General features: G+C 39.7%; 1 protein-coding gene across 1 annotated transcript; it reads right to left on the reverse strand.

Annotated features, from left to right (window-relative positions):
- Nucleotides 1-4,339: 4,339 nt before the first annotated feature.
- ENPEP (glutamyl aminopeptidase) lies at nucleotides 4,340-39,383 on the reverse strand. The gene is made up of 20 exons (XM_062574873.1): nucleotides 38,773-39,383; nucleotides 33,620-33,761; nucleotides 31,123-31,254; nucleotides 26,832-26,952; nucleotides 24,531-24,685; nucleotides 23,793-23,906; nucleotides 21,946-22,080; nucleotides 18,203-18,268; nucleotides 16,489-16,554; nucleotides 15,090-15,241; nucleotides 11,516-11,595; nucleotides 9,749-9,876; nucleotides 9,578-9,633; nucleotides 8,594-8,744; nucleotides 7,766-7,839; nucleotides 7,576-7,677; nucleotides 7,302-7,472; nucleotides 5,743-5,883; nucleotides 4,739-4,817; nucleotides 4,340-4,489 (listed from the first exon to the last, which is right to left on the reverse strand). Exons 1-20 carry the CDS (start codon nucleotides 39,381-39,383, stop codon nucleotides 4,340-4,342), a joined length of 2,826 nt encoding a protein of 941 aa, XP_062430857.1.
- Nucleotides 39,384-72,089: the final 32,706 nt, after the last annotated feature.

Genomic DNA, 72,089 nt, shown 5'->3' on the forward strand with positions numbered 1-72,089 from the left:
TAAAAAATCTTTTTTTTTTCCAGTGTACATCTTGGAAAATCTCAGCAGTCATATGGCCCACTGAAGTGCCTGTAAGCTGGAGAATACTTCCTCGTCTTATCTAACTATATTTTGCTGTACTAGTTTCCAGCTATAGGCACACATTCAGCTCTCGCAGATGTGGGTGTGAAGTTGGAGTACCTCCAGGTTAAATGGCTTCTGCTACAATACTTGGGAAAGCAAACACAGCCTTGTTTGACTAACTTTCATAACTGGATACATATAGCACAAGATGTAGTCTTGATCTGGAAGTGTAGACTGATAGCAATTGCATGAAGTCCTATCCTTCTGACCTGTTTAGCCCGTCTCTCTTACGGCCATTACGAGCTAGCTTTTTCCATTCCACCTTGAGACCCAGATGCTGCTGGAAGACACCATCACCCAAACTGATGGTAGCCAGGAAATGGCACTAGTCCCTGCAAGATGACTGAAGGGTGGTTCCTAATCATGTCCTATTTCAACAGTGACACATACCATATGTAAACTTTTTTTAATATCTCAGTGCTTTGCAGTGATTTAACTACTGTTTTAGGAGCTGACTCAAATGCATTCATGCAGCTGTAGACCCCATAGTATTTGCACGGGTGCTATTCATTTCTTGTTTTCTTCTGTGCAGTAATACAATATTTTAAGTTGTTTCTTTACCTGAATGATCAAGATAAAGCATTTTCATATGCCTATCAGGTTTACAGCCTCTTGGGCCCCATAGGCTCAGGCTCTATAGGACGTGCAGCTGTGTCCAATATGAAAAAGGTTTGTAAAGCTAGTGTAAGGCAACACTGAAACAGTTGCAAGTGCTCCCTCTTTAATTCCACTACATCATACTTTGATTTCTCAGAACATTTATCCCCCCCTCACTGCATGCAATTACCTTTTGCTCTGGTGTAGTAGGAGCAGCAGTGCCTCAAAAAGCTGTGTGGATCTGAGGGGCCAGCCGGTTCTGCACTCCCTCACTTGACTTTATCAGTGGAAATTCCTTCCTCGCTGATCGAATGACCAAGGGAAAATTATCTCTTTTTAAAACAGTTCACATTTCTTTGGATTCAGTTTCAAATTGGCATTCTTAAGCTTATCGCAGACCATTTGTAAATGCCCTAGTTCCTGACCGAAAGATTTAGCATGTACCAGATTTCTTATCCATCTAGGACAAACAGTCTGAAAGAGGCACATGCCATACAGTACATTCTCCATGAACCATTTAAAAGTAGTAAGAGAACTGCATAATGTAAAGCACATTATTTAAAATTGACAGAACCTTTATCCTGCTATAAAAGCATCTTTCTTCTGGGGTTCTTAGATTTACCTCTGTGTTCACCTACCCACTTAAGATCAGTGTAGAAATCCAGCTAACCATTCTTTAACATCAAAAGTATCCAAGCTTTGGCCAAATATATCTCTGATCCAGCACTGTTCAGGCACAAAAGCCGCATGGAGTGATGTCTTCCTGAACACAATTAGAAGCAAATGATGGGGGACAGTTCTCTGTCCTAAATCCCTTCCTCTCCTTCATTCACTTGGGTCAGCTCCCAATACTTGCTCAGGCTTGTCCTTGGCTTCTTGCTCTTTCTTTGCCTCAGTGCTATTTTTCTGTTCTGTTTCTGATTAGTCTTCTCCCTTCCCCATCAAAACACGGTAGTACCAATGTGTGTCATATCTTCAGCAGTGGTGTGCCTATGTGATTTGGATGGAGACTGTTTTTGTTATAGCTTTCCTATATTATAGAAAAGCTTTATTATTTCTTATTTTCCTTAATGAAAATAAAGCCTACCACTAGAGCTAACAATTTTGGCAAGAGAGCTAACAATTTTGGCAAGTCTGATCCCACCTGGTGGCAGTAGAATCTGTATATTAAAAAATGGATATAAATCTGTTAAAGTAACTGCTTACTTTTATATCATTATGGTAGTATCTGTATCTCATACTCTTCTTCCTACAACAAATTATGGCAGTAGCCTGTATATGGTTATAGAATCAGTTACTTCTTCCTGGCAAACTTCATTAAACGTTCTCTTAAAGGGCAGCCCACTAAGCTATGTGCTTGAACATCTTCATACCAGTTTTGGATTGTTACACATCATGTCCAGCTGGAGTTAAAAACTTTCAATTAAAACAAACAGCATTGGCAGTGCAAAGAAAAGTTCTCTGAGCTGATCTTCCTATTGTATAGTCACAGTATTGTAATATGCTGATAGTCAGTACCACAACATAGTGCTACCAAACCAGTTTGTAGAAATGACTTTGAAACCACCAGAGTTGTTGTTTGTCTTCTGTTCTTTCAGTTCACTCATTGAAAAAATAAAGTCATGAAAGCAGATTGACATGTGTTACCGAGCAGGCAGCTGAACAAGGACCAGATAATAACTGAGTGTCTCAAAGGACAGCCTATTCCCCATGACCTGATTTGTTGGTAGTTTGGGTCTGGACTACTGCTTCATTTTTAATGCCCTATGCATGTGAAACTGAACAAGAAAAAAAAGAAAGAAAGAAAAGAAAAGTAAAAGGAGAGGGGGGAGAAATTGCCTGGCGCTTTGCCAGACTTCTACCATAAAGGGAAGCTGATATCTGTAGCAAGTTGTAACTACTACCAGTCAAAATTCTTTCATGTTTTATTTGCAGGAGGCTGTCTGACCTTTTCCTTTGTCAGAACAACTGACCTAGCCAGCAGATTTGCCTGGGCTTGTGGAAAACATTTGGGTATTGAGGGAGAGGCCCAAAACTATATCCACCCTGAATCTCCTGGGAGAGCAGAGGAAAATGTTTCTACCTGGGACTATGGCAGCACCTTTGAGCCCTCTGGATTCCAAAGAGAACCAGAGGCAGGCAGAGCATCTGTACAGGTATCTCGGGATTTTCTGTACGTTAGAGCATCTCCTCAATATCCAAAGCTTTCCCTCTGAATGGTACTGCAGGATGAGGAAGAGCAGTGCTCTTCCATGCTCCTGCCTTCCCCTCCTGCTGTGTGGCTTCCTGACAGGCTGTGTCCAACCTGTCCAGGTCCACCTCCTAGAAGAAATTCACTTTGGGGTCCTGCTGCCGGGTCAATGAGCTTTTTCCAGTTTCCATCTGTTGCAGCTCCTTCCCACACTGGAAATGGGGCTGAAGGCAATGAGGATGGGGGATATTCTGGTCTCCTGCCTGTATGGCAGCAGGATGCAGCAAGGCAGCACAGGGAAATCTGGGAGCCCCAGAGCGCTCCTGGCTCCCCACTCCAGAGGCAACATGCAAACTGGCCCTGGCACCAACTTTGGCTCTGCAGTGGCAAAGGGACTCAGGAATGAGAGCCCTTTCTTTGCTGCCTGTGTTTCTACTGCAGATCAAATTGCAGCAGTGGGACAGATTTGCCCCTTCTGCCTGAATTTGCCATTTTTGTAATTCCTCGGAGGATTTAATAATTTTTTTCCCTCAAAAATCCACTGAAGCTATGTGTACCCCGTAGCTGGGCTATGTAACAACCATTTTTCTGCATGTCTAGTAGTTTTATCACTTTATGAGAAAGATACTGAAATTTCCAGGTGGATCATTTTATTTTATTTTTGCTTAAGAAAAGAAAGAATAAGTACCATGTCTTGTCTGCAGTAACCACTACCACAAGTTCTTTTTTTGACAAGATTTATGAACAAGACAAAAATAATCAAGACAATACCTTCCCCAAGCTGCAGAATCACAGTCAGTAACATGAAAAATGAAGCTGAAAATATTGATTCCCTTGTGTGCCAGAAGTTAAACTTCAAAAATCAGTGGGAAGGGAATTTTAACTGGCCTTTCTGTAGTGTAAGAAAGCAAAGCAAAGTCCTGAATGTGAAATATTTAAAGATATAAATATATGAGACAGTTTTTGACAAAGTTCAAATTACTGCGTAATTCCCTTTCCTTCAGAACAGAGCTACCATAAGGTGCACTTGGAAAGGAATCCCTGAGTGTAGTAAAGATACTTCTGCATGAACCAAGGAGTAGCTCTTCAGAGTGGTATATGGAAAGAAAGAGACCAATCAGCTTGATCAGCAAGGACCCCAATTTTGCCATCACTTCTGCCTTGAATAACTTTAGATTTTTTTCCTATTTATTCAGGCAAATTAATCTCCCAAACTACAAAGATATTCATATGCACAAGTGTTGGCAGGATCTAGGATCAGCAACTACACAAATGTTGTTCTGGCAATTGGCCTCCGAGTGTTTGTAGGAAAAAAAACGTTAAGCCTTGGTCCTGTAAGGTAGCTAGCTGTGAAATACACATTGCTAAATATCTCTGAGGATCTGAGTGACCAGAATGAGTGCCTGACATTTTTAACAAAATAAGACGTTAAGAGTGTGGCCACCTTTCTAGCCATGTCTGTATGTCTTCCTTATTTTCTTTTAGCCATTCGATATTGTTCTTCACCTGCTCAATTGACTGCTTCCTGGGTGATTCTCCTGCTCCTGCATTAGTGTATTTCTCAAAGAAATTTTCCATCTGGAAAAGAGAGAGAAAAAGAATTGACATGAAACAAATAATGCTGCTATTGAGCAAATATTTTTATAGGAATCTGATTTAAGGGCTGTTTTGTAAGAAAGAGATATTTAAGCTCCAGCTAGGAGCACTGGGATAATTTTACAGTAATTCATGCTGCTCTAGACATTTAGACAACAAAAAGACAAATTTCCTGTCAAGTAGATTTTAAAATACATTTACTTAAAATAGAGAGGAGTACTATCACCATACCTGCCAAAGCTGGAGGTCTGTGTTGAAGGTTTGTGTAATGGTTACTATTCGGCCAAGGTTTCTGTCATTGATAGTGAATCTAGAAAAACAATTTAATAAACAATATTGGATACAAAAATAAGGATACTTGTGAAATGTTTGAAAGAAAATGTACAAAAGTTATCTGAAGTTTAAGCTTCTCATTGCACTGCCAGAAAACAGATGCACCTAGATTTCAGTATTTTTGGAAATACTTGAAAAATAGTACTTCTGTACAATAATTATACTGTTCTCTAATGGAACAATCTCTGCTGGAAAATGTTTTTATTAACTAAAAGCTTATTTTCTTATGTTGGGACTTGAGTGTTTAAAGATATCTGGGTCCTCCAACATCTGTCTCCCTCCATGGAACCAAATTGCTGAACAATACAAACGCTACGTGGTTCACAGCTCTGGGTTTGCAGGTATATTCTGCTTCTGTGCCCTGACCTGGCTTTTAGAAAGGAGCAGGAAAGAGAGAAAGAAGTCACTAAAATTTTTACTGTTACTTCTACTGATCTTCTGTTACCTTCTGTTGGTTGCTGTTACTAGCTGGTTAATTCAGCTAGTTGCTGAATTTAAAAAATTCTGTATACTGTCTTGTTATGAAATCAACAGAAAGAAAGTGGAGATTTGACTGTGGAATATTGCAGAGTGTTTCTGCAGTCTTGGTAGAAATTTCTGTACTTTTTAAACACCGTTGGTTATAAGTGCTCGTTTAGGGAAAGAGTGATAGCAGCAATGCACTTTTTCATTACAGATGGCAGTAACTGTGTTGAATACACTTTCAGTTATCATTATATAAAGAAGTTAAGTATAAGGACAACTAGAAATTACAGGAAACTTGCAAACTTTGCTTTTCCCAAAGGAAAGTAACTAGAGGTCAGTGATTATAGTTGTATGATGAAAGTAAAGCAAGCCATGGCTCATAACGAGAAATATATGTGGATATGGACTTCAAATTCTTGACAGGATCATTAACATACCTGCCAACTAAGTATTCCCAGTTGAGCCGTATCCAGTCCCAGGCCATTGTTTTCCCATAGCTGTTATAGGAGATGTATCTCAGGACTGTGAAAACATCTTGACTTTTGATGAGGCTGGTATTGTAAATATATTTCAAATACCTAAGAAAATTCCCATAAGAATCAGTGAAAACATTTCGTGAAAGATTCTGGAAAGCAAATATTAACACCTCCAATGTACACGTCTACTCATGATCGTAAGAAATAATGTGATGTTAATATCTGTAATTCTCAAGTATTTGCCACCATTGTTTTACAGCTCATCCCCAGACAGGGATGTTATTCTTTCAAAAGCATCATAAAGACTAGTTGATCTAAAACATAATTATAACTGTATCATGAGAAATCGTATCAAAAGAAACATAAACATTTAGGCATCTCTAGCAAGTCAACAGGGTTCATGCCTCTATGTTACCTGAAAACTGCCAAAATCCGTTATCATTTCTATTTTGTAATCAAGTAATGAGAACAAGATTGGATGAGTAGATACACCTCAGCCTGAAGTCCAGCCTGTTTGGGTAGCCAAGCTCCAAAAAAGTAGTGGTCTGGATTGTAAAGGCCTTGAAAGGACTGTAAGCGCATAGGTGGGTGGTGGGCTCACACTGAAATCTCTGCTGTTGCTTTGTTGCTGAAACTCTTATCTACACAAAATTAAAACTCATTCAGGTATCATATGCCTGCATGTGCTGCAGTTGTACTTCCAGTTATGATGTAGATAGGCTGGACTGATCTAGTGACATGCACGCGCACATACATCCAGGGAGATGAGCTGTATAGTCATAACTCCTCAACAGCTCCTGCAGAAGAACACCACTTACACTGTTATGTGTTGAGGATAAGGATTATCTTCTCTCCTATATGCAAGTGATGGGGATAATTTTCTCAATCTCTTAGCTCTTTTCCCCTTATTTTAATCATAATTTAAGATAGAGGTCTCCATGCTTTGGGAGGAAGTTTTTATTTTCTGCAAATTTGGATGATCTCGATAATCAGTTCATGTCTTAATCATGTCAGTGATTAGTTATTGAATGGCTTTATCGCAAGAATTTACTAACACAACTGGCCTCTAACACTATTTTAAATACTATATGTCTCATTTTCACTCTTCTAATATCTTCTATAATTCCCTATTTCATCCTGCCTTAAACTTGGAACACTTCCAGGCAGAGATTGCACTATCTTATGATGTTTGGACAGGGCTCCAACACAGTGGTGAATGACCCTGGTGAGGAGGTTTGCCTGCATCTCCATTCTGTAATACAACCTCACGGGAAGATGTCAGCTATGCTGAGGGGGGCTGGTGTGTGCATGCAGAGTGGCAGCCTGGGGAGACAACAGCCTGGTCTGAGAGCTGGACTAGCAAGGGACAGTAGCTCAAAGGAGGTTATTAGATAACTGATCTTAAAAACCTGTGGCATTCCTCATGCTGTAATCTGAGAAGTGACAGCACAAGACAGGACAGGTGAACGATGAATAGTTGCTTCTATAGGGAAAGAAATATTTTGGTGTATTTAAATCACCTGTCCAAAAGGGTGATGTTATTCACTGATGCCAGGCCATAGAGGAGCTTTTCTTTTTCTTGCGCTAATGAAGTATCTTGGTATTTCTTGAACATGTAATTCCAAGATGACTCATTGCCTGAGTTCTGCATCCCATAGCGATACACCAGGAGTCGGAGATTTACAGGAGGACTAGAATAAAGAAACAGTACTTTGTTACCCCTTTCCTGCTTGAGATCTGTGACCAGGTCACATACTGTGTTCTTCAGCAGCCACAAAAGCCATGAGCACTCACTTTTTTCCTCGTAGCCATTCCTCAAAGTGGACTGAAGCACTGTTCAAAGCTTCCGTGTCATCAACACTGCATGCAAAGTCTAGAACAGATGCACGAAGAAGCCTTCAAAAAAAAGAGAGAAACTTTCTCACTGCTTAACTTTCCTTGAATCTGTTAGTAATATAAGATGGAAAAAAAGTGACTGCTCAACCTTTCCAAATGGCTTCCAGAATCACTCCAGCCCAGTTGATTCACAATGGGTTTTACCAGGAAGCGAAAATAGTCCTGAGGTAGAGAAAGAGTTTTGGTTACTTTTATAAATTTCATTAAATAACAGTATATTTGTATTCAGAGCTTTATTCACTTTAATTTTCCCAGAACTAGCACTTCTTGAACAAAAAATAACAGAAGCACATGCACACACAACCTTTATGGACCACCATAGCATGCAAAGTTTGAACATGCTTATGAACTCTTGCTTCCTACGCTGAGGCACAGATAAGACAAGGTCAACCTACTTCTTTCCAGCCTTTCCATCACTCCAGAATGAAGGCCAGGGTGTGAACAAGCACACGTGCCAAAGTTTCTTGCTAGATATAATGCTGAATTCACGATATACTTATTTTAGTGACTATTATATCATGTTCAACTTCAGGTCAGTAATCAAACTTGCTGACTGCCCTGTTGAGGTACAGTTATCCTTCATGCTTAGGTATCAGAGCTTCTGCTGTCCTATACAAACTTATTTATTGGATGTAGGACAGCCTTGACAAACAAATGCCTCTACTGTGACTTACTGTGATGGATTATAAGAATAATGAGGCATAATTTATTTCCTCCAAATGAATTGACAATCCAGGTAATTGAGAGATCAATACTAAGCAGTTTTCAGCATTTTTTTAAAGAGTACAATATCAAAAAGTAAATACTGACAGCTCAGCAGTTTTGAAAATCATTTGAACTTCAATATTATTGCTGTTACAGGCCCTGCACTGTCAGATCCAGTGATTCCATGACAGAATTTTTTTTGCTTCATCACCTTAAACCGAAGATAGAGATTTGTATCGTCTTCAAGCATGTCTGCGAGGTAAGTTACAGCTGATATAGCTCTATGCCAGGGTAAATAGTCTGTTTCATTTGTTAGGTATTTTGTGAGCTCCAGAGGAACAGAGTAATTCACGAGTCCAGCTCTGAGGAAGGAGAAGACATAACTTCTGTTGTTTTAATGAGATCCAGGAACTCGCTTCTTTAACAATATTATAGCCACTATTCACTTTAAAAGATCTGAAATGAATTTTGGGAGGGAGGAAAATAGTCTGCAGTGCAACTTGGGAGGCATTTTCCAAAGGGACCGCTGAAGGATTTCTGTTGTTAGATGGCCAGCTACAGGAGCTCTCCTCACCACAAGGAGGCTGGCTGCCTATATTATGCAGGCCAGCATGCCCGGAAGTGGGTGACCCTCAACTGACTACATTAACTCATGCCATGCAAAAGGAAATTTCTGGTTCTGGAGACATCCTGAAAGGCTGAGGAAGTTCAGCCTTACAAACTGTTACAGAAGGTCACCTACAGTTTATCTGTATGTCAGCATGGCCTGGTGCAAGAGCTAGAAGTTTCCAAGCAATGTCTAAAGCAAGAAAGGTGAAGGTAGTAACTTCCTAACACCATGCTATGCATTATATATTCACATACCCCTAATTTTCTGGACTTCTATCTTCTTCTGGAATGCTTCTATTATTGTTTCCTACATGTAAAACCTCCACTTTCTAAGACCTTAACAATTAAAGTCCTCCTTACTCTTCCACTGAAATGAAAGGAAATACTTCTTTTGACTATACTTGTGCTACAGGTTGCCAGTACATACTTTTATTTGTGCCTTCTGAAGGACAACATAAGCAGAAAAACAATTAAAACTTGCATCAGATTTAAAATTCTCCTTCCAACCACCTGAGCTGAGTTAATTCTAATTAACAGACAGAAAGCAAAAAACCTGTGTTGCAATCCCTGTAGGGAATTAGTTTACCTTGCTAAAGAAAAGACATCATCCAAAATTCCTGCACGGTCAGCAGCTGAAAATCTCTGTACAGAAAGAGGAAGATAGTGATCAGGAATGTATTGATGATTTGCTAGAAAAATAGCATCTGGAAACTCTGTAAGAGACCCACCACAAACAAATTAATTTCATGACACTCACTGTGTGGTTGTTGACCAGAAGACTAGCTAAATTAGCCCAGTTTTGGCTATTATAATTCACCCGATATAATCCAATGTGGTCTAGATTAATTTTCGCAAAAGAATTGGGAGATGATGTTACTGTAATTCCTGCAAAACAAAGAAACAATGATCAGTTTGCACTTCTTATGTGACTCAGAAAACTCACTGGAGATGCTTTGGCTCCAAAAGTAATACCAATGTCAAAGTAAGATCCAAAGCTTAATTTTAGGTGAATTTTTAAATAAATGGCTGTATCACAAACCTTAGTGGATGCCAGCACTTGTTTCAGAATATTGAATTGTGGTAATTTTGGGGGCCAGCTAGTTTAACTTTAAAATGGAGATCAGTGTGATTAGGATGAGGATAGAGAAAATTAGTGTCATTGTGAAAAATTAAAAAGTTTGCAGAGAAAGAGTTGTTACAAATTTCTTTTAAAAGGGTCTGACATTTTTCAGTTTCATGATTATTAGTTATAAAGCTTTTACATTTTATCCTCTGTTTTATTTTTATCTTATTTCAAGCAGTTCTTCAAGCTTTTTTTTCCTGTTCTCTTCTCTGGTTCAATTTTCATAGCTATAGATAACGGAATTGCAAAATAGGCTATGACTTTACTCAAAACTCATGTTTAAGGAATTTCCAGTTTAAATGGAATACTTGGAAAGATCTTCCTTTCTGAAAAATTTGGCTTGGTCCAGCTGGCTCTACTAGTTATGAAAGTTTTCTTCCTGTGCGTTGAAAGTGCCAATCTTTGATCTGCAGTTTGTGGCTGGTTGTGAGTTAAAAGCACTTTTCTGTTTGGATGACCCATATAAGGTCTTTTTTCCCCTAAACTTGCTGTTTGTCCCAGATATAGAAGTGAGTAGCCAATCATGCAAACTGGCCTTGCCAAGTTAATAGCACTGCACAGCCCGTTGTTTTGTGATTCGGAAGCTGAAAAGGGAAAATTTCTTTGTGCAGATCTCTGATCTGTATTATGACATAAGGCACTTTTGTTTACTTTTGCATGGATACTAAAAGCAACCAAGTGGGGGGAAAAAAAGAACAAAAGAGAAACTACATTTTAAATAGTTAAAATTCAAAAGAACATAAAAAGAGAAAAGGTGATTGTGATATTTCTGAATTTTCAAATTTTGATGAAATCTAAAAATTCCAGAAACCAGTAGTTATTTTTTTCATTTGTTTTGCACTTTTCTCACAGTTTTGGCCACTAGAACAGGTGAATGGGAAATTCAGATTTGAATGCATAATAGAACAAACATTAAAAATCAAAAATATTCATATGGACATTTCCTCATTCCTTAAATCAGCATTAGAAAATATGTTTAAGCACTCATAGCTCTTTTTCCTTCCCTTAACCTGACTCATACTACCTGTTTACCATGCCACAGAGGTGTTCATTAGCTTCCCACTTTATCTCTTGTCTTAGCCTCAAGAAAACACACATGTAAGTCCCACTGACTTAAGCGCATTATATAATTAAGCACATGTTTAGATGCTTTCCTGACTAGGGCTGGATTTAAACACATGCTTAAGCACTTTACTGAATTGGGCCTTAATTGACGTAACGCGGAGGAATAATCTTATTCCAGAAATGGCTACTAACTGCAGCATAGCCAAGCTATGGGCTGGTTCCCAAATGTGAAAACTGAAAAGCATGAAAGTTAACTGTGTATTTTATTTCTTGCTAAGGACATTGAAAAATGTTATTCTACTCATTACTCCTAAGAGAAATACAAGGAAAGTTTACCTGCAGAATCTGATTTATTGTAGAAAGTATAATTCATTGAACTCCCAAGTCCCCATTTCACTGGAATATTCCATTTGTAACTGAAATCATTTAAAGAGAAAAAGAATCAAATGAGATTTGAAACCAAAAACTAAAAATAAAATGCTAGTATATCTTTTTTATTTGGATTAATATGTACCTTTTGTTTTATGAAGCCAACGGTGTCAGGGTTTATGTACATATGTAAATATGTATACACATCTATCGGTGTCTGATCAAATACCCCTTGTAACAAAAATAGGCTTTCTACCAATAGTTATTGTCTATGTTGTAAAAATATTCTCTCAGTAATGCTTCAGGGGACTCCTCTAGCTTCCTTTGCACTGTGATATTCTATTCAGGCAAGGAATTCAGGCAAGGAAATACCAGAATTGGAATGGTATCATTAGGGTAGTTATTTTCCTTGTAAAGCAAGGAAATAGTTAATAGTTATAGTTGAGAACATGCGGCTTCGTTAAGTAGTATCTTCATGTCACAGCAGGTCACAATCTAGCAGGGCGCAGAGCAATTAATTTAGCAAAAGATGATTATATGTGGATGGGTAGCCTCAGTGTTAACATTTATATGTCCAGGGCTCTGTCGGACAACAGTTAATCTTTACAACACTCACTTGAGGTGAGTGTTCGAGTATTATTAAATCATTTTTTACATATGGGAAGACTGAAAGAGTTTAAGCAATACTGTCATACAGTCAGGAGGATGTCTTGCCTTTTCTAGTCTATTTTCCTTCTTCCAGACAACCACTGTTAAGCACTGAGGGCCAAACGTGACCTTACACCTCTTACTGAGAAATTCCTTGAATACCTTCAGTGGCTGGGTACAGACTCCTTGGTCTAGGGGTATGCCCCTTGTCCAAACTTTGTGGAGATGTGCCAAAACTTAAACATTTGGACTCAGAAGGGAGCCACAGCACAGCCTGTCCAAGGCTATGATTGGGCAGTCACAGTACTACAACAACAGGGTATGATATGAGCGTATCTGTACAACCACCTACACAAGACTGGTGAAATCATTAAGTCCTTTTGAGCAGTCAGCTGCTCTTCCATGTTAGCATGTTGCAGGCTGTCCCAGGGAGACTTTTCTTCTATCTTAAACATCCTGGTGACAACTGCAGCAGGAAAACCTGAATATTCTTTACAACCTTGGATCAAGGGAATGATGGTTACTTTCCAGGAAATATCAAAATGAAGGCTTTGCTCCTTCTACCTGAATGAAGGCTCCTGCTGCCTCCAGGAAGAATGATGAGCCGTTGTTTTACATCTTTTGAACAAAAATATTTTAACAGATTTATACACTTACAGCTTTTACTAGCTGTCTTATGGAACATACTGCCATGGAATTTAGAGGGGTTGTTGTTTGGCCAGAAGCCTCAGCATTATGTTTCCCCATCAGAAAGCCCATAAAAGATTTTTTTAAACTCTTATTTTGTAAAAGCATTTAATGGGGGGATTTTATATAGTTTTCTTATATGTTCCTGAAATAACATACATAAATACTTTTCTTGAGCATTAAATACAATAGCTGTGTCCTGTTAACAGTGCATTTTGAGGAGGTGTTCCTGACATGCTGTGCTGTAGCTACATATTTGCCCAGCAGCACTATTTTAAGAGCACAAGTTTTTGACCTATTTCTTTCGAGTGCCAGTATTCAGGAAGTGACTCTTTCAAGCCAGACATGCTGCAGGCAGCTGGGGATGGTCTCATCCCTGCAGGGTTCAGAGAATAAAGCATGTACAGGGCCTGGAGTTTTCACTGCTTAAATCAAAACCTTGCACCTGTAGGTGAAATGGGTCAATTCCATCTGGAGTATGATGTCTTCAAGAGCTTCCTCACCCCCATCAGTGAAGGTGGAAGGAGGAAATAAGGATTTTCAGTGGACTGACTCCTAGGCAAGGGATTAAGTGTCCCAGGGTAGATGCTATCAGTATTTGATACTATAATATTTTGATACTATTTGATGCTAGTGCATTTCACTTCTAAGTCATTTATAGAAATGACATTTAGCAACAAATTCCTATCACTTTGAGAATAGCAGAGGCAGTGCACAGCTCAACTTCTTGGCAGATTAAGGTAGGAACTGCACTGGGATTTCTACTCAAGAAGTGGCAAATGGCAAGGTACTGTAATTCTTGAAGTCAGGTTAAAGGAAGATTCCTGAGTCTACTACTTCAGAGCATAGCGCAGTAAGCCAAGGTGTTTAACACAAAGAAGCATTTCGACTGAAGAGTCTGTACATGAGCCTTCACATGGTACAGGGCTGGAGTTTGAAACTAGAGTTGCTTCAAGTCTGCAAACATGTTTGCTATGGTGGGAGAAATACATTACAAATACATGGGCAATTCTCTTATCTCAACTCTTTTGATATCTATACCTATCTGCCAATACCATGGGCCTCACATTGCTTTTCTTTTTATCCTTGTTAATCAAAAGGAAGTAAAATGGCCACAACTCTTTCTTCAGTCTTTCCTCCTTCTTGGTCTTTGGATTAAAATAGCTAGTAGAAGCTAATGGAAAATTCTATTTTGGTAGCTTTAGTTCTGATTTAAATAGTTAAATTTTACTGATTTATTTGTATTTGGTTATTTCAAGCATCAGAACCTTCCCAGTGTGGGTTAGTTTGAATTTCTTTCACTGAAATGTTAGCAAGTTACATTGCCTGAGAGTTAGGGCTGGGTAGGAGGATAGTCAATGTCAGCTCTGGTCAGTTATTCACCTGGTTAACTTCGCTGCACAGCTGAGCCCTTTTCCCATGCCTTTCCAATGCACAGGCAGGGATCATCTCCTCTCATGTTAGTCACCTGTTAATTAAAATATATGGTCTTTTGTAGTGTCTCACCTATCTTGAAGAGGGTAGATGTGTATCTGAAGCTGACCTTCTGGCCACACAAGGGCCCAGGATGCCTATCTTTTACTATGTAACTATGTTTTAAATGGCTAAAATTAGCCAATATAATCCTGAGCTAAATAGGGGAAAAAAAAGTGTTGATGAGGATTACTAACCTTCATACATGACCAGCTATTTCACACTAATTCATGTTAACTAAGCCACATAGGTAAGACCCTATATTGGGATGTATTATACTTTCTATACTATTTGGGAAAAGGGAATAAGTTATGCTGGTATAAAATACCTGTATCATGGTACCTGCTTTCTGAGAAGAAACAATTCTGTGTCATTTTTTCTTAGTTTGGCACATTGCAGTTTGTAGTGGTTCAGCAAATGGCTTGTTATGATCTGAACTGCCTGTGCGCAAGAACAAAACCTTCAGCAGGACCCTATCCACTCATGTTCTGCTATGTTTGAGAGAGAACCCTTGAGACAAGAGGCTGATGCAATTCTAAATTTGAAATATTTGTATCTAACTTTCCATTAAGATTCTTTTTAAATACAAGTTTTGGGAGTAAGTTTATCAAGAACAGGTATAACACTGGCTTTTTGTGTGTCAGTAGGAGAGTGTATGTAGAGCGTCAGTAGAGAGTTGTCTATACAGTATTTGTTCCTTTTTGTTTTGGGAAAATTTAAAATAAAATCTTACCCGAGATCAGAAGGAGGGTAAGAAGCATTTGCGTGGGGATCCAAGAGAAAACGTTTCTGTGTGAACACTGAATTAGTTCCCATTTCCAAAACAGGGTAACCCATCTGCCTAGTCCATGTGTCCATGACTTCCTTCACAGGTTTATTACTTGCCTGTGAATCAGGGGAAAAGGTTACAGTGAAAAAACAAATTCAGGTCAAAGTGGAAAAAAGGAGTATTTAACACTGAGAGGAAGAAAAGCGAAAAGGAGCAAGGAAAGAACAAGTTTAGTCAATACTTGTCAATACCAAGTCAATACTCAAATCCTTTTATGCTGCCTGTCATAGGAAACAGGAATGAGCTGGAAACTCAAACATACCCAAAGGAAATCAGGAGTATGTGAGCAAGAATTTAAGCAGTAACATAGACAAGAAATACTCAGTGCACTTTGAGGCCCCTTGCATGCTTTCATCTCTCCTCATATTTTCTGAAGAATGAACAGAACAAGACAGAGAGGGCTAATGGAGACTTTTCAAAGCCAGAAGTCCTCTTGCAGCATTCCCTGTCCTGAGTGTGGAGGATGAGCCAATATCACTAACAAAACCTATACTAATGTAAAATCTGATCCATTCTGTTGATGATGAACTGGTGTTCTACAGACTAAAGCTGGAGAAAGCTGCCAGTGCCTCCCGCCCCAGCCTGCTGCATGGGAGTGAAAGGAGCCAGGATGCCTGTTCCCTTCTTCAAGTTGAGCAGGTGAAATGAAGACAAAGAGCAACGGAGTGAGAGCAGAAGCAGTCAGGGAAGAGTCTGGAATCAAGGAGAAGATGAGAACTGGAAAGCAGACACAAAAGCAGAACTTGGGCTGTGTGAGTGCCCACAGTGGGGGGAAGGAAAGGATATAGCAGGGGAAGGTCAGGGTGGGGACCTGGTAGTAGACAGGTGAGCTTGAGGGCTAATAAGGTGGGAAGAAACAGCCTGGCCTCAAGGAGAAGGAAAGACCAGAGAATGAAGGCAGAGAACTCAGAAGCTAAAGGGACAGAGATGATAAGCACCAATATTACTTGCTGATAAATACTGTCAAGACCTTTCAACTAGGCAAGTCTGGTTAGGCATAAGAAAGAGTAGGGGTGTGCATGTCTGTGGTTGGTGAGACCAAGAAATTACTTTGAGTTGTTGGGGCTTGTTGGGGGGATGGGGAATCCTCTCAGAAGCAGGCTTGTTTCTTCCACTCCCCACACTCCTCTGCCAATTTGCTAGAAATAATTTGTGTTGGAATATATTGGTTGGGAGGCTGCCTACCTTATGATCTCTCATTGACAGAAAATCTACAGAATATAAAAAGTTTAGGAAATTCAAAGCAGTGGGATGAGATCTGAAACTTTTCACTAGCAAGAGTTCAGATTGCTGCAAAGCATACCGTTTCCAATGCTGCCCAGAAATCGTCTGTCTTGGCATTCTTGAAATAATTGTCCTTCAAATATAACTAGAAAGAGGTAGAAGATTGTGTGAAGATACTACCAGATCTTTCTTTTTCACATACAAAAACAATACACATATTCAAATAGGATCAGTTGTATATAATGTCTACCTATGAGCAGTAATATTCTGAACCTGGAGGAACTCTGAGATAGACATAGGGTGATTCATTTCCCTGGCTTTTGCAGGATCATTCACTGTACTGAGTTCCTGTCAGATATTCCAGGAATATTTTAGGCTGTTCTAAAACAATAGGCTGGTCTAAGAAAAAGATCTATCCCCTCCATTTCATATGTATGGGAAGGAGGCAGTTGCTTTAAGCAATGCTCCTAACTTCGAGTAAGCCAAAAACATGGAGAACAAGTTCCTCAGAGAAATATTGAAAAGGTCAGTGCACTGAAGGAAAAAAAAAGATAATTCCCTATTGATAACACAGTAGGTGTGAAAGTATTTAAGTATCTTACATGTACTCATAATAAGGTGTAATTATTTGTATACAGACATATTTTTATACATAAATATATAAATATAAATATATATATACATACATTCATATTTGAAGAGTTTTTTCTATTTTATTCAAATGGACACTAGCATTGCACATTTCTGTCTAATTAGGGAGGCTGTTAGGAGGATAGAGCTGTTTCAGGAATTTTCAGTAGTTGTAGAATCACAGAGGAAGTATGAAAATCTCCTCTAAGTTGTGATTAAAATGACTTTAAAGGGGATTATAATGGCATTCACCTTAGTATTTGCCCATCCTAAACACTAGTCCTATCGTGTGGCTTACCTCGCTGCTCAACATGCTCTCTTTTCTCTCCTATTAACTGGATCCTGGTAATGTTTAGTCAGTAGATGGTGCTGTTTGTTTCATTCTTAGCCACAGCTAGTTACTTCTATGTTCTTGAAGGCTCTGAGCAAACTGCAATTATTAGTGTCCTGCGGACAGAGTATCTGCATTTTTCTATCTTTTAGAACCGTCCTAACTGAATATATGAAAGCAAAAGTCAAGGAGAATACTTCAGCTGTCCTGTAGCAGCACATGCTTTCCAGAGGGGAGGTAGATAAGAAAAATTTAGTAAACCTGTCTTCAGAAACAGCAGATTACCTTCCTCTTTTGGAGATTGCTCCTTTCTCTCCTTCTTCTTTTTGTAATTTTGTAGCATTGCATTTTTCCTCTAAGAGAAAGGACTCTAAGCTATGCAATATGCAACATCTCCCTTTTCTTGACCTGATTACTTTTGGGACCGGGTTTCCCTTTGTCAGGTGCTCATGTCTGTAAGAGATTCCTGAATAGCAGGCTTGGGTGGACTGGAGTACAGTGGCACCAAGAAGCTGTAAAAGTGTTCTCCACTTGAGTGAGGGGAGCCTGGCTGGCAATACAACAAAGAGCAAAGACAGAATTGAGGAGGTTTCTGTACTACCAAGCTGTCACAAATTTAGGTCCTTGTGGAAGGATTGCCAAATTATCCTGCAGTTCACATCCCTGCTCTGCAGGAGCATGAACTTCCCTTTGACACTTTCCACTTGGCACTGGAATGAATTATATAGTTCTACTGCTACTACCAGGATCCATGATATTCACTTTTCTGAATAATGGGTTGTAACCACTATGTGAGTGGTGCATTTCTTGCATGCTTTGGTGCCTGTCATACCTGACACCCTTTCTGGAAGAGCTCCGGTGTCAGCCAGTCTTGAAGCATTCGGAGAATCGACGCACCCTGGGGACAAAGGGAAAGGGAACAAGGTCATGCCATACTGCTGTAACTCCTTTCTCTTCACCTAAAAAGTAACACACGAATGAATATTTTGCATACCAAAAATAGAAGTCATTCATGTGGCTAAGAAAGTGGTTTTTTTTCTAATTCATTCACAGTGCAGCATGCCAGCCTGCAGAAACCCTGAGTTTAATTCTGGCTGTGAGAGTTGGTCTTTAGTTCCAGCCAGATGCTCTCCTCTGAATGCAGCTAGGCCAGTGGAAAGGCTGCCAAGCTCTGCTGTTGGGGGCTACTATCCCACTCATCTGTCAAAGGTAGTATGAGCACTCCCTCTTCCACCTCAAACAATGCTGGGCTGATGGCAGCAGGGCAACTAGCCCCATCCAGCCAGACAGCCTGAGAGACAGCTGAACACTCAACAGACAGGGACCTCCTGAACTGGAGCAGGTCCAAGACATTGCATGTTGGGAATTTCTCATCTAAAGATTCACAATGAGCTTTGCTGGAGATTGATGCAAGAGCTTTGGCCTCAGAAGGAGAGTAGCATTAGGACCAGAGATGTTACTTATATGACACAAAGAAAACAATAAGGACCTTGAAAGAAGAAATAAACTGAGGGAAAACAGGATAGATAAGTAAGAGTCATATGGGACAAAGAGAACAGTATGGGCACAAAATGAGGGAAAACAAACACAATATAAACCCAAATCTAAAATGTAAAATACGATTTTAGGATTAGTATGTTTTCATTTTCCCAACTAAATGAAAGGGCAGGTGAAAGCCTAATGCTCTGAATGGTTTAAAAATTGAGTTGTCCCATGAAAACAAGAGCATTATCTGAGTCCTCAGTAAATCCTGTCTCCCCTGTTTATATGTTTGAGAATAACAAGTTGGCTGCACTAGTCATAGTAGAGTGACTGAGCAGATATACCTTGGACTGCTTTCCAAACTACTGCTGCAGATTAAAGATAGTCAGCAGATGAGTTTTCTAGTACACTAATATAACAAGTTTGCCCTGAAATATGTTCCAAAAGGATCTAGTAAAATTTAGAGCAGCTGTTCATTGTTCATGGTAATCATAAGACTGCTTATGATTAAGACTGATCATAAGGCTGCTTGTCGGCAATTGGGCATCTGGGTTCCTTGGCTTTATCTGTCAGCCACTTTTTACCTGATGACACCTCTCACAGATAGTCGCTTGTGTTTATAGTAAGAATCAGAGTAGAGCTCTGCTCTTGTGCTTGTGTTTAGGGGGCAGTGGAGATTTCTTTTGGATGAAATTACAATGAATTGTCGTCCCCCTGCGTCTTCTACAACAGCTTTTCAGTCTCTTTTCCCTGCTGCTGTCCCTCCACTATAGTCCGATAGAGTGTGTTTGAGAAAACTCATGCTAACAAAATCACTGGTCGTGATTTCATAACTCTGTCTTTTCCAAATATTTGAGGAGTTCAGTGGAGCAACTTCGATTTTATTAGCTGACCTTGTCTAATGTTGATATATATGTGTGTGTGTGTGTTTGGATGTTTTATCAACACCCACATAACTTCTCCTATAGAGTTGTAATAGGTAAGTGTATTACAGAATTGTATATGGCAGAAATGTGGAGAGTTAATCCTAAACTTTAGCTAGGAAATTTCAAAAACATGGGGATCCCAAAAGCAAGTTTTAAGCAGAACGTATTTAAATATTTGTTTTCTGAAAAACTAATCAATGTCTTGTTTCCAAAGGCAGAAAATCTCATTGTTATCTTAACACAATGTGCCAAACTGAGAGGGATTATTAAACTTGAAACAGAGTCAAGATGTGGTTCCTTTCTAAGTACAAATTAAATATATATATATACATATAGAAAGAAACTGTATAGTCACCATCTCTATCTACTACAACTTTCCTAGATGCATAATGTGCTGTTGATCTGACAGCAATTAGATGTTCACTCACAGAATAGGCTGTAATGACTTCACAGACCCTTGGGCAATTCATTATAGTTTTAGGACTGTATAACCCCTGTAATTGCTCTGGTAAAACCAACAGAGAGCAATCCAAGTTATGCTTTATTTGTTTATTGATGCATATTATCACAAGAAGATTGTTTTTAGAAGAAAAATGCTAAAGAGAAACCAAAATAAAGCCAAAAAGAAACAAGCTAATTTTGTTAAGCGTTTATATAAAAATTTCACCAGTAGTTTGAGCTAAACCTATGTGAAGACTTTCTCATTCAAGCCAAATTATATCCCAGGCACACTCTTCCCAAACAATGCGCAAGTTCTCAGCTGTTTTCTCTTAAAAAAAAATTGTTCATGTAGCAATTATCTAGGCACAAAGAGGTCAGTTAAAGCTAAATTTTTTCCATTGTTTTTTTTAGACCATGCAAGAGCAAGTCTCTTGCTTAGCTCACCACTGAAATGTCCTATTTTGGTCCAGAGTATTTGATTTAGCTCTGTATAGTTCTTGACTTTCGTTTAGTTTGATTTAAGAAATCAATGTTACATAATGTAGGTTTTCACATGGTTTATGATTTGACTGTGAGGTATTTATAAAACAATAAATACTGATTGCATCGCTGATTAGAGGATTTAATAATTGAAAACAGAGAACTGGTGAAAATGGATCAAGTCTAGCTAATAAAAGTAGTATCTATGACTGTAGATTTTAGCTGAAATCAATGAAATACACACTTTATGCTTAGCAGGATAATGGGAATTTGGAGAGAAGAAACAAGCAGGATATAATAATAGTGGATTCTGCACATTCTGTGGAAACTATTGATGTATTAGATGGAAAACTGATCGAGTCATACAAGAAGCTGTCAACACAAATCTACTTTATCAGAGTTAGACACAACATGGTGTTGGAGATGGTTAGTTGAGGACAGAATGACCAGAGTCCCAGCTCCTCCATGACCTTGATGGCAAATTTGGTGCCGAGAGAGAAGAGGGATGGGGCTGATTTGCTCCTGTACTTCTTCAGACTAGATGCACCAGAAACCCCCTCAAAATAGAAGAAACACTGTCGTCAGTGTGCTTGAGTCAAGGAGGTATGCTGGGCCCAGTATCTGCATCCTAGATAGTCATGGAGGTCAACAGCGGGGGTAGTGGTGTTGGCTAGTGGTAGCCCATCTTCCCTAAGGCTTCTAGGTTGCCTGGGATACTGTGAGGAACATGCGAAAAAATTACTTTCATGTTTTCCCCTACTTGATTCTCTGTCTCAGTTCCTCAAAATGGCAGTTATACTGTCCCAAAAGTGGGACAGGGAACTGAGAGAGAGCAAATCCAAGCATCTGCCCTTGCATTAGATTATATGGCTTGACATAATTGGGCTGCCTCAGCACGAGACGATGGGAGAGGGGTGTGCTTAGTGCCCAGTTTAGGAAAATTTTAAAACTGCTAACTCTAGTTGTAGGCACTGCTGACACTGTGATCTTCCTGCTCTACCACATGCTATGCGCAGGTTTGCATGGTGCACAACTACTGGCTGGGACTCCAGCTGCACCACTCTTCTCACAGCTGCTTTTGTCTTAATCATCATTGGCAACAGCAGGGAGCTTCCCAGAAAAGAGGTTTGTGCAGACACGGCCCACATAGGTTAGAAATTATGATTATGAGCTCCCCTGCCTTTTATCTCCTCTCCCAAGCCCCAACTTTCCTTGCAGCCAGAGTTACACCAGGAGGCCTGCCTACCTTACTGTAGGATATCCCATCAAACACAGAGGTGATTTCAGCTGGAGACGACACATCAACCACAACTGGGTGTGAAGACAGCAAAGAGTCATCCTTCATTACAGGAAGCACATCATCAATTAAAACCTGGTCAAGCTGAGAAAAAGTAGATATTAGAATAGAAACAAAGGCAGAACGCCAGGACTTGCTTCACAAAATAAGTAGCTTGAACTGCAGCTTCTCTAGATGTTAGGCAGTTGGAAATGGAAGGAAATTTCACCTCCTCTAAAGGAGGGCTTACCCACTCATATTCCTGAGAGGAGAGGGAAATTTTTTTTTTCTTAGCTAAGGTAAATTGCCTTTTACAAATCCTGTTTTCCCACATGTATCACAACACAGTCCCAGAAGGCAAAAAAGGAGCCTGCATTACCAATTTCAGTAGTGAGATAATATCTGCCAAGCATTATGGGCTTCTCTTGCAATGATGTAGCTGGGGAGGAGGAAGGGAGGAATTAGCATTCCCCATCCCATGGTCTGCTGTGATTATTATTATTTTTAAAGATGAAGTGACCTGCACTGTATATCTCCTTAATCTCTAATCAGCATAGGTAAAATAGACTAAATTTCTATTTAGTGTTCTCTTCTAATACTCACTAGGATAATAACATTGAAATAGCCCTAGGTCTTAAATGAACATAGTGTATGAATATAAAAAGGATTGTTAAATATTAGACTCAGTAATCAAAATTTTCCTTATCCAGACAGCATGACAGATCTACTTCAAGATATAAAAGAAGTGATCCAGGAATGATTTTGTCTTCAGCCTCACATTATACAAATGAGATATTTGGGATGAGTGAGGAGGGGGGAGGCAGGAAAGCATGCTCTGAAGCATCAGATAGGCACGGCATGCTTCAAAAGAGCATGGATTCAGGGACCAGTAGTTTTTGACGACAGGTTCGACCTATGCAAAGCCAATCCTGCTTCCGTCCATGTGCATACCTTGCAAATGTTTTAGTAACCAGAATCTCATTGCTTCTGGACAGCTGGGGGAAATATGAATGCTATGTGCCATCACAACTGTTTGGGAGGGAGGAAGGAGAAAGCAAGAAACCTCCCTTTATTCACATACTGTTTTCATTCCTCAGAGTATAATGCAAATTTAAGGTTACCCTCTTTCTCTGAAACCCTGAAGTGAAGGAAGGTGTTTTTGCTGTACAGTTAGTGCTATGGGCCATCCACTGTCACTGCAGCTTTTACTTTGCGTGGATTAAGGATACTCTGATTTGAAATGACAGTTAAAAAACTGGCAGCAGCTGAATGAGGAGGTCTGATACTCTCTTTGATGAATAGCCCAAGTTGTGGAGACAGGCCCAGGTTCCCAGCCTTCGCCAGGTCGGATAAGGACTCTAAGACAACTCCTCTGACGAGATATTACAGCCCAACTAGATAAAGAAGAATCTCCATCTTCCAGGACTAGAGCTTTAAACAACATTGCAGAATCACCAAGACTTAGCCCAGAATCCACTTAGTTATTATTTGCCATAATAATAACCTAATGCTTGACTCATAAAAAGAAAGACTGCCCTGTAGAGTAAAATTGGACAAAGCTTACCTCAGCTAGTTTCAGACCAAAAGGTAGGTAGGTGGAGAAGTTTAAACTGAGTTAGTTCTTATACTTTCTAACCCATAGAAGTTGAGATACAGAAAATACTCAGTTTAAGCCAATCTTTTCTGCCTGTTGCACTGCACTATATTAGTTTTCTATAAATATACTTTAAGTCTTCATTTTCCTTGCCTAATTTTTCCTCCCTTCTAAAACACTCACCCTCCTTCTGCCAAAGCCTGCACAAAACAGAAATAATTACCATTTGCCAATCTGGTTCTGCAACATTTACTCCTAGGAACTCAAAGTAACTGGCAAATCCTTCATTTAACCACAAGTCATCCCACCAGTCCATGGTCACAATATTTCCAAACCACTGTAATTATAAACAATGAAAGATAAAGTGTTAGCTAAATAGTAAATGTACATTTCAGGATCTCACATATCTGCATCGTGCAGCATTTGTTTACATTTCTTTCTGTTGCCAGATGAAAATTATCATAATTCTGGGGTTTTAACAGGAATTCAGGCCTTGCCTTGAATTAGAACATCACTTATTTTAAAATTACATATTACTGGGTGATTGCTAATGATTCATGTGCCACGGAAAATATTTTTAGTTTCTTCTTCTTGATTTGTTGATTCGCGTTCGTAAGGACATGTTTTCAGACAGCCTCCACAGTTTATACTCGTCCCTATTTGCTTGCCCAAAAGAGACATCTGCACATGCAAATTAGTTCCTTTAAGACATTTCAGACAGATTTTCATAGGTTGGCTCACAGTCTGGACCCAAGCAGCTGATTTCCTAAAGAAAATTCAAAGGCAGTACTGGTACTTTAAAGCTCTAAGGCGAACTGTCTTAGTGTGATATTTTGCAATTAAATTGTGAGGATACATAGATGATCTGGAGACAAGGTGCATGACACGGTATTTTCACAAATAAAGCATTGCTACTATGCGCGTGAAGCACTTTAAAAAAGAATCATGTCCAAAAATGTACCTGATGAACGAGCTCATGGGCTATCACAGCTGCTACTCTCTGTTTGTTGGAAGAGGCAGACTCATTGGGATCATAGAGCAGGTTTGTTTCTCTGTATGTGATCAGCCCCCAGTTCTCCATGGCGCCTGTCCCAAAATCTGGAATAGCTATTTTATCTACAGTGAAAGACAGAAAACATGATTATCATCGTATCCTTTAAGCCACTTAACTCATACTCTTTCTGCTTATTAAAAGCCTATTTCCTTGCTTACTGTTTTTAGTTTGAATTTACTGCTGTGGGCTGCAGTCTAAAACCTGTGTTTAAGAAGCGAGGGACTGGTCTGCAGCAGCTGATAGCAACCATCCTGGCTCTGCTGACATTAATAGAAATACAATCAGTTGCACTAGCTGAGGATATGTCCTGAGACATGATGCTATGCCACCTCCTGGGAGCATGCATACCATACATTACTTAATTTTGGCTCCAGAAATTAATCGTATTGTCTGGGGATGTGCTGTAGGCAATAAACCATCTGAAACTATCTGTAGCATAATGAGGCATGTCATTGTTCGTCACACTGTTGTAGTAAAAATATTTATTGACATGTTAACTGAAGTAAATCCCCCATGTAGTGAGCAGGATCTGCTTCTACTCATGGCAATCTGTGAGGGTCACTCCTTCATGGTCAGTAATCAATATAGATTTAACTGAGAATTATGGACTCAATTGGACTGCTATTTTCTTCTTCAAAGAATGACCATAGCCTTCCTATGTGGATTGGTGAAAAATTACAGATGGATTTAAAACTAGATAACAACCCTCACATATACCTCTAATAGAAGGAAGGAATTATTTTATTTTAAACAATTTGATTATAGAATCAAAGCTAATAGTGTGGCAAGGGATCCAATGAGAGTCTAAATGAGGAGCACAGAGAATGGCAGTGCCAGAAGCCATAACTCAATGTGAAATATTTTTAAATAAATCTTTATGTAGAAATATATTTAGTTCATCAGGTTTGATCTAGCTGACTCCTAACACTGAGGGGACAAAATAGTAGTCAAGATTTGTTATCCAAAAAATAGACATTCTGAAAAAACAATGTGAAGTCTACAGAGCATCTACGCTCTGATACTATTGACCCAGAGGTTACAGGTCCACCTTATAGTGTAGACAGGCCCCTATTCATGTGCTATGACATGGCAAAATCATCAGGTATTTTTGAAATGAAAGTATGGATATGAAACATGGGTGAGGTATAGTCTCAAAAGTGAATTGGAACCAGTGGGCAAAAAGACAACATACTGCATTGTCTCCCTAGTTTAGCTGTTGTTGAGATGTAGATAGAAATTTAAAGTAAACTCAGCTCATGTTTTGAAGGAAGGAGGTAAAAACCTGTTGTCAAAGTAATACAGGTTAGTGTATTAGTTACATTTATGAAAGTCCAATAAAGGATTTGAATAGCATTATTAAATAGTCTTCAAAGTTTTGGGTTTTTCTCCATTACATTGTTTTAACTTGTTTGTAGTTAATATTTTTTTCCATTCTTTTAAGTTTATGAACCTAACTAAATTATGTCTTTGGAAGTTTTAGGAGGGGGGCGTTTCCAACGCATTTTTACAACACTGATTATATTCCCAACTTTATTAGTTCAAACTGTACAAATCAGATCCAGATTCCAGATAGCCCAAGCTAAAGGATGTACAAATGCTTTTCTTTTTTCTTTTTTTTTTTTTAACTTACTTTGTAACCACAGGCAAAATTTGATACTGTACCCAATCTTGTTTAGCTTTGGATCTTCATATTCAGCCCAGCAGTAGAAACTACAGATTATACACTTGACCACATTCATCTTTCAAAGAAGTGGATACACTCGCACTTTGCACTAAGGTTAGTAAATAGTATGACATACTTTCTGGCAGTTTACATCTTCACTTATCTCACTGCTGACTTTTGTCCAGAAGTTTCCATGAAAGTGGTACGTTTTTCTCTAACTGCATCTAGCTCTATTTTAGCTCATAATGTTCCTTTGCTCATGTCACCAATGCTTCCTCTTATTTTTCACAAGACACTTGAAAATAGCCATGCCAGCTGTGAGAATTGAAGGAGCAGAGCATCACTACAGAGCCTAGCCCTCCCATCATGACATTTAAGAACATCTTGAACTACGGGGATACAATTTTAAAACATCCTGACATAATGCCAGGAGTTAGCAACCATTTTCATCCTTTTTTTTTCCCACCAAAGCATGGGGACTTGCATAAGAATCATAACTGTGAGAGTGAATTAACAAAATGAGAAATATAAATATTAACAATCACCTAGTTTTGGAAGAGAATAGCTCAAATTAAAGTAATTTTCAAAGAAGTCAAACACAATTTTTGTTACGTTTGCTGCATATTCTGCTGTGTGTATTTGTAGTGGCTGTGCATACACTCTCAGCTGTAAAATAAAGTAGAGAGACAATTAGAGCAGTTCTTGGTTAGCAGGAGAAATCAGAAAGTGTCAAGCATTGAAAAGTCATTTAGCATGCAAACACAAAACACTGCAGATAGTCTCCTCTAAGAGACTAGCCTGAATGCTAAATACTGTTTCATAACTCATTTATTCAACAGAATTTTTCAGAAGAGAGATCAAGTCAATATGCAATCTGTGGATGCTTCCCACAATATGCCTAAATGGCAAAACTGGCAAGATCCATGTCCAAAAGTTCATGCTGGCCATCTCCTAGTGCCAAAGCTTGGAGCAGAGCCTGACTGCATACCAGCCATTCCTTTCCCATGGCCTGTTTTTGTCAAGAAGGAAACGTAGGCAAGTATAACTGAAGGGAATCCACTTGGTCTGGGCAGTTTATTGAGTGGGACTGATCACATCAGAACAATCTTCAGGAGCACATCTGTCCTGAAATCTGCCTGTAGCCCATATCATCTTATTTTCTTCAATTTCTTCCTACCTTTTCTGTCTACTATCACTATAATTTCCTCTTATCCTTGTGTATTTGAAGATCTCAGGCCTTTTGACTGAGAATCTTGCCTACTGGATCTCTAACTCAGGACATAATGGCCAGTGCAGGTGGAGTGGCAGTTTGCCCAGAACTTCAGACCATACATCCGCTCAATCACAGCTACTGGGCCTGCTAGGCTTCTGCATTTCTGAAATATCGGACAAAAACCAACTTCCTCTTTTTCCACCAGACATGTCCAAGAAAGCTGGAACGTTTGGCAGCCCTGTATGCAGCCCTGTACCTGGGTGACCATATCTGTGCTGCTCTTGTATATCTGAGCACGCATTTTCTGATGAACGCAAAAGATGGTGTGCTGAGTCCTGACTTTTACAGCTTGCAGGCTTGGAATGTGTCTGGGAATGGCTGCTAACATACAGGTCTCTCTGGTTCTTAGTGTCAAGTGATAGTAAAGCTCAAGGCCTAGAGGGCTAAGAGACCTTATGGCACTCACAACCATGGTGGTGAGGCACAGAGCTTCAGAATGTCCTTTGGGCTGTTATCGCTGCATTGGGAAGACAGTTTGTCTTCATCTGTTTGCCAGGTCTATGCCCCGTAGCTGAACTGTATTGCAAGTCCACTGGCAGGAATTAAGTGTCCGCTGTACTGTCCCCCAAAATATCCAGTGCGGAGGGTAAGAGATCTTCATACAGAGTGAGGTTTCTGGCTTTGGGAAAATCAATCCATTTTATTTTGCAGTCTTTATATCTCTTATGAATGAACAGCTTTCTTCTGGCTGCTTTGGTGTGGCTTGTTTACTTCTCATTGCTGTCTTACAGCCAGGAATTTAGGGTCTAAACTGAGCAAAGGAGTTGGCCTACTCTGGGAGCTCAACAATACATTGGTTCAATACCATAAAATTATACTTCCTCCAGCAAGGGAGGGAGACAGGAAAGTGGTCAGAAATAAAGCTGAAATGAAAAAACAAAACCAAGAAAGCTTATGAAATTCAATCGGGAATCATTTCAGGCAGGGGATTTCCCTCAGGGTCAGTTTGCAATTATGGGCTGTAATTTCCACTTCAGTAATCTCTTTACCCAATTTAGCATTCTTCCATTCCCTAGCTGATCCATATTAATGGGCTCCAAAACCTTCAGCTTGCACTAGAACTGACTTTGGGTTTCATTTGTATAATCTCCTTTGTGATTCTCCAAACCATGCATTCAGTACCTGACAGGTAATCAGCTCAGCTACATTGTTTACAACTATAGGTACATTGTCTACCATTGATTCTATTAACATCTTTGTTAAAGACAGTAGTTTTCAGAGCTGATGGCAGAGCTTTTAAATAATCTATTATATCATGTGAGCTGTATGCTGTTGCTTATGAAAACAATACATAGATTACAGGGCTTTCTGCTGGATGAAAGATTTATTGCTAATAATTTTTATAGCAAACTATGCAATGTTCTTTTCAATAATTAGTGGATCTAAATATCCTACAGCTTGGCGAGACTTGAAAGTTTTCTGAATAGAATTATTGTTATGAGAAGGACTTTCTTAATATCTGATTAAAAATTCTAGTGGTACCGTCATTTTACTGATGTAAATGTAACTAAAAACAATCCTCTACCTATACTTCATGTTGGTATAATTGCGTCCTTACTAAGGCAAAAGGAGAGGTCTTGATTTTAACCACGCCTCACTCACCAAGTTTTCTAGTGAAGGCAAGTCCTCACAAATTTTTAGTGAACAGTGTCACTAAAATATGTAATAACCAAAGCCTGAATTAGAAGTTTCTTCAGACAAACGCTGTACTAACATGAATACCCCTGGTTCTGCACACACATACTTTAATTACTATGTTTCAGCAAACACTCCCTTCTATTTAGAAAAGCTACAACCACTCAAGAACATTGTGGGCATTTCTGTTTTACTTGGAAAAGAACAAATACTGGCCTCAGAGCCGTATTCTGCAGTGTGACATAGATGAGCAGAGAATCTCAATGAAGGAGAATTTTGCATCTATAAAGTGAAGTGTTTTGTGTATGCTATCTGCATTTCATTGTTTTCTGCTGGACTGTGTTCTACAAAGAGCTGAACAAATTCTGATTCTCGAAATAACTGAATTCTAGAGAATATGTATCAAGGCCAAATGACTGAAGTCATTTCTCAGATAATGAATGGAGTAGTCCAGATGAGGAACATCTCGCTAACAAAGTCCTGTGACTAAGTGGCCTAAAGATTTCTCCTATAAAAAAATAAAAAAATTAAAAAAAAAAAAAAAAAAAAAAAAGATGCTCAACCCAACAGCAGGAATCTAAGAATATTGCATCACTATCTCAAAATGGGCTCCAGTTCCTTGGCTAAGTGTAGCTTAGCCTTAGTCCTTTGTCAAGAAATAATATAACTGTACAGCAAGGTACAAGCAAAGGCATAGAGGACGGAGGCCTCTTCACAGCACTGTACTGTGAACTCTTTGCTAAGCAATTGGGTAAGAGCCTTGGAGCTTTATGTGAGTCTGGCTTTCATATTGGTGGATAGCCTAAAGCAGGAAGGGATTCCCCATGTTTTCTCAAGTGGGGAAACTGAGGAAGAGTTTACTTACTAAAGAAACAGTGACCCAGCTGAGAATACACTAGATTCCCAAGCCATCGCTCATTTCCTCCGAAAGAGGATTACCTTCTTTGGCGCAAATGCTGCTGACTGAGCTGAGCCACAACTATGTATGAGAAAGGAAAGGGAAGTAGCAGGAGCATGACTTTGAGATTATTCTCTGTCTCAGATGAAAAAAAGACATAAACCAATAAATAATTAATAGTGAGCTGAGTATTCCAGGCAAGGTTTATGCTAAATGAGGAGTTCAGGTTGCAGGGCAAATTATAGCTTGAGTTTATGGTTCATATGCAGTGTAATAGCTTGTTATCTGCTTACACAAATTCATGATCAGCTGCACCTTCAGAAGATTTTTGTTGAATCCAAGCCAGAATTTGACTGGATTGAAATGCCTGTATCTAATGCGTCAAAATCAGGGAGTTTCTTTGATTTTGTGGATTCAGATTCAAGTATACTCACTTCATTAAGGCATCTGCAAAGTATCCAGCTGTTTAAGTGGAGACTATCATTTTTGTACATATTTATAAGGTAGCTACTGTGGCAGTTGCCTTTAGCCACTATTGTAATACAAAGAATATTGTAGACAATAGGCAACTGTAACAGCATTGTAGTCCTATGTCTCCATTACTGTAAGCAGAAAAGACTTCAAGTGCAGTATAGATTTGCATCTTTTAAGCCTACAGAAAACTGTAAAATATATGTATTTGTGGCCTGCAGATTTCTGGTATCCCTGGATTTGTACATCCCCTCTGGATGTGGATGGAAATCAAGGACCAGATTGGAGAAATGATGCTCCTTTCTAACCCATGTACCTATATGGGAGGTACAGGCTGGGATCTCACCAAGGCAGATTCACTTATATTAAGGAGATGGGAAAGGGCTGTGAAATAGTGTTTAGACACAGTCAGAGAGACCACTGTGAATACCTGCTCCGATCTTCTGCATAAAATGGCTTGTAGGAAAGGAGGGGGAAATGATAGGTTCCTCTATTTTTTTTAATGCAAATCACAATAAATCTGTCATCTGAACTGTGTTCAGGTCACAGTAAGACTTACAGGTTTTCCACTAGCGGATATTTTCTCTATCCACTCAAACTGGTGCACCGCAAAGCATACCAAGTACGTGCTCATGGGAACTGACTGCTCAAAAGTTGTCCGAATCCAGCCATTGTCCAGAGGTACAGTTTGCTACAGAAATGGAGAAATAATTAATTTGACTTTTGGAATTGCAAATATGTGCAAAAGAGGGTACAAATTCTTATGAAGATTACAACTGTATAGGAATGATAAAACATCTCTCCAAGTTCACCTCTTCTGGCTTGCGCTGCTGATGGCGTGAGAACAGACAAAATGTTCTTTCTTAAAGCTGCAAAAGATGGAACATGACTTTGGTTTTGTGCGCTAAATATGTTTTCCTGGTTCTAACTTTGCGTCAAAGATTTGAAACCATTCACATGCGTATCTTACCAACAGTAGTGTTCCAGCATATTTTAGTGTGTTTTGTTCTTGAAAAAGTTGCGTAAAATGACATCACTTTGGACAGATCAAAGAAGAGATTGGATTCTGTCCTCTTTTAAATACATGCATCATTTAGGAGCTAGGGAATGCAGAGGTATAATTTAGAGTAAAAAAAGGACCAAAGAATCTATTTCAATCTCTTTCAGATAGAAACTAGCACTACTACATGGTGAGCTGTTTAGATGTCCATAAGGTTTAGTGATGATCATAGTTTTTCTTTTGTAAATCAATTACAAGTCATTCCTGATTTTCCTAAATGTATTTCTCAAATTTCCTTAACTCTCAACTGAACTGTCTGATGATGCCTGTAATCTACTATATACAAATCATACTCTAAAGTGTTTATTTCTACTATTCATTTTTTGTTATTGCCCATCTAGTAATTTTTTATGCTTCTGATTGGATGACTAATTTAAATAGGAGAAAAGTAAAGTGCATGTAAGAAATGTTAGCCTTCCACTAGAGGTACAATACTTCCACAAAACTTCAGTGAAAATGTAAAAAAATTTCTTTCCAGTGAAAATTGCAAATGAAATGGACAAGTTTCTGGTTTTGCCAGCCTGATTTTGGCATATTGATTATAAACCCCCATGCACCTAAACTGCTACAGAATACATAATACACAATGTACCTTTACAAACTCTATCTTACAAGCTCCGTTTCCATCCATTGAAATGATTCTCCAAAGATGTTTGACTACTAAGAACAAAGCAACCAACCTTGTGAGCGTACCACGTGAAAAAGGGTTGTGGTATCACCTGTTAATGTATATGTCAGATCCTAGTATGAACCCTGTGTAATCTACATTTGCCTTGCCTTACCTTGCCTGTGCTTAGATTTTAACAAATTATTTAACAAGGGGTAACTAGCCCTTTAAAAGCTCATTATTGTGTGTTCATACTGTAGGCAAGGTCCACGTGTAAATATACAAAGATATAATGCAAATTGCAAAACTCACTAAATCTCAGGAACATCTAGCCTCACCTCTTCCTTGCTGGTTGTGAGAAAAAGTAGGCAAATATTCCTCTTTCATCGGAGGCTAGTTGTTCATCAAAGTGCGTGATTCTCTCTTGGGTATCAAATATTTTTAGTAACAATAGGTCAAAACTTTAAACTCGCAGAGGGTCTGGGAGGCAGCTGTATCAGATCGGTAACAGTTCTCTCAGCTGCATCACTAATGGATAGTTAAGGTTTGGAGGCTCTTTCAGTAAAACAATGCATTGGTAAAACAGACTTTTTTTTCTTGGTAGGGGTGTTTTGGGGAAGATGTGAATGTCAATAGCTTGGAGGCTGGAAATTTTTTTCTTTTAACTGGGCCCATCTTTTCCCACTTCAGGACACATTCATTAGAAATTATACTCTGGAGTACACATTCGGTTAAACTATTCATTAGAAACTCCTTGGCTGAGAGCTGTTCAGTCATCTTGCAGAGTGCCTAGAGGTAGATAATTGATGCCCCTGAATTTCATACAGAACTTGAACTTTGACCCATCAGGTCCAAAAATAGATTGTTTAGAAAATGTGGACTGACAAATAGGATTTCAGACTCTGTATTATTAAAAATAATAATTCTAGGCCTTTTTGCAAGCAGGATCTGTTGCCTTTAGATTGTGATCACTAGGCCCTTGCTTTGGAACATTATGTATTTTTAGTGGTTTTTACTGGACTCCCCATCTGGGAAACAGTTGTCTTCCAGTGCTTCTTCTGAGAGTCCACCTGCTATGACTGAAGAACCTGCCATTACCTATTTATGGTCAGTAGGGATGCCCGCCTAGAATAAGTGAATTCAGGGACAGCTAGCTGAAGACAAGAGAGGTTGTTAATGCCCCTTTGGATCTGGCTCTGTAATACTATGCTGTGTACTCACCAACCAGTGGGAATCTCAATCAAATGACTGGTCCTATTTTATGGAATATTTATTAACTTTCAGTTTTACAGTGTCTGGGTGGCAGAGAGCCTATGAATACACATTGTTACCTTTCCAGTTGCTTTACAGAATTGTTCTATTTAGGCAGTACAGTTGGGATATACATACCTGTACTGGCATGTTTGAAAGGGCTTGGTACTCTTGTTGATGAATGATAGATATAGTATAAGTTGCCTTTTTGTTGGGCTCATCAAAGCAAGGAAATGATTTCCGTGCATCTGTTGGCTCATGATCGGTAGCTGCAATGCTCCTTAAAAAAACAACACATTGGCAAATTATTCTACGCCTTCACTATATACCTTTTTTACCTTATCTGAAATTTCTAGACGTAATTATTTAGTATTTTTACAAACTGTATTCAACTAACAAAACATTTTTCTCTGTACTTGCGCATTCATAACAGTAGATGAGATTGGAATTATGGAAGTTGACATTGTATAGGCATGTGGAACACTTCATCAACAACACCTAGGGTATAGAACAAAAACTAGACAATTACTCATAATGAGATGTTTTTAGGAGCCAGGCAATAAAATACAAATGACCCTTCATGGGTGGTCATCTTGCTGATGAGCATTCCCATTGATTTCTGTCCCCAAAATAAAGTACTGATGGTATCATCTGAAAGGAAATTAAAGTCCTGATCTAGTGATGGACTGTTGTTACTTGGGTAACTTCATGAGTTGTTTTCCCACTAGAGCTCATCTTGAAATTGGGGTCTTGAACATCTCCTGAGAAGACAAATTGTGTAATTGCCCCTAGATCTCAACTTCCCTATGTAGTATTCTCATGACTGATAGTTCTCTCTCTACAGCTACCATGTACACCTTTCTGCTGGTGTTGCTGCACCCCACTGACTCCCGTAAGGAAACTGCGCTGTAGGAAAGCATGTGAAGTCCAGGTAAACATTCTAGCACGGAATTGATGCTACACTATGCTTGCCATGCTTGCATGTTTTGAAAGTCATCTCATGTACCGAAACAACTATGGGAGCTAGACAACAGGGATCATGAAAAAGAAATTAAGATGAAGGCTATGAAAGCTTGTATGATGTTTGTTTCTCACAGTGACATCGGGCTCCCCCATTAATGAACCATTAAGTGGCAGAGTGTATTCTCCAGTGATTGATGGCAAAAGGGATCACAGATGCTTCTTCAATTAATCTGGAATGTTGGGCATTTTCTGACAGCACTTCTACAGCTGCTCCAACTATATTAAAGTAGTTTTTCTTTCCAAAAAGTAATTAAAAGTGTACATCATAAATTACAGATCTGCAGCAATCCTACAAGCTCACTTGACAACTATTTTTCCAGTGTTTCTGTTGCCCTTGGCTTTCCCCTGTGATGGTTAAATACTAAATTGGTCATTAGGAACTTGTAGCAGCAAGGTTCATCTGAAAGCCTGATGATCTGAAAGCCTGATGGAGGGTAATATGTCAGGGTTTTTACAATTCATGCTCATTTGTATAGTCACTCAAATGTTCGTGGTGTCGAAGCAGAAAGCATATCGAACATTTGCTTTCAGGCTCAAGGGAGTTTCTTTTCTTTGTAAATTTTTTAATGTCACTCTCTACTTTTTGTAGAATTTGAAAACTATTTCACAATTAACTCCAATTCCCCAGGGCAGTGCTTCACAGCTATTGCTTAAAAACTTGGCTATATATTTTGACACATTTATAATTTGCTCCTAAAGACTGATAACACTATGATATCTGTTGATTTATAAGGTGATAACCCATCTATCCTCATATACTTGTGGAGGCAGACAGACATCAGCAGTGCAAAACCTCATCACTACTATTCTTATGGGGTAGATTATGAAAACTTCGGGGATGGCATGCATAGAAGTAGCACTAGAAAAATAAGACATTGTAATTTACTTTCAAACTGTATAATGTCATTTTTCAATAAGATTGTTTGCTGCCTGATGGCTTCTGCCCTTCTAGTTGCTGTTGATATCCAGGCCCCTAAATGTGAACTAGAGGTGACAGTTGTAAATATCCTAGTAATAAGTGCAGATCTGTCCGAGACTGCATCCAGCTGTTGTTCCCAAAATAAAACAGTACTACATATAGGACTATGATTAATTTCTCTCTTTTTTTTTTTTTTTTGCCAAAACCACAGGATTTTAGTGCAAAAAAGCTTCCCCTTAAGCTAAGAAAAGCATCTTTCTTTTCATCTTCCTTAAATTCAGATTAATTGCTTCTTCTGAGAAGGTTTGGATCCATGAGGAAGAAATTCAGGAGTGCTATTTTCTTACAATAAAAAAGATTTGCCTTTTTCTATCCTAAACACAAGTCTTGCCGTCCATTAGAGACATGCCCAATTGAGCGTTGTTTATATCCTTCCTGCTTTCCTCTCACAGAGAACAAAAACATTTCCTATAAAAGGGAACCATGTCTTGTCTAAAACATTGGTAATGCAAAATCAAAAAGTATATGCTTTGATGTGTTTGTGGTATTAGTCATATTAACGGGAAAATAAAGGGAGGTTTTAGCACATTCCTTGACAGGAGTTGATGAGTTAAAAAAAAAATCATCACACTAGGAAAAGACTCTGACTGTGTTCCTTTCCCTAATACATAAAAATAGCACAACTGTAATATATTTATGCTCACTGCATCTTGTAAAGTAGGGAAGGACTGTTATTGTCTTTTTGTCAATGGGAAAATGAAATGCATAGAAAGAGAAGTAGCTTTACCAAAGAACTTCAATGCTTACAGCTGGATTCAGGCACCTGCAGGAAGATCTGGGCAGGTCTATGTCTGAAATCTACAGCCTCAAAGCTTCTGCTTGCCTGTTCCCTACCCACAAGCACATACCAATTTGAATAGTTGTGTTCCCAAGATATCTCAAGAGCCACATCTGGGTATGTCCAAAAGCACCTTCATCGTGATGAGGATTGTGCAATCTGTCTGAGCAGCATTCCCAAAGAAGGCATTCTTCCCCTCAAGCCTCCCAAGGATCCCCAGAATTGCAGGCGTGTTTGGCACGTGTCTACCTGTTTTCCATAAATGTAGTGGGAGATCTGGATCTAAGCAACAACAAATCCTGGATTTCTGCCCACTTTGTAAAGGCCATTATAGCAATACTTTGACAAACCTTTGCCCTCGCATATAGACAGCTGGGAATCAGCTTGATCCTGGGAGCTGACTTTCTAATACCATGAGTTGTTGCTGAAGGTCCCATTGCTTCTAGCACTGCCCCAAAGGGATGGGGGAGTAGATTAATTCTGAATTTGCTCTCATTTCCATCTCAGCTCCTCTTCTCCCTAACATCCCCTGTTAATAGACTTCCTTGACTTTTGCTATTTTGCTATTGCAGGATTCAATTTTTATTTACTTGCTACATGATCAAAATTGAACTATTTGGGTGGAAATTTTCCAAGGCTAGTATTTGCCTCAGGCAAATGTAAAATAATAATCAAATTCCAGTCAGCACTATTTTTGAGCAGAAAGCCAGAGGGAAATGCGTGTCTAATAAGTTACAAACCCTTCCTTACTCCTATCCTATCTCCTACCCTCATACTGCATAGCAGCAACTTGAAATTTGGCTAGCAGTTGCTTTCATTTCAGAGCTGTACCTACTGCTATCATGTACATTGCCTCTTCTGTCCCCACAAACAATCTGCCCAAATTAAACCAAATTAAAAGCATTTCAAAAAACACATCATTCGCTCATTCTTTTTAGAGCCTTTCTCAAGCCTAACAAAGAAACACACATGTTGAAGTTCCTCTCTGCACAGAGCATTTTGAAACTGCTGGCTAGGATCATTCCAGCAACTGGAGCTCCAAGCATCCAAACTGAGAAGCAGGAACGCTCAAAGTGTTCTCATATTTTATTCTTTTTTTTTAGCTTGTGAAGCTCTTCACTTTTTCCTGTACTCACGTGCTTGATTCTTGTCTTCCTACACTGTCTGGACCTGAGAGGTGGACACTCACCTTTCCTGCTGTGCAACTTAGGAGAGCTGTGCTCTGCTCATAGTGTTAACAAAGACTTGAGGCAATTAATCTAATGTCTAGATCTCCTTCTCCACCAATAAAACAGAAACAACACAACGTAGTTTGTAAGGATGCTAAAAGGGTACGCTTTAAAACTATTATGGGGATATCAGATGCTCAAAGTATAAGAACCTAAGCATCTTCTGAGTCAGAGCAATGCTGAAGTGGTAGGCGGAGAAACAAGAGTGAAAGAGCTGGCTGGGGGCAGCTGGCTCTATGTGGCTTCTTCCCAGATCAGATAACTATGTTTATATATGAGAAATCAATGCTTATTTTTTCCTCTGCCTCTTGCATTTGCTGCTGTTTATGCCTGTCATTGCTGCTACTCCTGGCTTTGCCTGTCAGTGGCTGAAGGGAGCTGATGCAACTCACTCATGGCACTGCTGTCCCAAGAGGGCGAACTGGTGCCATGAAAACAGACCAGAGTGTTTGATTCTGTGTTCCTGCTACAGGACCCTGGAAGAGGCCATCCAAGTTTATCTTCTAGATGTAAAGACTGGAACAAATCTCTTCAGAAAATGCAAACATCAAATAATGTATGAGCCCTTATCCCGTTCTATATGCTGAGAACTACCTCTGACTGCTGGGAAATGGCTTTTCCAAAATTCCTTCTTGAAGTAGTAGAAATCTGGGAAATGAAAAGGGTTAGCTGAACCAGGAGGGGTTTTGTAATCTTTCAATAACTATTAATGCTTTAAAAAGGAAGAGCTGGAGCATAAATATTCCAAATCAAAGAGAGCCTTCTTATTTTAGACCTCCCTACCCGTAATTTAAACCAGCTGCAGAAAGGACAGGGAAGTTCTGGCTTGGACATTCCTCAGACTTACAACATCAAGGAGGCATGATGTCAGGAAAGCTGTTATCAAAAGAGCATTTCACAGCAAAACTGTTACCTTAGGGAGTGACAAGAGAGAGTGGTGAGAGCTATATGCTATTTGTTCAACTACAGAGATAAAATACAGGCCTCAATCCCTACACCTGAGGGAGCCGTTCACAAAGCTCAGGGGTAACCCAGGACCAATAGAGTTTGATTTTTTTTTCAGAATAGAAAAGAAAATCAACAGCCCTCTAGCTCACGTTATCTTGTCAGCAGCCAAAGAGTTTTGAATACAGCATCTTCCTTAGGGGAATGAGAAAATTAAAGAACAGCCCAGAAATGTCAGGAAGTGGTGAGAGGCAAGACTAAGAAGCTGAAAAAAAATAGAGCAGGTCTGCAAGTAGAAATAGAGAAGAAAGTTTAAATAAAGGAAAATCTGCTTTACTTGGTCTTTCCGTTCTCTGTGTAGGTGGTCCTGTAAAACCCAACCAGGGAACCATTCAGCCAGCCTTGAAATTTCAGGGTAAGCACATAGGGCTCGCTTTCGCTAGCAGGAGAGAGCTCTGCTTCTGCCTTCATCACTATGTACTCTTGAAGTATGTATTCAAAACAGTCATTCAGTGCAATCTGCTGTCCTGAAAATTTCTTGAGTGTGGGCATTTCTGTAATCTTGGTCTCTCGCAGATGGAGCCACAGGTAACTGGTAGGTTTTTCCAAAGCAATAGAAATATTGACTGTCCCGGTGTAAGTATCCAACTCCATTTCAGGCTTCACTTCCAGGTCATAGTGGACAGGCTTGATATAAGTGGGTAGCCTGAAATGGCTCCATTCCCCAGTATCATCATTTTTAGGAGGACAAGGACCCAGATCCTCTGGTGGAGGGACTGTTGGCTGCTCAATATCTTCTGGAGATGGCTGAGGTTTAGGTCTGCTCAGTCCCACGCCAAGCCCCACAGCTAGACCTACAACGACCACGGTGCCACAGATAATGGCCACATGCTTTGTCTTCATGCAGTACTTCTTGGACTTCTTATCCTCAAAATCCATGCCCTCCATCTCTGCTCCCAGGGCTGTTCTTGGAGAAAAACATTAACCATAAAAAGCTTCTAAGAAACTTCAGCACTTGCTTTTTTTCAGTAAACTCAGTTGACTTGGTTTGTATTTTAATTGTGTAGTTATAGCTGTTCTCTGCCTGTCTCCCCCACTTCGCTTTCCACAAGGCACTCAATTAATTAAAAATAACATGCATTTGGAGGAAATGTGAATGATCAAAAGGAGTGCAGCTGGGCAGGGAGACGGAGGGAACTGACACAGAAGAACATTGTTCCTGTTCTGCTCCCCTTATAAGCAGTGCAACCCCACCCCCAGCCCCTCCTGCTCTGGCCTGAGTTAAATATAAAACAGTGCTATGTTAATCAGCAGTTAGGAGATGATCAGATGCCAAAGCTCTGTCAGCAGCTTTCAGAAGGAGTTTGCAGATAGAGGTGTAACTGCTCCAAAATCTGAACCTTTGCCACTACCTCTTCCCTTCTTCCCCGCTGCGTCTTGTTTGGGTTTTTAAGGTTTGGGTTTTTCTTGTACTAGCAAAGATGTTTTTTGAACTTACACCGTACAGTTTGTGAAATGACACCTTCACATTCTCAAACATTCAGAAAAATAAGGCACATCTTTCAAGGCCTTCTCAACTGTTTGCCCTCTTTTCTAGGCTCATATACCTTTGCTGTGTAACACTAGGCAGTTGCAGACGGAAAAATGCACAGTAGAGGAATAAATCTTGATCACTCACTTAAACTTTAAAACATGTCTAACACCATTTTCTCCAACTCCAGGACAGGGAGGAGAGAGGGGACAATTTTCCAGGAGATTACTCATAATTATTCATGCAAGCAGGTAGCTTAGGTACTGTTACCTTGTTCGTCAATACAATTACAGCGGTGTCTGTGAACCTGCTGCTGTTTGAGGCGCTTCTAAATATGCGATTGTTTTGTGTACTAAAGATCTAACACAGCATTTACTGGATGTCATCAAGATGTGGCACTTAAGTGAAAAATTAATTGGAAAGCACTTCATTCTGCCTGGAGAAAGTATTTTTGTAAGAAAGGCCTAAGCCTACAGTAAAGTGTTGCTAACACAATATAAAACTGAATGCAGCAATATTGCTGGGCTTGTCTGATACTGAATTGAAGGAAAACAGAGAGTAGAGTAGAAACTGCAACACCCAGCTCTCATAACCCTTTTCTCCATTCGTAGAGCATGTTATTTCAGTATGTTCTGAATGAGGTGCATCAGTTTGGCTTCATGCCTCCTGGTTAAGTTCGTTAGGAGACAGATTAACATCACTCAATTCTCTGACTACTGGGCTTTTTTTTTTTTTTTTTTTTTAGAGAGAGAGTGAGAGAGAAAGAGAGACAATGAGAGAGAGAGTTGGATAGAGTTTCATCTGGATGGTAGAGTTAGACCCTAGAATCAGTGAATACACGCTCTGAGAAATACTAGATCAGGCAAGGGGCTTTTCCAGGATAGGCTTCATCCCATCACTTTAGAAGTGAATCTGCTCACAGGCTTTACAAGTTTTAATTTGAAATATCGCCAGCCACCACTGAGAGCTTTAGCCACCCCATCCACATCAGCATTCTTACAGAGACTAGTATTTATACAACATCTTGTTTTAAAGGCAAAGTATTCCAACAGGAACTGAGAAAAGAAAAGGTCTGTTTTTTTGGACAGCAGCAAGTTAACTCTTACTCAGATATTTTCAAAAGAGAAAAAACAATACAAAAATCAAGCAGAGAGCTAAAAATCTGTTTCACATTATGTCTGGCTTTTTTGTTTTCCATTTCTCTGCCGTGAACAAAACTAGATATGACATGGGAAACCAGTGCCCTTTAATGGGTTGGGTAAGAACTTAACTTCTAGCAACAGAGCCAGAATGGAAGATTATGCTTTTAATATTTTCAAGTATTTCAGCTTTTCTTTTGTTCTGATCAAAGAGGACAAGGAAAAGAGCAAGAACAGATTTTAAACAAGACATCTTAAGCCAGAGCAGGCCATAAATGAGGAGATAGTAAATGTGTCTTGATTTCAAGAATGCTTTTTACATCACTGCGATTTTCTTTCTCTTTAGCCAAGAGGTTTTCTGTTATGTTTTTAATCTGAAGATGAAGAAAAAATGCTGTTTGGGTTTATAGGCTGCAAAGCAGGTTATTTACTGTAATTATGAAGAGATTTTCAGATTTCTTCGCTGGTAAGAATTACCTCCTACAGGGAAGAGCTAGAAAGCATATCTGGATAAGCTGGTTCCAAACAACAGCAAAAAAATATATTTCTTATCCTAAGCCTTACAAACAACAGCAGCAGTCAAAGCCATTACAGGCTAATGAGAAATGACAAAAGTATTAACTCAAGAAGTAGTAGAGGTTATTGGTTTCTTCTGCCAGTCAAGAGCAGCAGCATGGTTATATGCAACCTCTAGCATCGGTCTTCTCTTTGTAAAAACTGAGGTTCAAGTCTAGTTATGCCCCAAACTGGGTATATTTCTGATAGTGGCAATTAAGGGCAGGCTTATCCCTCTCATATCAGGAGCATGCTTTGTCCATAGCCAGCACCACCGGGGGAGGGAGAGAGAGCAGCAAGCAGCAGGACTAAGCTGTCTGGCTGCCAAGATAACTAGGGAGCAAAGACCCGGTACACATGCCTAAGGATAGGATGGAGCTATAACTATCAATTTCTCAAGACAGAAGCAATAAATGACAGTAGAGCTCACGAGGGTAGTGCCAGCACTTTCCCCACTCAGCTCTCTGCAAGTAGACAGGGGCAAGCACAGAACAGCTTCCTCGAGAAGCTGGGCAGACCAGCACCACAGCCCTCGTTAAATGCACAGACTATGTACATTTGTAAAACTACAGCCTGTCTTCCCCCCAGCTTGGATGAACCCCCATATGGAAAGGGGAAGAAAGCCCACCTCAAGCATAAACCACAAGCATGACTGCTTTAAAGTCATCAAGTACTGTCCTATTTAAATACTATTTCAATTGGTTTAGTTTAGTTTACTTTCTATAAACTGGAAAGGGATTAAAACAATTTTGTTAGTCATCTGGATGATGCTGATGCTTGCTATCATTTGTTTGGTGTTGATCTGTAGTTGAAGTTATTTCACCTTAAGTTAGGATTTAGTCCTCAGTCAGAACCAGAATTACCACATTAGCTTAATCCTATCCCTTTTGCCACCTAAAACGGAGGAGGTATAAAGTCACCCTGCTCTGTCATGACACTATTGGTGGAAACATTTATGTGACTAGGAAGAATATTCAAAAATCTTATCAGAAAACTACCAGGTAAATGCATGTTATTTTTTACAACTATACTAGAATTTCAGACATTTACTTCCCATATGATTTCCAATGTCTAAGTTTGGAAAATGGAGTAAAATTTTGGCAAGTCACAGCCAGGAGTAGAATTACAGCTCTAGCACAGGCCTACTGCAGCCATTCAGGGAGAAATGATGTAGTCCCAGGAGATCCTTAACTAAAGCTGACAATGAGCAAAGAGCCACTCTGGAAAGCCTCAAAGACATGGAAATAAACAAAGTATATGGAAAAAAAAAACACACTTGAGCCCCACAGCAAATCATAACAGATGAAACTCCCATGAGCCACGTCCATCCTTGGAATAACATGAAGTACATATTGGGCTTGCGCCAGGGATGTTTTTGGCTCCCTACATCCAGGGACATTAAGGCATGGAGGCAATGGAGTCAAAAGACCCTTGATTTCCTGTCTATTCTCTGAGCTGCTCTATGAGATTTAGGGATACCATGATAAATGGGCCCCCTTCTGCCTCCATCCGGAATCGTTCGGCTCTTGTTATACTAAGCTAACGTTCCTTGTTAGAGCTGTGGTTGCAAAAAAGAGGACATGAAGCAATCCACTGTAGTGACTGTTTTCTGGCAGAGCTGCATTTGTAAGCTTCTCCCTTGTGGACCTCTGTTGAAAAAAACCTGTAGGACATTAACTCAAGAAACGTGAAACTGATTGTGCTGTTCCACCAGGTCACAAATGATTTATAGAATAAATAATTTCCTTGCCCAATATATCCTACATCTATGAGTGACCTTGTGTCCATCTTAGGTTACAAACACTCAAGCAATCGTTAATCCCCTAGAAAGTTTACAAGACTTGCTAATTACTGGCTTACAGTGGGCCTTGACTGACTCTCAATCTTTTCTGTGACAATAATCTCTAACTATAAAACAAACCTGCTTGAATTGCATAGTTTGGAAATGCAAATGTTTTGAGCTGGTATAAGAGACAGACAGTTACAGTTTCTCCACTCATAACAGTTTTGACGGTAAAATCTTTGAACACTGGCCTCAGCTATGGCTTGTTCTTTGCTTCGCTGCCTCAGGAGAAGAGTATTACTTCCTTCATAGTCTGACAAACCTTGTAAGCAACACACTGGCAGTAATAGCACCTCTTTGGTGTTGTGTTGTGTTCAGTTCTGGATGTTTTCCTTGATATATCGCTGGGGTTGAGGTTTAAGGGAGTTCTCTCCAAGACCTTTCACAAGGAAGTCCAGTGAGTTACCTTTAGCAAAAATTATTTCCTTTCTTTTTTCTGTTTTAAATTTCTGAATGTAGATTCTGTGCCTCTAAATGTGAATGTCATCTCTTAGACTATCTGTGTAAACTAAGCAAGTCAAACTGTACTCATTTGCTTCAGTTTATTGTATCATATAACTTTCCACTTCCTCACTACCAAGATAAACTTGCTAAGATTCCTTCATTCAAATCATTAAAACCCGAAACATAGCCTGGACCTTGGTGAATACAGTTACTTCTTTCTGAGTCCAGCATGTTTTATTATTGTTACATATTAGTGCCCTGTTTCTTGTCAACAGTGGTCACTAAAATAATTACAGTTTATGACTCTGCACTTCAGAGGCCATTTCCAATATGGAATTTCCTTTTTTTTCTTTAAAAATATACCTGAAGGGAGTTCTATCAATATGATATGATTTAATTTATATGGACATTTTTTTCAAATGTACTCAACACAGCATCTTCTTGCCATTTAATACATCTTGCTTAACAACTTTCCAAGCAACAGTCAGAAAAATAGCAGGTTTCTGCAGTTTAGCCTACAGGATATGGTGTTTGGACTCCAGCAGACCCCACAGGAAAGCCAAATACTGCAGTATAGACATTTTCAGAGGAAATTTGCCAGGTAAATTTCTGGAGGCATTTTATCCCCTTAGAAAGATAAGAGTTGCCTTCCACTCTCCTCACCTTGTTGTGTGTGTGAGGGTGACATCTCAGGAGACCTTCTCTCTCGACTTGCCATTCAGGGCACTACTTGTAATTGATTTGATATGAGTTGCAGTTCCCTGAGATGCCACCTCTGCCCTTCAGCACTGCTGTGTCATTCAGTACATAATTATATTGATTCATTTCTATGTCTAAATAGCAGGGCATGAGAGGAAAAGCAGTCTTGATGGAGGAGAAGTGTAAAGTTCCCTTCTTACCTTGGCTGACCGCAGCCTGAAACTATTGACCTTCGGGCAGGCTCATTTGTATAGCTTTCTCTTTTAGAAGCAAAGAGGGATTGGGAGTCTGAGTAAATGAAAAAAAAAGCATTAGTCAGCCCAGTAATGATGCCCGCTCAGTATGCAGTGGTGGTACTAAACCCAAGTAAGATGCTGGCTTCATTGAGCAGGTAATGGAAATGCCTGTGGAAAACAGTATTATCAGTTGACAGAATGTTTTAAGTTATAGTAAATTGTGTGTTTCTCATCTTATTGAGAAAGGCACAGTGGAAATGAAAATAGGCATCAGACTAGCTGGCAAGACAGAGTGGAAGAATCAATCCATCTTTTTAATCACCGGAAGAGATTAAAACTCTGAATCTTCCTCTCCTACAATTGTGTGTACACTGGGAGCAATTCCATAACAGTCAATAGTAATGTGCTTTTGAATCTGAAAAAAAGAACAAGAGGACATAACAGTGTGAAAAGGTGGACAACTTAGATTAAGATAATTTACCTATCCTATAATAAAATAGCAGGGAGACACATATAGCTTTCAAAGGTAGTAAATTTGAAGCAGACTAGAAGAAAACCATTCACTTTAATCTCACGTATCTCATCTGTGGCATTCCTAGTAGGAGCCATATACATCTGTTTATGAAGCATCTAATGCAAGCCACTGTGGGAAAATGGATTAGTGGACTGAGAAGACCTCGGATTTGTTCTGCCATATAAATTCAGGTAGCCCATTGCTGCTGAAGTGCATCTGAAATCATACTGAGTCACAGGGAAGTGATTGGTTGCATGACTTCTGGCACAAGAGAAATCCCATAAATAAAACCAAGCTCATAGAAGAAGAGACATCTATTAAACTTTTTTTGCTCAGTTGGAGATGAAATCCTCAGAGAAATTCTCTGTCAACATATATGTAGGTTATTTCCCAGTCTGCTACCTCCTGCATTAACCCTTTGCTTCATTTTTTTCACCAAAGTGATGTAGCTGCTAGAACAGAAAACAACCGCAGCAGGATAAACTCATTTGGCTACTATATAGAAAATCCTTCCCCTCCCCACCTCCCTCATAAACAGAATTGTAGTTATTGTAAGGCATTTGAAAATGAATTGAGAGACTAGGGAATGAATGTAAGAGAGAGTCAACAGTCATGGCTCTATCTGGCTCCCTTCCCAGCCCTACTCCTTCTTCCCTCTTGATTCAGTCTCTTTTCCTGCAAAATGTAAATAGAACAACTGAGACTTTGGGACTTCAACCACTCCATCCATTTTGCCATGCATAGAGCAGTCTACCTCTCAAGAAGCAGCTCTATTTCCATCAGTTCTTACCTCCCCACAGCAACTGCCAGCAACAGCCACAATGACAGGGTAGATCAGGACATACGCAGAGATCATCACCATGGACACTGCAAAATGAGGGAATAAACAGAGATACCAATAAGCAGGATGTAAATCACTGAAGTTTATTTGCAGTGAGTATAAAGACAGGTTGATAGGTGGGTTATATCAAGTCTATATCAGAAATATTCTGCATTTTTATTAATAGCTGGGAAGTACAGTTTTTCCTACCAGAGGGTATATTTATATTTGCACACCTTCTTTCCATCCATCACATTGCAGAACTACCTATAATCTGTCATCAAGAATAAATCTCCAACTATCAGTGTCATTTGTATAAATAAGATCCACGCAGATACTATTCATGAAGTGAGATGGGTGGCTCACTAACAGCAATGGATATTTGTTGTCTGGTCATTAGGAAAATAAAGCTGCTTGTTAAGTTGCTAAGTCATTGGTTTTCTTAAAGCTGCCAGTGTTTTATCAGTCAGAAGATTATAGATCAAGGTATAAAGGTGAAACCATTAGGGCAATGGGTTGCCATAGGAGCAGAGAAGGGAAATCTGAAAAGAAGATCAGCTCAAAATAGGCTGAAGACATTATAACAAAGTAGGAATTTCAAACAGGTTCATATAGGCATACATATGCATGGCCATACTATAATATTTTTATCTTGAAAAATTTTGTGATTCTACCCACCTCTGAAGTTACGATCTTCCAAAGACTGGAAAGAGGAAGTTATAGGTGCTAATCCTTTAGCCTAAGGCTACGATAACAGGCCATTTCAGAGCTAAGATTAAAGCTAGTTGACAGAGCTAAGATTAAAACTAGTTGACTGATTCCCAAACAAGTTCCTAAGTCACTTAGCACGCACACCTTCATAGAGGTGTATGGGCTGATGAGGTATATGCACAGGAGTACCAGTTAGCAAGTTTGCCTTAAAGGGGTTGTCAAAGTACAGGAGAAGAGATTTGACTGGGTAATACATATTTTTATTTTTACTTGGGAGTTTTGTCTTTCAGATCAACAATAAGCCAAATGCATTTACATAGAAAAAATACTCTAAATAGTAGTTTGTTCTATTCTAGCAAGCCCAAGCTGTCCTGAGAGTACAATTTTGTTCTGTTGGCCAACAGTAAGTCCTCACATCTGAATTAATCTTTATTATGAGCAATAGCTATCAAGACAGTAGGAGTTTCTGCACAAACATGAGGACATCTCTATCTTCTAGGCATAGAACATTATTTTGAGCTTGCATTCAGCAGTGCAGGTTGCCAAGAGTGCAAAGGAACAGAAAAACAAAATGTAGCACTCAGTAAAGATTTTGCAGAAGAAAAGGGATCACAAACAAAAGCAAAACCCAGGAATTTCAGATCTTCTAGATGATGAGAGTAATATTTTAACTCTTCCTCTCTCTCTCTCTTTTATTTATTTATTTTTTATTTTTTAAGCAGCTAAGGAGTTGATTCCTTTATGTCCAATGCCAAATGGTCACAGGGAGGCTTAGACTTGGGGAAGTAATCAAATAATGTCTTGGTCTGTCTGGATCCAGTTCAAGATTTTAATTCCTTGCCTAAGACTTTCTCCACTGGTATCTGCTCCCAAATGAGACTGGTTTTGATGCATTAATTCACTTTTAAACATGTAGGAATTGCTGTTTTTGCTTCCTTTGGAAAGGTTTAACCATTAGGGTATAATAGAAGTGAGATGGGACATTTTTGTAAGGCCAGATATTTCCTGCAGAGCCTTCTTTCTCCTTCCTGTTTTTACTCAGTTTTTTTTTCCTTTCCCTTGAACCTTAATGAGATATTCTATCAGGAACCTTCCTTTATTTAAATAGCTTCCTTCCAAGAAGTTCTGGCAACAAAAGCTACAAAAAATACCAGCAAACCTAATTAATGAAAATGTATATAAAAGACAACTTGTCAGCCTCTATCTCCTAAGAACACATGACATTGCATCAAAATGATTCTGTTTTCTGTTTGTGGTAGCCTATTCCTGGACCTTTCTGAAGTCAGTGATAAAATTTCAGTTCACTACAGAGACCAAGAAGAGATAAAGCAGAAAAGTGAAAGCTTACTTTCCTTCCTAAGTCTGGGAAGGTTTAAATACAAGGTATTTGATGTTTTTTCCTCACAGAATTTTGTTTTTCTATTTCTATGCTCACATTCAAGAGCATCTTAAAGGTTTTAGGCCACATAGAGACTTAGTCCTTGCCCAGAAAGTGGAATCAGACATGACAAAACCAAGTAGCTCAATAACAAGAAGAAAAGGAGGAATGGAATAAAGCAATAGGACAGCTATGTCAAATGGCTACTTAGGCAAGTAGGTTTATGTAATCAAATATATTCAGTTCTGCAACATGACAGTTTCTTATCCTGTTGGCTTGCTTCTTACAATGACACAAACCTTTATATGAAATTTTCTTTTAAATTAAATAATTCCATTAAAATATCTGCTCAGTTGAAAAACACAGTTATTGCACTTAGGCAAATGAACTTCCAGATGGATTCTTAGAACACATATCTACAGTGCAATCACTGTTCTTCAAATCTGGTGTGTCAGTCTAAAGATTAAAAAGTCAAAGGACAAATTGTTTGGCATAGATTTACAATGATTGTTTTTCCAAGAAGACAAAATTGTTTCTGAAGCATACACTTAGGGTAACAATAAAACAAGATGCAATCTATTTAACTCCTTCCTACACCTTTACGTTCTATAGTTTTTTAGAATGGAAATAATATTCTTGAGGAAGATATTCAGGTACTACAGTGATACACAGCAATATAAAGCTCTCTGAGACAGAACATTAATCATTTTCCTAAGTTCACATAAAAAATGTGCATCAAGTTTACTGTGACTTTAGGGACTCTGCTCAAACAGCTATAAACAGACCAGATCTGGGTCTTCTTACTACAGTTGAAGTGGAAGTAGCTTTTTTCCTCTCAGCAGCTATGCACCCTTCTTCCTTCCATCTAATTTCATCTGCAGTACCTTTATCATTGGTAGAGGTGTCCAAATCTGCAGACATGTCCAGCAGGAAAAAAATAGGAAAACGAGGCAAAGTTAATCACAAGTCAGTGAGAGGCTCAAAACAATGCTGGTTTTGTCGTCACTTGCCATGTAAAACAATACTTTGAAACCTATTTCCTTTCTTCCACCAGTCCTTCCTGCTCATTGTAATTATCCATAATGCCAGACCAAGACTGATACATGAATGGATGATATTCTGCAAATAATTTGCCTAGATTGCAAAGGAATGCTTCTGGCTGTGTGGAACATTGTAACAGTGACATTTTAACACTACTGGTAAAAAAAAACAAAATGTGCTATATAAAGAAATAGAAGGAGCTTTTTCTACTTCATCCAAGTGAGGTTTGATTTTCTTGAGTCTTATCTTCCTCTAAGTGGTAGAAGTACATTTAGTGCCAGAAAGAAAGCAGAGTTCATAGCTTTGCCTTCAGGCAGATTCACTACAGCTTAAGATGCTGCACAAGCTGTTGCCTATTGTCCTGTGACAATATTTTGGCATGCATTCAGCTGAGGCTCCCAGATTCACATGAAGCATTTTAAAGAAGTGGCCCAGTTTTCTAAGTGCCTCCATGTGGATTTAAGTCTATAACTTAAATCTGGGTCTTCGAAGATATTTTCTTTAAATTAGAAAAGACCAAAAGTGAAATTTAATATTTGTATAATGAAAAAGCAAGAAGAAGAGAACTATATTTTTTTAAAAAGTCAGCACCTTCTTCCCAAGGTTATCCTGAAACTTACATACATTATACGCTCAGCTTTGTGCCCCTGGACTCCTACCAATAAAGCAGTATCATTCCCTGACTATATATAGACTTGCAGGCAGAAATACAGCCTCATTTTAACAAAAAATGAATTCTGGCTGTGCTTGTCTGATCATTTGGATTATTGCCATTGCCACATGGAGCTGGGTGTCTGTGCTCACGTGTGCCAGCCCTTCCCCGCAGTACAGCAGGAGTCCGGACTTCCTCTGACTCTGGCTGCAAACTGTCTCCTGGAGTACACCGATCAAGTGCCACAGAGAGGAAAGTTATATTGCCTCGGGTCAGGCACGCAACCTGCGGTAGTGTCCAAAATTCCTTCTCTGGCCTTGTAATGCCTTTTATCTGATAACTTTAAGTACAGTGTTGAGAGAAGGAGTCCGATATCTGGCACTGTCATTCCACCAGGAAATAAAATTCAGCACTAATCTGCTCTCAATGCCAGACTCCTGCAACCTTGCCCAGGGCAGACCACCAAGCACAAGAGAGCTTACTCCAGCTCTTCAGAGCAGTGCCGATCCCACATTTAGCCCTACATCGCCAGGTCTCCAAGTACCTGAGAGTGATGTTATCTGTTTCAACAGCCTACTCGTTCTTGGGAACCAGCTCAGTTTGAACAGACCATTTCTACTGTACTTGATTCCTTTCTGCAAAGCTGAAAATGCAGTTTCCTCAAAGCGTTCGCATTCCTCTTTTGTGCTTGGTAAAGTCTCTCTCTCGTCAATGCCTTTTCCCAGGGAAAAATTCTAAAAATTAGTTTCTCAGATGTTTTCCAGAACATGTTCTCAGCTTTATGAGTATCAGAAATCATTGTAACAAGGGAGAGAAAGTGCTTTTATACAGTAAATCACTAAAGCCACTGCCCTCCCCCCAAACAGCATGAACTAGTCTCTTAAATACAATTCCAAATCTCTTGATCTGCTAGGATTTACAGGCCTCACCCAGAAAGCAAGGGGTGAAGCCAGGCAAAGACCAGGGAGCAGAGGAAACTGGCTCAATTGCTCTGAACGAAAGAGCTGGTGAGAGATCAGCCAAGGGAGGTGGCAGCTACAGGAACTTGCTTTATGGTGAGACCTGATGACAGGATGAGATTTTTGCATATCTACTTTGGAGGGTGAAAACATGTGAAAATACTTCCCTGGATGGACAGTTAATGAGGCAACCATGTTATCTTTGGTTTATTTTTGGCCTCTGTGTGACTGGGTGGCATATGTGCAACACTTGGGATTCACTTCCCTCATGCTAAGATTACACATACAATCTCTTGTGTCTGCCCCATGTCAAAAAATTCCCATCAAATGTAAGAAGAGCCAGGGCCAGACCTGGCCAGTCCCAAAGCTGTGTGATTATTTTTAGATTTTAAATTACTGAGTTTCAACAGTTCTAAGAAAACTTATTTCTAAGAAAACATTCTAAGAGGCAATGGAAACGTGGATTTGAGGGGTTTTTGTATCAAATGATGATTTACTTTCCTGAATTGCCTGTCACCTCATAACCTGCCCACACTGGTAGAGTAAGAGGTATATTGCTGTGAGATTGGGAAGAGAGTAATATAGCAAGTAAAAGTTATGATGCACTGAGCTGAAGAGTTCAGGAAAAAATCTGGAAGAGGCCACCTGCAGGAAATTCTGCATTGCTGTAGAAGAGGAAAGAAAAAGAAAAGCCACGCAGGCCCGAAGTGCGAGTGGGTGAGGCATAGATAGCAAGACCATTTACTGTATCCAAGATACCTAAGATGTACTTAGATCTGGATAGTATCCCTTCTGGTGCTGTGCCCTGAACTTCAAAGGGCTTGTTTGTGGTAAGAAGAGGGAAAAGAGGCTACAGAAATATTCCAATGTTCTTCCTGCTGCTGTTTGAAAGACATTTCAAGACACCGCATCTTCTTTGAGCCGGACTTAAATTTGGCTTTTCACCACTCCCAAGGAGGTGCCCTGCATTGCAAGGTATACTTTTCTGTATAGAGTCCTGGCAAAAAATCCTGACTTCAGTGATGAGGGAACCAGAGCCTCATCTAGTGTAGCTTACTACTGGCTATCTTGAAAAGGTACTATCATTATTCTCATGAGAACATGCTTTCACTGTCTTACTGTGTGGCAACTTCATTGCTCATTTATAAATAGGAACAGATGTTTCACTTACATACCAATGAAGAACAGGTGTGGAAAAGGACATTATTTCCTCCTGATTTAGCATTGTTTCCCTTTCTTCATGCTAGCGTCCCTGTGAAGACAATCCGCTCGCCTGTTGCCCAGCCACTCCAGCTGGGAGTGGAGGAAGCGGTGTGCACTGCCCCCCCTGCATGTTGCATTGAGAACATCAGGATTTAACACTCCCGCTGTTCTCTTCAAAGCCCAGAAGTACACAACAGATGACTTTTTGCAGCTGTATGAAGGCGGCTGTGAGGGAACATGAATTAATACGCATGGTTACCTCAACAGTGCCAAGGCACTGTTCTGCTTTAGACTTGTTCTGATAAATTTATAGAATTTGTTAAATATAGGTAGCCACAGTGTTGCTTAGATGGAAACTCAAGTAATCCTTTTCGGTGGGATTTCGCTACTGTAGTATGACAGTTAGCCTTCTAGTTAAATAGTTAACTGTTTATCCAAGATTCACCAGTACATTTTGAAATGATATAGAAATGGTTCTGACTTGATACATTTTAGTGGACTTTATTCTTTCATCAGGAGTGGCTTTAATAGTTATCAAATTACACAGTATATGTTCTCATATACTAGAAGTAATGCAAGCATAAATCGTGATAAGGGATTGACACGAATGCTTATTACCAGAGCAAGATTCTCAAATGTGGCCTTGAGCTAAATAACCTCAAAACTGCATGAAAAAGACCCTGGGTTTCAAACTCTGTTGAGCCTGGGAAGAGATCAGCCAGTACATAACCCTGAACTTCTGTGCTTTGGGTATGTCTGTTGCTGAACATTCCTGTTAAAAGAAATAAAGAGGCTAAAAGGGAAAACTCTTACTGCCTCTATATGGGCTCTCTCTACTCATGTAAACAGCAGAATGATAGTGTTTTCTTTCCATCCCGTTCTGAAATTAGATGTTTGGTGTTGTTAATACTTAAGGTGCACTCAGAGTCATTCTGATTGTGAAAGAGTCTTTTATGACGTGAACTGTGCTATTTCTTTTTATGATGCAGCTGTTCTTAGAGCCAGACTCTGATTTCATTACTACATAACTTGAAAACTGGCTATTGCTTATGTCTAATAGCTGTAAGTTGCTCCTCTGGAATTAAACAGGATCCTACTCCATTAAAATAAATAGGCTGATAGATGCAATATTTATCTGCTAGAAAATATACAGACACTCTACAGTTTAGCTATTCATATCCTTCATACCAGTTCTGTTTCCATGCAAAGGAAGTGCTGTGCTCTCTACCATGTGACGCTGAGATCCCAGTTCACACACCTGGCTGCTAGTCTTCCTTTGGAAGTCATTTTTTTCCAAAGCCAAAGGAGGCATACTCGAGTCAGTTACTTTCTCATTTCATCTGAAGTCATTCTCAACTCCATTACGCTATGACTGTCTGTGCTCAGTCTTTTGAGTCCTGGTCAGCAATGTACCTTGTCAAGGCCTTAAAATTTTGTCTTTCTTGGTATTTTCCAGTAGGCAAAGTTAATGTTTCTTCAAAAAGCTTTCAGGAGGGAACAAATTTTACAAAGGACAAATATTTAGTGGAAATTCTTGGAAGTCCTTCTCTGTGCACATGGCTAGAGCACTATCTTTAGTGGCAGTGGCTGTGTGGTATAGAATAAAATACTAAAACTATCATGATCTTTAGGGAGGAGTTAATCTGAAATGAAAAGCCTTGGAGCTGTTCTTACTGCACACAAGGTAATACAGCTGGCCATGCTGTGAAATAGCCAGAGAGGTAGTGGAGTCTCCTTCTCTGGAGATATTCAAAGCCTGCCTGGATGCAACCCTGTCTAACATGCTCCAGGTCAAGGTAACCCTGCTTGAGCAGGGAGGTTGGACCAGATGATCTCCAGAGGTCCCTTCCAACCTTATTGATTCTGTGATTCTATGAAATATTGGGCGCCAAGCTGACAAAACACCCTGGTGCTCTGCTTTAGCAAATCAGAAAGATGGGAAATAGGCTGGGATTCTCTTTTTTTTTTTTTTTTAACTGGGGAAAGAAGGATGTCATAGAATCATATAATCAGTAAGGTTGGAAGGAACCTCTGGAGATCATCTAATCCAACCTCCCCGCTCAGTAGGGTCACCTAGAGCATGTTAGACAGGGTTGCATCCAGGCAGGCCTTGAAGATCTCCAGAGAAGGAGACTCCACAAACTCTCTGGGCAACCTGTTCCAGTGCTCTGTCACTCTCACAGGGAAGAAATTCCCCCTCACGCTCAGGTGGAACTTCCTGTGCTTCAATTTCTGCCCACTGCCTCTTGTCCTGTCACACGGGACAACTGAAAAGAGTTTGGCCCTGTCCCCTTGACACCCTTCCTTCAGGTACTTGTACACATTGATAAGATCCCCCCTAAGTCTTCTCTTCCCCAGGCTAAACAGTCCCGGCTCTCACAGCTGTTCCTCATAGGGCAGATGCTCCAGCCCTCTGATCATCTTCGTAGCCCTATGCTGGACTCTCTCCAGTAGCTCCATGTCTCTCTTGTCCTGGGGAGCCCAGAACTGGATGCAGTACTCGAGATGAGGCCTCCCCAGGGCTGAGCAGAGGGGCAGGATCACCTCCCTTGACCTGCTGGCAACACTCTTCCTAATGCAGCCCAGGAGACCATCGGCTTTCTTGGCCACAAGGGCACACTGCTGGCTCATGGTCAACTTGTCATCCACCAGCACTCCCAGGTCCTTCTCTGCAGAGCTGCTCTCCACAAGGTCAGCCCCCAGCTTGTACTGGTGCATGGGGTTATTTCTCCCTAGGTGCAGGACTCTGCACTTGCCCTTGTTGAACCTCAGGAGTTTCCTCTCTGCCCAGCTCTCCAGCCTGTCCAGGTCTCTCTGAATGGCAGCACAGCCCTCTGGTAGATCAGCCACTCCTCCTAGCTTGGCATCATCAGCAAACTTGCTGAGGAGGCACTCTGTCCCCTCATCCAGGTCATTGATGAATAAGTTGAACAGGATGGGACCCGATACTGAGCCCTGGGGGACACCACCAGCCACAGGCCTCCAACTATACTCCATGCCACTGGTGACAGTCCTCTGAGCTCTGCCTTTCAGCCAGTTCTCAATCCACCTCACTGTCCACTCATCTAACCTGCACTTCCTGAGCTTATCTAGTAGGATGTTATGGGAGACAGTGTCAAAAGGCTTTCTGAAGTCAAGGTACACAACATCCAGAGTAAAGAAAGAGTTGGGTACCAGGGCTGATAAATCAAGACTGTCAGTGGGGCTGAAAGACAGTAGGTGGAGGCATGTGCAATTTCTGCAGGCTGCAGAAGTGGCTGCCCACAGGGTATGCCTGGTTGGGAGCCCTGGAAGTTGTGAGGGTGTTGAAAGCACATGGAAGGCCCAGGCAACATAGAGCTTCCGTGGATAAATAGTAATTTAAAACATCTGTTCTGAGAAGAAAAATCTTTTTAAGCTGTAGAATTTGTTAAGATATTAGGCCTTCAGGGCCACAGGAGGGAAATGTATGCACTGAGAATCTGCACAGATGCAACAGGACTGTGCATTTGTTAAATCCTGTATGTGCAACATGCATAATGAGGGATCTATATGGCACACCCTGTACTAGCTACACAGCCTAGAGAGGTGGCAACTATTTACCTTGTAGCACCTGAGGGAAGCAAGAACTACACTGATTGCTCCCCTGCTGTATTTCTTGACACCTGAACCCAGCAGCTGCAGTAAGGTTACTGCAAAGAGAAAAGTGGACTCCAGCATGTTCCAGAGGGTACGTATTTGACCTCTGCTGCCTGATCTACAAGGTGAATTATGTGCTCCATTTCAGCCTAGGATGTAGGACTGATTCTTCCTCAAAACTGGTGCTGGGACTAGCTACCTGGGCATTGCAGTAGAAACAGCAAGGAATGGAAAGATCTTTCTTTATCTGCACTCTCAATTGCTCGCTCATGCAGCAGTTGGGAATAACTTGGCTTTTGATACTTATCTGCTACTTATTAGGCACAAAGGAGAGTTGTAACTAGATGCCATAGTAAGCATGAATAAAAGTTAAGCCAGCTTTAGCCTTAAGAAAAAAGAATAAAAGTTTTTTTCCACTGTGGATAGTTCTTCTAAACAGGCCTAGTTGCTGTCATCACTTGTTCTCACCATTATAAAGAGCAAGTACATTTCCAAGGGCAGTAGACTCCCTTGACTTCTTTCAGTCTCTTGCCTCCCATTTTATTATTCATTTGGGTCACTAAAATTTCACTTGTCCCAGTACTGGGCTTCAAACTTCCAAAGTGTGTTTATATATATAAACTCACTCAGTCTAGGCAGCCAAATGTTTATACGGCCCCTTCTGTTAAAGTTATTGGTGCTTGTTCTCTCTTCTTTCCTGATTTTTATTTTTCCTTGTCAGAGCTATTTTATAAGCTGCAATAATTTCAGTGAAGTCTGCAACCAATGTTTTTGTTTCAGCATCTATACCTTTCCTACTGTAGAGGGCAGAGGTGCAATTCTAATGCTCTGCTTTGGCTTCAGGTTTCTGAGCCAAATGTCTTCACATCAGTGGGGTTTTGCCATAACAATGATAGCAGGATTTGTCTCCTGAAAATGCTGGCATCAAGAAATGCCTGTTGTGCATTTCTGGAGGCAAAGTCCTCTTTTTACAGTGTATGCAGAAACCCTCAGTTTCTACCTACTCCTACCTCTCATGCTAACCTTGAGAATGCTTACAGGAAAGATAATGAAGGTTTCATTTAATTAGCTATCTGATTACAAGATTTTAATCATCTTCCCTGAGACTAATTCTCTTTCTTCTAAACAAAATAGATATGTGTGTTGCATGCCATAAAACCTGGCAAGGCCGATTATTTTTGATCAAAAGGCATCTATATATGAAGTTCATGTGATTACTTTGCAGACATTTATATGTGAGCACTTTCTCAATCTCATGACTGCAGTAAAGACAGGTCAAACCCTATCATCTTCGTGCCACTTGAGATACAAAGGCAATAGAAAACTGACGTAAAAATAACCCTACAGTTCCCACTGAAAAGCAGAACTATCAAGGAGAACTAAACCTAATACAGAATATAGATTTCAAGAGAGAGGTATAGGTTCTTTACTAAAACAGATCTGATTTAATATTAGGGACCCTTATCTGCCTCTAGGTCGGTGAAAGCAACAGAAAGTCCTTTTTACCATCTCTTTTCTTGAAGTAACAGCTCTTATATCCCTGTGTACATAAGGTTTGCTCCACTCTGCCTGATAGCATGTTTATAAGTGACTAAGTTCTATATAAAAGTTCTAATATATAACCATGCAAACTTTATGACTACATTCTCAGTTTCTCAGATACTGTAGTGCCGTATTACAGCACCACTATATTAGGCACACCTGCATTCAAAATAACAATACGTTCTATCTCTACTTAATAAATGTTGGTATCTTAATGATCACAAGAATTAACCTATCAATCATATGCACCTTAACATTTCATTGATATCCTCTATAGTCCCAGTGCCTAGAAAGATCAGATAATGACAGAAAATACTGTCCATTCTTAAGGCTAAAGCAAAGGGTGAACCCACAGAAGGTCTTGGTTATGTACTCTGTCAAAGATCTGCTTTGAGCTTGGACAAACTGTGAAGTATCACAACCTTCGAGGACTTCAACAATATCTAAAGCTTCTGTGGGAATCTGGCAGACAAAAATACCTTGATAAGGTGGGCTAGGACCTACAGTTTTGCGAATAAGTAATGTGATGCTTTGCTGTGTTGTAGATTGGTGATTTAGATGCCCATAACCAGGTTGATATGGTGGACAATCATCTAAGATATCACTCTTTCTATGCCCCTTTTTTGATAGAAAATAAATGCAATCAGTTACTTTATACATGCAAGCCTGTCTGAGCAAGGAAAATGTTCTTTGTTCCACATTTGCATGCATCTGCTTCTGTGTGCATAAGAATACACCTGTTCTCTTAAACTGCTCTGCTAATCTATTACTGGGTCCTCTCTTGCAATGCATTTGACAGAAAAGGCTCCATAGCTGTTACCAAAGCTCAGCTATCTTGGGATTGTCCTGGGATGTTCCAGCTGTACCTTAGTTACTCAGAAAACTAATGCAACAGTGTGCTTCCTGGTCCATATCCAGGGAAATATTATCTTAGCTTTACATAACCCTTACATTTTAACCTTTATTTTTTAAGACAGGAAATGCCCAGAAAGGTATATGTGTATTTAAAGGATCTATTTTCATAGATTTACTTTATAACATAAACTTCTAATTAATCCTGCAGCTGTAGTGTCTTGCTGTTCTCATTTCCCAAGTGTCAGTGTGCCCCAGCTTCCAAGATAACCGGCAGGAAATATTCTCTTCCCATTCAGCTGTTAGTTCTCCTTTGTAGGACTGAATGATGGTGGGATGATATGTTTTCACATGCCACAGCGAGAAAGCTGATCTTGGGGACAGACAATGAGCCTTGGAGTAGTACTGTTTGCTGGTGTGGCTGATCTGGGGCTAGGGCAGTCTCCTGGCCAGAGTGGACTGGGATGCAAAGGAGAGGGAGCCCTCCGAGCAGCAGTGAATGCTGGCGAGGTGCACAGGCTGTTTGCTCCTGGCTAAAGAAGCTGGCAATTGCTGATACTGTTGTGGGCTAGCTATTGAATTTGCTCCTACTAAAAAGGTGAAAGAAGAGTATCCAGATCACAGGAACGCAAGCTCACCGAAGAGATCAGAACACCCCATTTGCCTGTGTAATATGTTCTTCTTGAACGCTGCCCTCTCTCCTGTCCTGTCACCAGCTGAGGGAGCATGTTCACTTTGAATTCAGATATGAGTCTTGAACTCAAACAAGAAGTCCACGAGAAGTAGAGGTTTGCATTTGTACTGCTGTACAGCACAATTATTAGATTCCTTGGGCATTCTTACAGTGCAATAACTACAGAGAAATTTGCAGGATATAGAAAAATATTACCTACATTCTACAAAGTAAAATATATACTCATAGCCTCAGATCAGTTTTCTGTACTATCTATATGCCAGGTAGTATTCATTAGTACAAATTTGTACTAGAAAAATTCTGATTACTTTCCTTATACTTTAAAGAAATATAGTCTGGGTTTAAAACATGCGATAAAGTTTACTTTAGTCAGAGTATGTCCTGTTCCTTCTTAGATTGCCAAACCACTTTCTTTTTCCTGATCACTGATTTCCCAGCCTAAGGCACGGCTTATATAAGTGTCATTCACATCACTCGTGGAATACAGCCGCTTCCACGTGGCATTGGTTTGGCAAGGAGGCAAGGCCTTTTACTGTCAATAGTTCGTTGATCTGAAAGGCTGGAGGCCTTGTTGTAGTGGGATGAAAGGGTCAGAGAACAAATTACAGGTAAATATTTTTGTTTGTATTTCCAGGGACCTCAGTGGAAAATATTCCCCTTATCTTCAAAGCGGTTATTAGCAGCTGCTCACATTCCAGATCTCTAGTAGATATCTCAGGTGGCATGAAGTTATAGCGGGATCCCACTGAAACAGGCAGTGCTGTGACTTTGCTAGGAAAGAACCAAGGCCTTGAAACATTGGGAAGAAGCCAACAACTAGTGGCATATTGTCACTATTTTTTTTTCCAAGTTTGCCAAAAATTCAGCTACAACAGTTACATTGGCTTTAAGAGAACAAATCAAGCCATTCCTTGTTCAGGCAGGGACGTGTGGAAATCATCTAGTCCAAGCTCCCTGCTTAAGTAGAGTCACCTGGAGCACATTGCGCAGGATCACGTCCAGGCAGGTTCTGAATATCTCCAGAGAAGGAGACTCTCTGGGCAACCTGTTCCAATGCTCTGTCACTTTCATAGGAAAGAAGTTCTTCCTCATATTCAGGTGGAACTTCTTGTGTTTCGTTTGTGCCTATTGCCTCTTGTCCTGTTGCTGGGCACCACTGAAAAAGAATCTGGCCCCATGCTCTCGGCATCCTCCCTTCAGATGCCTATACACATTGATAAGATCCCCTCTCAGTCTTCTCTTCCCCAGGCTAAACAGGCCCAGCTGTTGTGGCCTTCACTCGTAGGGGAGATGCTCCAGTCCTCTGATTAGCTTCATAGCCCTGTGCTGGACTCTTTCCAGTACTGCCACATCTCTCTTTTACTGGGGAGCCCAGAACTGGACATAGTTCTTTTCCTTATGTCACTAGTTGTAAATTCAGAGATAACATAAGGAATTTTCTTCTTGTCATGTATGTAGAAAGAGACACTAGAGTGGAAGATTTAATATTGCCTTACCCTCCTCTGTCAGGCCCTTGAGCAGAAAAGGATCTGGACAACAAAAGTTGTTTTATCTTTAAAACTTTGTAAAATCTCCCCAAACTAGGATGAAAGGACTATTTTTTTTTCTTTTAACTTGTTTCATCAACTTCTATGATTCCTATGAATTTTATCTTAATGAGAACTTTTTCATACTTTAACTCTTAACCTTTGGCTCATAAAAACAGAAGAGACTTAGGAGACTTTTAACAGATTCAGAGGTTTGAATAATTATCAAAACATTCCTTCCTAGCAACAAATTTTACTAACAGGCCTTTCCTAAGACACTCCTAATCAGAAAACTTCAATGGGTTTTAACACAGGTCAGCTAACTTTGGTTAACTTTAGTCTTCAGGCTGGAGGGATGGTCCATAATTCTTTCTGTTCATGCTAACAGTTATGACCCAGATTGGCTACCTGAGGAGAAAGGGATTCATTGCTATCTTAGAGCATCTCAGGATAGTAGAGGTGGCTGTGTTTGTGTGTTTGATTTCTTGCTGTGACACAGATAATATTTTGCTACTCTAGAACAGGGCTTCCTCAAAGTAAAAATTGTGAGCAGGCCAGAAGCTACTTTTTTACTGCAGAAATGCTAGGAATCCTTCACTCTGTCAAGAATCCCTTGTCATAGGAGACTGAGAGGAGCTCTTTTGTCTCCCCATTTATTCCCAGTTTGAAGATGGTCAGACAGTGGAGTTTTCCTAACAGTTCAGAGACAGAAGTGGTTCATGCTCTGTCCAAAACTGATCTGCACCTGATCATGTAATAAATGACCATCCAAAAGGTCTATTCTAAAAGATCTATTATTATGATGATAGACCTATCACATTTTTAATACTCAGGCTTGTGTGGAGTTCATCAACCACAGTGAAAAGGCCTTTTGGTATGAAATTCCCTTGAAGAAAATAGGAATGTTGTTCATCAGTAAAATAAGATAAGACTTCTTCTGAGCTCTGTAAAATGCCCAGAAGAAACAAGAGGTGGTTATCGTAGGTAATGATTTCCTTGAAATTATGAAAGTAAGCATGTCCTGAAGTAACTCTATATGATAGAGCAGTAGTGACATACTGATATATTCTGGTAGTCTACATGTTATAGTACATGCTTAGCTGTTGGAGCTCTTATGGGTGGGCTACACAGGCATAGCCTTGGAGGCAAATTAAGGGGAATGATTTGTAATAATTATTGTGGTCACCATTTCGAAAGAAGGCACTGGGTTTTTCCTTACTGCTCATGCAGAATATAGCTGTCACAGATGTTTTATGGTCAGTATATTTCTAATCTAATCTATCTTGCTACAATAATTGCAACATAAGTATTCCTACATGAATATTTAAGAAACTACTTTCCTTTAGTATTGTATAGCATTTGCATAATTATCACTGCAATTCCTGGCAGATTTAAACTGTCAAGTCTGTTTACACTGCAGTGGAAAAGTATTTACTGATCCATACAAATGTTACATTTGCATCTATAACAGAAAATGCATGCCACTTCAGTTTGCTAATGAGAGAAATTATACATCTGCTTAAAGAAATTTTTTCAGAGGCAGAATTGTCATTTCTTGTATTCCATTAATATATGGATACACTTCTTTTCCCCCTGGAATTTCAGTCAACTGTGAGAACATGTTGTTGAGGAAATTGAGTGGTGCCAGAATTTATATGAAGTATTAAACCCCAGGCTTCTGAGCTGGTGACTTATAATAGTCACAGACTCATTTGGCTGGCCAAGTAACAAGTATAGCATTAATATAAGGTTTAAAAATTTAAAGAACAAAATAAATGGGACATTGTTCTTTTCCTTAAGGGACTGAACATTTGGGGCCTCAAAAATAGCGTCTGAGAGAGAAGGTGCTGAGTACCTAACTGGATTTGGCACCGGGACACTTAGTTCTCCTAGCAACTAGTAAACCCTTGACTGATAATCCAGATGCAAACTTCTGAACAGACTCCATGCAGAGCAGCTAGGAGCACGTCCAGCTAGGTTTGTTAGCTTAACCACCTCAGCAGAGTTCAAAGGAAACAACACTGGTCCGAAGCTGGCTTTGAGGGACCCTGAGGGAGCATGATGGAGCTATATCCAAAGGGCTCTTCAGAAGTGGGCACAAGTCTGGCTGCATTTGGTACTTCTGGTGAGAGCTGGCCATACTGGTAGGCTGGTTTCATGAGCCTTTGCACTCTGCCCTTGTGCTAGCTGCCTGATGGCAGAATCCAGAGGACTTGACTCCCCTTCAGTGCAGATAGGGGAGCGTTGGCTGCAATTCAGTCTTCTTATCTTTCCAGATGCAGGAAGAAAATGATGCACTCCCTAGCAATCTTATGTGTTGTAAGAAGTAGCTGAATTACAAGAATTAGCCTGAAGTGGCAAATGTTCAAATACTAGAGGCTCAGTTCCAACCCATGTGGAGCTGGCTTAGAAAAGGCTAATATTTTAACATCAATGTTAGGTTCTCTTTGTCTCTGGAAAATTTCAGGTGTACTTGATGAAATTCCAACCTTGTCACTGGACAGGCTACAGATTTATATGTCATACATGCAAACTTGACATTCCTGTTTGCAGAACCTGGAGCACTATGTAACACATTAATGTCTGTGAGATTTGAAATAAAACCAGCATTGCATCCTTTTAAATTGTTGACCCTGTTTCGTTCTGGATTCCTTACTCTACTGATAGAGTATTTCAAAGCCTCTTGCTTTGACACATTTACGTCAGATTTTTAACTGGATAGGTCAAAGATAGTTATCAAAATGCCTTGCTCTAGCTGCCCTACTAATGCAGGAGATGTGATAGAAATCAGCTGTGAATACTTCTTTGGCACTAGGCTGCTTGAGAAAATACATTCGCCTTTAAATACAGAGCTTTATTTTGTACCTATTTTTGAAGTAAACTCAGATACTCAAGTCATTTCAGATTAACTCTCCATCGTTTACAATGACATTCTTAAGTATTTTTCCCCATTCCTAATAGTGATCTTCAAATTAATGAGTAACTCAGAATGTCCAAAAAGTGAATAACTGAACTGTGAAAAACATCTTTGTATTAAATAAAGACAAAGGTGAACCTGCTTCTTGACCCCAAGCACTTTTTCATTTCCTTCCTTCCATGATCCTTTCCTTTAGTAAATGCAGTGTTACCTCATTCTAGTCATTAAAAATCTGAGTGCATCGTTAGTTCTTTTCTGTACAAGAACATAATATATGTGTCTTAAGCTGTTCTTACTGTTGCCTGTGGAAAATCACCAAATTTATTTCTTTCTCTCTTGAGTAGTTGCACTTTTAAGTGTCACTTGGGCATTACAACACTATGTTTTTATCTTTCAATAGTGTGCATGCAATTGTGTGTCATTCATAAGAATTACCTCTGAAACACTTCTCTTGAGTTCAAACATTTCTCATTTGTGGGCATGCTCACACTGGTAGCCTGTTTTATTGATATTTTAAAATGTTCCTTCAGAACTGTTTTTTTTTTTTTCTCAGTGTAAGTGCTCTTTGCATCTGCATTGGCCCATGGTCTTGGATTTATGTAGTCTGGACACATGTTTAAGTTAGAATATTGACCTAACCTTTAAAATCCTACTCTGAGTGTTAGCAGATTTTGGAGAGAGATCCAGTGTTTTTGTTTTTGTTCTTCCACAGTTTAGAATCATAGAATGGTAAGGTTGGAAGGGACCTTACCATTCTGGAAATCATCTAGTCCAACCCTCAGCGTAGCCCGTATGGGGGGACTGAACCCATGACATTAGCATTAGCAGCATCATGGTCTAACCAACTGAACTAAACCTTTTAAACAGAAACTTGGTGGTATTAGAATCTCCTCTGCCTTTCTTCCTGTTTTTGATAGGTCATCTTTTACTCCTCTGTATAATACGTTGAAATGCCACCTCAGTCCTGTGCTAGAGTTGCAGATGATCTCCACTGGTGAGGAGAAGAATTGCATACATTAATGGTGGAGGGTGAGGACAAATCTAGTGGCAGAAATCAGCCACCTGAAAACATGTGGACTACCTCCAGCAGCAGGGTTAGTGTAACTGGGTACAAGTGTTTTCCCATTCTCTCTACAGAGTATCCAGCTTTTGACCATTATTTCCTGTACCAAGTCCTCTGACATTTTTTCTACAAGCTGTTCTCTTCTCCAGACCTGATTGACAATTCCAAGCATTCCCTGGGATGGGAGAACCCCAGCTCCAAGTTCTCACATATCTCTTATCCCAGACAAGTATCTTGATCAGTGCAGCTTTAGATCAATATTTCCCTAATCCTCCAAAAGAGGCTATGTGATAGCTGTGACTTGAACATGGATGAAGAAATTTCAGAATGTATTTCCAGGGGGTTCAGTTTATTCATACAGCAATGTCTCTTGGGGATTCAGAGAAGGCCTCTGCCAAAAGCTGCCTGACAAATAAATTGTTTTGTGCTGAGTACAATTACTTCAGACTCTGCAGTCAGTGGCAGATTCTCCCCCTAAAATGCAAAAACCCTGCGACACCTAACTTCACACAGAGAGACTCAGGCACCTCTGGCTCATGGGGTACTGGCTATTCTGCATATGTAACTCTCCGTGCAGAATATGAAGCTAGAGATGAAGAATAACCAGCATGAATGGAGAATGGAGTGTGATAAGGAGCCCTGCACAGAGGACCCTGGCATGTCCACGAAGGTTTACCATCTCCTCTTTGTCAGACCAGCGAGCTGAAAGTGTGACCTGATGAAATGCAGCCAGGTCCAAACTTAAATGCACACTGTACATTTTTCCTAAACACATGACAATTGTTGTCTGGAATCTTAGAAGCTGGCCTCTTTTGATTTGGTTGTACTTGATTTATATTAGCAGCCTAAGGACCTGATATAAGAATTTGGGGCTTTTTTTACTATCCTAAAATTTCCTCAACAGTGTTTTATTGTTGGAGTAAAAATCTTTCAAGTTTTTTGCTTGGAAAGATTTCCTTTTAGTTCATATGTAGGGTCAATATTGATGTCACTTGGAATTTACACCCCAAATCAGTAGATACAGGACGAAGCTAAATAGAAGAGGAGGAATGTAGAAAGCAATTTCAGCAAGTCAAGAGTCTAGAGAATTAAATTGCTCACCCATGCTCCAGGAAGCAAACTTGCACTCAGGTTACAGAGAAAGGTTTGGTTTAATTGACCATGTTGTGATTTTCCCACACCCTTTGGTCATGGAAATCAGATGCAATTTTCTGATGCCTGCAGCATTGCACCAGACTTTTTCTGAGGTATCTTAGAGCAACCAAAGCTTATTAATGGAATTTTGTGGTGTGGAAAAGATATGTTTACATTGCTTGTGTCCCTCTTAAATGGAGTGTTACAGACAGCCAGGCTACATACAGCAAATTTCTGGAAAGATGACGAGGATGCCTTTGTCTTTCCATTGATTGCCCAGCTGACAGGTGGCTAGACTTTTGAGGAGCTGATTGACATGGAACTATAGGTAAAGTCTAGCTCAAAAACATACAAGCTTTTAAAATTCAAATACACTTTTCAATTGCACTTAAGTTTTTTGGGGATCATTTAATAAACTGATTCCAAATAGGTATCATGCTTACGTTTTTTCTAGAAAAGCCAGCAGTAGAAAACGATGAAGACATCAAATGTAGATTATTAATATGTTACTATTTTTATAAGATGCTGTGGTATATATGCTAATATAAATCTGCCAAAATACTTAGAATTAGAAATTCTAATATACAGTTAGAATAAATGAAGAAAGTCCTTTGACTTCCCAAGTAAATGCTATATGCATGTGCATGTGCTATTTACTTATTTTTTAAAATTCAGCCTCTCTCATGGAATTCCCACTCATGTTATACACTAGCAAATTTCTACAGAAATTTGTCAGAAAGTGTCCTATGGAAATGTAAACAATTTATAACTATTTTAGGATGCTTAAGACAAAAATCTTATTTACAAAATTGCAAGAATGAAAGGAATTGAAAATAGTGGGTAATGACTGTTTAAGTTCAAAGATTATTATCCGTGAGCGAAATGCATATAATTTCTACTACTGAAAATGGAGCGATTAAGTTCTAAATCAATGACCATGTTCGGTTGCCATTACCAATCAACTCCATAGTATTTTTTCTCATTTGTGGTTAATTCAGTGAATACCATTATTTAAACTTTCCTAATTTATTAGCTATTCAAAATATTTTATGGAAATAGTAGACATAACTGCCTCTTCTCTATAGTGCAATAAAGTTGGCCTTGTACCCAAAAGCCAAATGCCAGAAGGTTTAGTTGCCTTCTCAGCAGGTTTACAAAATTCTCTTTCCCATTTGTCAGAACGGGTGAGAATACACTAGCGTGTTAAAGAGAGAGCAGATCCCTGATTATCATCCCCCTACTGAAGAAGTATAGTGTATGGTCACTCCACTGACCGGAAAGCAATTCATGTGCTTTGATACTCTCACAGTTATTAATTCTTTTACTTTTTACAGTAGCCAAAATTATTCCTGGGATTTTATTGTGATGAAATCATGCAAGCATAATATGGCTACGTGGTAATATAATATTTACCATGTAATTTAGGCTCCATTGATGAATTATTAATTTAAAATGTCAGCAAGAATGTACCCCTGCTGTCAGATGGGGGCCATCTCTTACCCTCTTACATTTGTTGTCCTGTTAAACTCAGTGGTTTCCTCTCCCTGTCTCCCCCTGGAATAGCAGACTGTCTTTGAATTCCTTTCAAATACACATTGTGATGAAGAATTTGAGGAAAATACTGCTGTATTTTGTTACTCAGGGGAGCCCAGGAGCCCAGAGGAACCACTCTTTGTTCCAACACAACCAGCAGCTTTAAAGCCCAGTGGAAAGCGAAACCTGGTGGGACTGACGCCAGGAGACGGTGCCAAGCAGGGCACACTGCATGGGCATCGCCCTGGGTCTGCCGCTTCCTGGCTCCTTTGCCCACTGCTGAGGCTCCGGGCATGGTGGTGGACTAGGAATCACTGATGTCCTGCCCTCCTATTCCTCTCTGACTGCTAGTCCTCAGTTACCACCCCTGTACACAGCATCTGAAGGAGACTTCAACAGCCTGAACTGTTGCTCTCCCTAGGGCAGAGGTCAAGCCCACAGCTGCCCTTCAACCAGCAGGCCCCTAAGAAGGGAAACTCAGGGTGGCCACATCTCTGAGGGCCTCTCCTCAGCAAGGGGAGGAAGCGGGGACAAGCCTGAGCTGCCGAGCAGCTCTTCACTTGCTCTCAGTGCAATGGAGAGCTGTCCTGAAGCAGGTTCAATTTGCAGTGAGAGCCAGAGATGCCCCAGTGAAAGAGTAAGATAGCTTAAAAGTAAGTATGCTGTCCCCCAAACCCAGCACAGACCCTGGCACAGCCCCAAACATGCTGTTGTTGGCTGTTTCTGTGGTTCAAGAGCATTTTCTCAATGTTCTGATGTTTCCAGTTTTAAAAAGAAGAGTTTTGCTTTATACAACCCTTATGAATAACTGTTTTAAGGGGGAAAGTCAAGAATTGAAAAATCCCTGAGAAAGCCACCCTAGGTTTGCCAGCCATGCATTTGTCAAGTTGGGGCAGAGCTTGCTTGCTTTTTAGAGGCAATCATGCATTCACAATGTCTGTCTTGTAAAAATCAGGACATCCTGCTTTGCCACCAATAACCCAAACATGTGACCTCAGTTACTCTGAGAGACACGCTTGCTGTTGAACATTTGCTCATTGGCAGTAAAGCTAGTTTTGCCCAAGCTTGTTTTTTGGAGAGGATGTCAAAGAAATTCTTCCAGAGTGCATGCATCATCTCTCTCACTGAAACGCTGCCTTACATGTATACATATTCATTTGCACCTTTTTTTTTGTGAAGCTGACATGGACTTACTTTGACCTGCAAGTGGCAGTATATATCTTAAAATACTCCTTTATTTCATGGTTCTTTCTCATCCAACTCTATCAGGCTAGCAGGAAAGGATAATCAGAGGGTTGCTCAATACCTCTGACTTAAACAATCCTCTTGTCTGCACAATGTCACACAGCTCCTTGTTATTTCTAATACTGCTCTAATATAGGAAAAGGTATAAAATTGCTTTCTTTTATTGAGTTATTTTAAAGTTGCTTTATACAACGGTTAAAAGATGCCTTTCCCTACATATTTTGGAGGCTTTCACTTACCTATGTAAATTCTAAAATAGCATGACTCATCTCCGTATAATTCTGGGGTATTCTCATAAATAGTTGGAAATAAGTTCATTCTCAACAGAAGAAACTTAACTTGCACACATAATTTCCTTTTCAAAGCTAGTGTTAAATTTATTATTTTTTTTATTTCTTGATAGTAAAGTAAACTATTTGCATTGCTATAGCACATACTAAGCAATTCTCCTGACTTGATAAGGTAGTGACAGGGTTTGGGCAGATCCCATTGCCGTGCACAGAATATAAACAGATGGCATTTCTCCTCATCTTTGAAACCTCAGTGATCATAATCTGTGGCCACTCTTCCACAAGATTTTAACTCACATAATATCTTTTTGTCTGAAACTTTTTCTTCCCTATCTTTAATAGACATTGTTAACCTTCTCTACCTATTTTATGGATGACATTAGGAAGGTAACTCAGCAGAGAGTACATAAAAAATTGACTTTCTCCCCGAAGTACTCAAATGCACTTGAATGCACTCAAATGCCATAACAATTTACATGAACTTAAATCTTGGATGGTATTATATACAGGAACGTACAGGAAAGGAAAATGTGCAAGGAAAGCTCTGAAACCTTGTTTCAAAAAGTTCGTCCTGGTATACATGGACTTCTCTCCAATGGAATTGAAATGTCCTGTAGGAGTGAAAAAAACAGGACTCACCCATAAAAAGCAATAAGATCAAAAGACTGCTTACCTGCCTGCTTGATGAAGCTGAATTGCTGAAGTAGCTTCCAGATGAGACTGACAGCCAGTGCCTTCAGACAAGACACTGAAAAACTTGGAATGACACAAGCACTGCACAGGTTATGGTCATTAGACAAGTCTAACAGCAAGACAATCCCACTCCTAGGGGCAGAAAACAACTCTTGCCCAAATTACCAGAAAGCACTCATATTCCCTTGATGAAGTCTGCTAAAGAGTTTGTCTTTTGTATGCCAACAAAATGCTAAAAAACCTGTGAAACAAGAAGCATGGAAGATAAGCTTAGTTTTCAGGGCTTTCCTCTGAGACCCTCAGCCTCGTTTGTTTGTTTGTTGGGTATCACCCTAAGTTTGAAAAAAAGCTAGAGGGATGCCCTGCAAACCTCTGTTTTACAGATGGAGCAGTGAGGTAAATTTATATTTCCCGAATCTTACTTTGCTCTCTCACCTGAGACAACTCTCCTTAGGACTGCATGGAAATCATAAGTAGCACTCTTCTTCTGCCTCTATTTCCATCCTACCACCATTTTGTGTATAAAGGTGCCATGCTTCAGCCTTTCAAGCTGGAAGTCTGGTGCTTTTTCACAAACTTTAAAAATAAATCTTAAAAGAAACTCTTTTGTTTTGTTTGGCTATAAAGGACACTGAAAATTTCACATATAACATATCACACACAAAAATAATCATTGAAACTACAGTGTACAAGTACTTACTGTTCTGAAGTAAAATCAAGAGTGTCACAAGTGAAAAATATTACTCTGAAGCCCTTGCTTTAAGGACTGGAGAAAAAAAGCTGTATCAGTGAAAAAACAGAACACAGAGTGTTTTATTTGTGAGTCAGCCTTTTTATGGGATTCATCAGAATCTCTTTAGTACCTCATAAATATGAATTAATTTATCCTCATAACTCTTCTATGAAGTATGGAAATATTATTTTCTTCAGTTTAGAGTGGAGAAAATGAGCAAAGGATCAAATGATAGGTATGTCCAACATCGTATAGTAGAGGCAGAACAGACCACAATTTTAACCACGAAATCTTCTTTCTCTCAAAGATAATCATTGATATGTATTACATGGTGGGGGGGGGAGGGGAAAAGTAGGTCTACTATCAGGAGAATAAAAGCAAATATTGAATGAATGATAGTTGCAAAGAGGAAGTGCTCTGTCTGGAAAGCTGCAAGAGCATTTAGATACTATTGAAGTTTCCAAAAGGTAACTTTATATTTAGCTATTTTCACAAGGTAGCAAGATTTTTAAAATAACTTATGATACTCCATAAAGGAATAGGAATTACAGATGAATAGGATAATAATGAGCCTGCTTTTTTTAGGCTTTTTAAATGTACATCTGAACTTTAAAGCATCCATGATATCCAATTTCAACACCATGGGTTTCCATCTCCAGTTAGTTTTATGATCCTCAGTTTCAGAGGCAACATAAAATGCATTCTTCAGTCAGTATGCTTGCAGTTTCATATCTGTGCTAAGTCTATCTAAATCTTAGTGCTCTGAACACACTCAAGGCAACCCTACAATACTGAGATTTTTAGAATTATAAATATTTTTGGTTTAATTTTCTCCAGAAGTACCAACTGTTCTCAGGTGAAAAAGGGCCTGTATTGTGCTAGGTAGAAGGCAGCTGGCGAAAGACAGAGTTCTGCATCATCCTTTTCCTCAGTGATCTTTGAGTACAATTAGATGCAAAGGACAGGGAAGACCTTTTGAAAGGTGCAGTGCTGTGTCAGGGGCAGCATAGCATGACAATTGCAAAGGCAGCAGTAAAGCCCAGAACTCTACCTAGTCTAATAACTTATTAGTGCATCACACTGCAATTACTGCCTTTATATTTTGTTTATCTTTGCCTATAAGCAACCAGCTAGTAATAGGATGCTAACACAGCCTGGAAAAAGGTAGGTGTGCAACCAGGTGCATGAAGCTGTATCAAATATGATATATACCTCAGCATGCATAAGATGGGAGTGCCCTTATAATAAGAATCTGTATTTGGTGGCCCATTCCCTGAGATTTTCTACCACTTCAAACTTTTAGAGTTCATTTTGTCTCACAGCATGTTGTTAAATCCTGCTCCTTTGCACAATTTCCTACTGCCTAAAAGTTTGCCTTAAAACTCAACATAGGGCTTGTGGACTGGCTATCTAACATGTTCCTCTCAACCCCATTTCTGCAGTATCCTAATCTTGAACGTAACAATGTTTAAGACTTCTTCCAGACCCAGGATGTATGCCCCTATGAATAGGAAGACCCCAGCGAGGTTTTGGGGAGAAAATTAAGATGAAGAAAAGGTGGGAGAGAACCTGTATATCTGTGCAAAGTGACCAATGACTTCTGTGACCAGTGGTGGGAGTGCAAGGGGGGAGAATGTCATAACTGAAGAGTAGCATTGCCCCATAACAAGATACTTCTTGCTATATGTAGCCTATATGTGATGCCTGTCCCCCAGTAAGTGGTGCCACAGGAGATTCACTGACTGGCCCCTTGCAGGGATGACAAGCAATGTCTCTACAGCTACTTCTGATGGCACTGCCCTATCACACAACCCTGTCACTTCCGTTGAAGCATGTCCCAACTGCAAAGTGTTTCCTGCTCTGACCTCTTCTCTCAGGCATGTGTGTGGTGTCACTTTTCATAACACACACTGTTTGAGATTCACGGCATAAATATATTTGCCTTATGTTCCTAAGAGTGATGTTAGCCTACAGGTATTTCTCATGTGTCTGTATGTGGTGAGAGAGCTGTCCCGCAGCAGCACAGCAGAAAGCCGCTCAGTGTCTGCTTGTTTCAGTACCTCCTTCTGCAAAACACTGTTATCTGACA

This window comes from Rhea pennata, chromosome 4, assembly GCF_028389875.1.
Source record: "Rhea pennata isolate bPtePen1 chromosome 4, bPtePen1.pri, whole genome shotgun sequence".
Lineage (NCBI taxonomy): Eukaryota > Metazoa > Chordata > Aves > Rheiformes > Rheidae > Rhea > Rhea pennata.

Excerpts from the sequence above, each read along its gene's own strand:
- ENPEP (XM_062574873.1), bottom strand. The coding sequence starts at position 39,383 with ATGGAGGGCATGGATTTTGAGGATAAGAAGTCCAAGAAGTACTGCATG. Across the intron at positions 24,686-26,831 it reads CTATTCTCTTCCAAAACTAG|ATAAAATAGCTATTCCAGAT; the intron begins GTGATTGTTAAT and ends CTTTCACTGTAG. Across the intron at positions 18,269-21,945 it reads ATGGGATATCCTACAGTAAG|GGTGCGTCGATTCTCCGAAT; the intron begins GTAGGCAGGCCT and ends CTTTGTCCCCAG.